This window comes from Trifolium pratense, linkage group LG7, assembly GCF_020283565.1.
Source record: "Trifolium pratense cultivar HEN17-A07 linkage group LG7, ARS_RC_1.1, whole genome shotgun sequence".
Taxonomy (NCBI): Eukaryota; Viridiplantae; Streptophyta; class Magnoliopsida; order Fabales; family Fabaceae; genus Trifolium; species Trifolium pratense.
Genome location: NC_060065.1, coordinates 22,474,613 through 22,546,701, shown reverse-complemented (window position 1 = coordinate 22,546,701; position 72,089 = coordinate 22,474,613). Strand labels below are relative to the sequence as shown.

Sequence of the window (72,089 nt, the reverse complement as noted above, 5' to 3'; positions counted from 1 at the left end):
TAAGTTTGAAATATCAATGTTTTCTTCTTATTCGCTGGCTTCTACCGCTATATGACTTGAGGAAAAAACGATGTATTTAGACCAAAAATATCAATATACTTGCATGAAAGCAATATATATGACCAAAAAAAGTTACAACATTTAAGAGAAGGTTTCTCTTGAAAGAAAGAAACAAACTGTCTATTTCTTTTGAGTAATAATGTTACTATTCACAAAAAAACAAAAAAAAATACTTAGTTTCTTATTTTTTTTATCCCACATGTGAGACATTGGATCATGGACGTGTGATATGTGATAGCAATGGTATTTGGAGCGGTGTGTTTGCTAAAAATTTGTGCATATGTAGCGCTTATGTTGCGGAACTTTGAGGAGTCCTTGAAGGTTTGAGGTATGCTAGATGTTTAGGATTTAATAGACTTGAGTGTACTGTTGATTCTAGTGTTGTTAATCAAGTGCTTCGTCAACTTGGCTATGGGAGACCGCTTGGTGGAGCTTTAGTCATGTATATCCGATGTATGTTGGAGCTTGATTGGGAAGTCGTGATTAATCACCTGTATCGGAAAGTAAATAAGTGTACTGATATGCTTGCTAATATTGGATGTACTATTGATGCACATATGGTATACTATGAGACATGTCCTAGAGTGTGTCATAATTTGATGTTAGGTGATGTATTTGGAATAGCGACCTTCCGGTGTAATTTCTTTCTTTCAAACTAAGGCATTCATTAATATAAAAAAAAAATGTAAGTTACATGTGACACTTTAAACTAAAATCAAACCGAACAGGCTAGTTTACATATAAGTTTAATCTCAATTACATTACATTTTGATTCAATTGAATTGATTGAATTGCGGTTCATTCAACGAATTTCATCTTACATTTTTTTTTATTAAAGCAGAGTAGTTTTTCAATTTAATTATCAAAGGAGTGTAGTTTTCGGAAAAAAAAATTACATAAATGGTGTAAGTCGTATCTAATTTTATTTAAAGCAAATTCGTTGATAGGAGCCAAGACTTTGCTATTATTTTTTTAAAAAAAAAAAAATTTAACTTATAGTTACAAAAGAAAACCGTCGTTGACACCATTTTTGTAAATTTTTAAAAACCTACACTCTTTCCATAATAAAAATGAAACACTACTCTTTCGATTAAAAAGTCTCTTACACAAGAATACACTTCAACCATTGCTTTAAATAGGAGTTTGATCTATAAATTATTCATATAAAATATATAATCAAATAAAAGAAACAAACTCTAGATATTTGAAGAGATCAATTAGTTTATGTAATTGAACACATGATCTAATCTATGAGAATAGAATTGAAAACACACAAATGAGGGAGAATAAAGTTTGGATGAGAGATCATGAAACTAATTGTGAGCCATTATATACATAAGAAAACCAAAACATTTCATAATCAAACAAACATTAGCTATATATATATGTGTGTGATAAAAAAAAATTAAAAAAAAAAAAAGATCTATATTATCTAGAGGCATACATTTATATCTATAAATTTATTAATATATTTACATCCTATAGAAGTTGAAATTGTTCAAACTCTTGCATATTGTTAGTGGCATGATCCAAATGAAACAAAGGAAATCCACCATTAATCTCAGAAATAAACCCTTCCAAATCAGAAAATCCTCCTAAGTACCCTCCACCACCTACTTCTTCTTTCACTTTAGTTAGATCCAACCCCCAAAACCCACCATTGCTTACCTCATTTTTCATAATTGTCATCATTCTTGGAAATTCATCTAATGATAAACCACTTCCACTACTTGTACCCTTTGATTCTTCTTCTCTAATTCCTTCATTTTTTGATTCTTCAACTTCAACTTTAACTACCCTTGTCTTCTTCTTGCAATATTTTTTGTCTCCACTTGGTTTCCCAGTTAACTTCTGTACAAGTTGCTTAAAATTCTTGGTATCCGTCTTGATGATCTCGGGTGCAAATATGTGAATTATACGTATCTTTGGTTTGATTTTTGATATTGTATGAGAATTTGTGTGCATAGCTAGGGAATTTGGTTGGTTTGAATTTGCTATGCATGTAAAATTATGGTTTCTAAGCTGTTTTTCCATGGAGAAGATTAAAATTGATGCACAAAAGAAAAAGAAAGGATATTAATTATGAAAGTTTATATGTGCAAAGTAGTTAGAAAGAAAGAAAAAAGGAAATCATATATATAACCCAAAAAGAGGACAAAGAAGAAAGGGAAATATGAAGGTGTCTATTGGGACAAGTTGGGAGCAATTGGGATTAGATAATTCTTTTCTTTTCTTTTTTGGAACAAAATTCTTATTTTAATATATATGACAAATGGAAATAGAGAGTCAATAAAGTATTAATGTAATTATATCATGATCAATGGTCCTCTCCTCATATCTTTTGGTTTCTTTTTTTTTTTTTTTGGTACATGGTATCTTTTGATTTCTTTTAGTTTTTTTTTTTTTAACAAGATTTTTTTTTTTTATAGGGAGTACATAAGAAAAACTAATTGCTACGTACTTGGTGAAAAGTCTATCAAATATTAATTATGTAATAAAGACATGCTATAATTGCTATGTATTTGTAAATTTTATTTTATATATTGGTGAATATCTTGTAGAGGAGGAGAATGGATGTAGACACCTTTTATTTTCATTTAAATTCCATGAAATGACCGTAGCACTCTACATACAGTGGCAAATGTTTAATATTTTAGAAGAAAAAATGATTTATTTGAGTATAATATTTTGGTTCAATTTTTAGATATGTTAACATTTCAAGCACCAATTTGGCTAAGCTTATCCAAATTCCTTTATATACTACTAAAACTGTCATGTTCTTTTCTTTTTTTGATATGAGTCATATACATCGTTTAAAACAGTTTTATATCGTAATTTAATGGGAACTCATAATTTTTTATTTTTTTGGTAAGAATGGGAACTCATAATTTAATGAAGTCCTCCCTTCTCGGTCTTTTTTTTTTTTTAACTACTCCTTTCTTAGTCTTAAATATAAGAAAAAGTCAAAATGTATTTTGTCTAAATTTGTGTCAAATACATTTTGACTTTTGCTTATATTTAAGATCAGAAGGAGTAACAATCATTACTTTATTCTCACCGATTATAAGGTTTGATAACAATTTTTTCCCCAAGTTAATAGATTTTTTTACTAACTTATAACCTTTTTTTTCTTACAATAATATTTGAACTTATAGTTTATCAATTAACGGTTAAATTTATTAAACATTATAAATTTAATTTACTATCAGTTATTAACTATAAGTTCACTCCGCTATCATTAAACCACTACTTTTTACAAACAATTTAGTCTTTGAGTTTGTTTAGCAAAGTCAAATTGCTAGCTTATATTGGATAATTTAGAGCATATAATAAGCATATGATAATTTGGTAACATTTGAAGGTGTGAAAACACAAGAAGGGGGGGTTGAATTGTGTTTTAGTCAAGTTTAAAACTTTTTCAAGTTCTTACCTTAACTACAACAGCAGCGGATAAATAACACAATAAAACAAGTTAAGAGAGAGAGAGATCACACAAGCAATTTATACTGGTTCCTCTCACAAAATGAGAGTAGTCCAGTCCCCTTGCACTTCCAAGGGATTTCACTATAATCACACAAGATTACACCTGCTCAAGCACACAAGCAAGAGACTTCACAACAATGCTCAAGCACACAAGCAAGAGACTTCACACTTAAGCACACAAGCTTAAGTTTCCTCAAGTAATAGTAAAGTATATAAAAGTATACAGATGCTCTTAGAAGAACCTAAAGAGAGCAAATACAAAGAGTACAGAGTATTTGACTAAAGTGCAAAAACACTTGATAAAAGGTTCAGAGCTTGTATACACAAAAATTCAGAGTTTGTTCAGCGCACGTTCAATCCTTAATAATTGTTATTTTTAATGCAACTGATCCTTCTAGTATATATACCACCAGAAAAGAGTCGTTGCAAAAAGAACCGTTGGAGTTTATAATCTTTTGTCTTCAAGCAGTCTGTCTTGATGCAGTTTGTTTGTATCTAAACTGAGTAAGAGTTTCAGATACTTTGACTACTGCAGAGTAGACTTTCCTTATTCAGCTAACAAGTCTGAAGACCCACGTTCTCAAGTGAGGACAGACAAAATGAGAGTAGCTGAACTGATCAGGCTTGAAAGGTCCTTTTCTTCATTGGTAGAAGAGTTGACTTGCAAAGGGAATCTTCACAGCTTTCAAAAAGATCTTCAGAGGTTGATGAAGCTTTAGTCACTCAAGAAGTTCTGAAGACTTCATCATCTGAAGGTTGTAACTTCTGAAGTCCAACATCTTCTGAGCGCTTGTGAACTTCTGAATTCACATCCTCTGAGCTTAATTTAACTCTAAGTCCTGCACACTTAAATTAAATTTTTAGTCCTTCCAATTGTTTATTAATACTTTGTTATCATCAAAACCTTTATAGATTTAGGGGCAAACATTTTTAAATCAATTTTGTTCCAACAATCTCCCCCTTTTTGATGATGACAAACATAAGTATTAATTGACAATTGTTGTTAAATTAACTTATCATGTTTCTCTTAGGTTTGTGAGGTTTGCAAGCTCCCCCTAAGATTGATACTTCTTAAAGCCAAAGCTTTAAGTTATATCCATGATATTTTAATTTAGTATAAGATTAAGATAATTTGAAATAAAACAAATTTCATATCTTTCTTCAGAGTGAGAGGTTTGCAAGCTCTCCCCCTAAGTCTCATAAGGCTAAGTTAAGATTGCACTCTTAACTTATCCTTACTTATGAAATTTATTTCAGGGTCAACTAACTTAGTCTCCACATTGAAATACGTAAAATAACTTAAAAGTAACAACTTTTAACTTAATGGATAAAGGCGTGGGCGTGGTTTCAGCTTTGAAACTTATCACTTATCAATTAATGCGTAACTACTCCCCCTTTTGTCATTATCAAAAAGTAAAAAAAAATTTATATAACCAAGACAGTGAAAGAAGAAGAGTGGTTGTTACAAAGGTGAATTTATTTCAAAAACAAAAAACAACGCGCTCAAAGGTTTATAAAAAGGTGAACGAGTTAACATGCATTCTTCACATAAAAACAAGAATAAACGAGTATATCAAGAAAGATCAAGAAGAATGAGAAGGTTTAGTTCACGCATCGCAGAGTTTCGAAGAAAGAAAGAAGACGAAAAACGCGAAAAAGAGGAGAAAAATAAAGAAGATGACAAGAAACCACAAGAAGCTGAGATTATAATCATCTCATCAGATTCTGAAGCTGAAGAGAATGAAGATGATGCTGACTATGTTGAGTTCTTGGCTGGCTATGTTCCAGAAGAAGAACAAGAAGAAGAAGAAGAAGAGCAGAACCCAAATCCCATAGAAATTTCATCAGAGGATGCTGAGGAGAAATCTGAGATTTCTTCTGAGTTTTATCCATCTGATTAGGATTAGGTTGTCTTTTTCTTTTTCTTTTTACCAATGTACTCAACATTGTAAGATCATTAATAAAAATTTTGTTTAAAAGCATCTTGTGTTCTTATGTTCTTATTTATCAAAGAAAGTTAGCACAAACAAAAATAGAACAAACCACATAACTAAGTGAAAATCCAAAATAAGAAATTGTTCAGACAAAATAAAGAAAAATATGAATATCAAGTTCAGAAGATAAAAACATAAAAAATAAAGTGCAAAGAATCCTAAGGTTTCTTGAGAAAGGCTAAGAGCTGGTCAAATTTGTCATTCAGAGACCCCACGTTGGAAACAAGACCATCCACTTTGGATTCCAAATTGAGGTGAGTTGTCCTTTGCCTTTCCAAACCTTCTTGTTGTTCCCTCAGAGCTTCTTGAAAGATCTGCAATGGATCAACAACCACAGGAGCTTGATCTTCAACCAAAGGTGCCTTGCCTTTATCAGAGGAGGGTTCACCTTCCTCTTGATACTTAATCATCAGGACATCATCCTGATTCAGTACATCCAGTACATCCTCTTCTGGGGCATCCTCTTGATGTAGCTCATTTGCCAACTGGGCAACTCTAGCAGCAGCTTCTTCTAGACGTTCCTTCTCAACCCTGTGAGCTTCAAGACTCTGAAAAAGCTTGGAATCAATCCAGCAAACCTTGAAAGCAGATAAACGCTGTTCAGCAGTTGAAGGTTTAGAGAGAAAGTGAAAGTGTGGGTTGTGAGAGTGAGAAGTGTGCAAGTGTATTGTGTAAGTTTTATTTAAATGCACACAGTTAACATGAAAATAGCAAATTTGGGAAGTTACGCTAATTGACAGAAAGTTGAATACCAAAAATCATCAATAACCACCCACTACCTGACACACGTAGACCACGTGCAGAAATTTACTCGGTAACTGCTATTTTAATGGACAACTGTTCAGCAGTGAATACTAAACGTTTCCCACTTAAATAGATCAGAGCCTCTGAGATATTTAAAATTCTCTATCAGAGTTAAGTACTTCAGAGCTTGTGTTTCAGATGTTCTGAGACATAAGTTCTGATATACATAACCTCTTACACTTTAATTGCCAAAAAAAAATTTTATTCAGAGATTGAAAACATGTTCAGATGTTTCTTTATAAAATCAAATCTTTCAACAGGTAAGGCTTTAGTAAATATGTCAGCCCATTGATTTTCAGTATCAACAAACTTAATATCTATAATGCCTCTCTGAACATAATCTCTGATAAAATGGTGTTTGATTTCAATATGTTTGGCTCTAGAGTGTAGGATAGGATTTTTAGATAAATGAATGGCTGCAGTATTATCACAATATAAAGGAATATTGTTACTGCTTACCTGATAATCTTCTAACTGATATTTTAACCAGAGTAGTTGTGTACAACACTTAGCTGCTGAAATGTATTCTGCTTCTGCTGTAGACAAAGCTATAGTAGTTTGTCTCTTACTAGCCCAGGAGATAAGGTTTTCACCAACAAATTGACAATTGCCACTTGTGGATTTTCTTTCAATTTTATCTCCAGCATAGTCAGCATCACAGAATCCATTTAGCACATAATCATTGGATTTCTTATAGAGAAGTCCAAGATTAGTTGTTCCTTTCAGATATCTAAAGATTCTCTTTACAGCAGTAAGATGAGATTCTCTAGGATCTGACTGGAATCTTGCACATAAGCATACACTGAATAAAATATCTGGTCTAGAGGCTGTCAGATAGAGTAAGGAACCAATCATACCTCTGTAGACCTTTTGATCTACTTTTCCTTCATCATCTGACTTGCTCATGTTGGTAGTTGAATGCATAGGAGTGTTCATTATCTTGCAGTCATCTAGGTTGAATTTCTTCAGAAGTTCCTTGGTATATTTTGATTGATGAACATAAGTTCCTTCCTTCTTCTGATTGATTTGAATTCCAAGAAAGAATTTCAATTCTCCCATCATGCTCATTTCAAATTCATCCTGCATTATCTTAGAAAAATTCTTGCACAAGGAAGCATTAGTTGAACCAAAGATAATATCATCAACATAAATTTGAATGATTAAAATGTCTTCTTTGGTTGTTTTTCTAAAGAGTGTGCAGTCAACCTTCCCTTTCTCAAAACCCTTTTCAAGAAGGAAATTACTGAGTCTATCATACCAAGCTCTTGGAGCTTGTTTCAGACCATACAGTGATTTCTTCAATTTAAAAACATGTTCTGGGTTTGAGACATCTTCAAAACCAGGAGGTTGCTTAACATACACTTCTTCAGAAATAAAACCATTTAAGAAGGCACTCTTAACATCCATTTGATACAAAGTTATTCCATGATTAACAGCATAAGATAGAAGTAACCTGATTGCTTCAAGTCTAGCAACTGGTGCAAAGGTTTCAGTATAGTCAATCCCCTCTTGTTGACTATAACCTTGTGCAACCAATCTAGCCTTGTTTCTTACCACTTCACCTTGTTCATTCAGCTTGTTTCTGAATACCCATTTTGTTCCAATAATGTTCTTGTGTGAAGGTTTGGGCACTAGAGTCCATACATCATTCCTTTGAAATTGATTCAGCTCTTCTTGCATTGCTACAATCCAAGCATCATCTTTCAGAGCTTCATCAATCTTTGAAGGTTCCATCATTGAGATAAGACCAACTAAAGATTCCTCATTTCTTAGTTGAGATCTTGTCTTCCTTGGACTATCCTTGTTGCCTAAGATCAGTTCCTCTGGATGTGATGATTTGTATTTGAAGGTATTTCTTGGGGGCTCATCATCTTCAGACTCATCAACATCAGGTTCAGCAGTTACTTCAGTTCTTTGTTGTTCAGAGTCAGTAGGAGCTGTTATGTTCACAGGTTCTTCAGAGAATGGATGTTCTGAGCAGTTTGGAATATCTGAATATTGATCCTCTGATACCTGAAATCTAGACAAACCTTCCACAAGCTCTGACACTTGGTCAGGCTCTTTGTCATCAAATTTGACATGCATAGTTTCTTCCACAGTGTGTGTTTCAGAAATATATAGTCTGTATGCTTTTGAGCGTTCAGAATATCCTATAAAGATACCCTTATAGCCTCTAGCATCAAATTTCTTTAGATGGACTTTGTTGTTTAAGATATAACATGTACATCCAAACTGATGAAAATAAGAAATGTCAGGCTTTCTTCCTTTGAACAATTCATAAGCAGTTTTGTTCAATTTAGATCGTATATAGATTTTATTTTGAACATAACATGCTGTGTTTACAGCTTCTGCCCATAAAAATTTTGCTACATTAGTTTCATGCATCATGGTTCTGGCCATTTCTTGCAGAGTTCTATTCTTCCTTTCTACAACCCCATTTTGTTGAGGAGTTCTAGGAGAAGAGAATTCATGCAAGATGCCATATTTTTCACAAAAGTTTTCAAAAGGTTCATTTTCAAATTCTCCACCATGATCACTTCTAACTTTTAAAATAGTGTAGCCTTTTTCATTTTGAATTTGTTTGCAGAAGATGCTAAACTCATCATAAGCTTCATCTTTTGTTCTTAAGAATTTTACCCAAGTCCATCTACTGTAATCATCAACAATTACTAATCCATACTTCTTTCCATTGATAGAGGCAGTGTGAACTGGCCCAAAAAGATCAATGTGAAGAAGTTCCAATGGTCTTGAGGTAGGAACAATGTTTTTAGGTTTAAAAGATGATTTTGTAATTTTTCCTTTTTGACAAGAACCACAAAGTGTGTTTGAGTGATATTTGATTTTTGGTAATCCTCTGACAAGGTCAAGCTTACTAAGCTTAGAGATTAACCTCCAGTTAGCATGGCCTAACCTCTTATGCCAGATCCATTTTTCCTCACTCAAGGTCAAAAGACACATCACTTTTTGTTCATTCAAATCAGAAAGATTAATTTTATAAACATTGTTCTTTCTCAGACCTTTGAATATAATGGAGTTATCAGATTGTTTAGATACAGTACATGATTCCTTATTAAAGACAACTACATAACCATTGTCGCAAAATTGACTTATGCTCAATAAGTTATGTTTGAGTCCATCTACTAACCAAACATCATTAATAGATAGGGAAGAATTACCTACTGTACCTGTACCTATTATCTTTCCTTTTTGATTACCTCCAAAGCCAACAGATCCTCCTTCTTTCATAGTCAGCTTAGAAAATAGTTGTTTGTCACCAGTCATATGCCTTGAACATCCACTATCCAGATACCATGAATGATTCATGATACTTCTTTGAGTGGCAGGCTGTATGAGAAACAACTTTAATCATTGCGATAGAACTCTTCATCAAGGTTAATGATAAAGTCATCCGAGTATTCTTCCTCTTCATTTTTCAAGTTCTGATTGTTAACTTGAGAACTTGTCAGCCATTTGTCTAGGACATAAGCCCTTCTTCCTTTGCATAGGACTTGTTTCCATACTTTATGTAGGACATATCCTTTCCTAGTTGGTAAATCTGAATGATACATTATTTCAGCTTTTGGTACCCATCTTCTGGGTCCACGCTTGTTAGTCCATAAATGCTTACTATGTTGTCTAGTGTTAGAGAAAGATCTTGGTTTGGAATAATAACCTTTTTGAAACCTTTTCTTTTGAAATCTGTTATTATTCCAGGATTTGGATTGTTTATGATTCCAGGGTTTGTATTTATCACCAATCCCATGTTCTGATTGATTATATCTACTGACTCTAGAATCATAAATAATCAGAGTCCTGTACTTCATCTGAGATTTAGAATTTTTTCTTTTAAAAACTTCTGATCTTTTAGATTGACTAGCTTCAGGTACTGAAGTTCCTTTGGATCCAGAATTTGAAGTCTCAGATGTTGAAGCTTTCAGAACTTCTGAACTGATGTTTTCAGGTTCTGAACAACTTCTATCTTCTGAACTTTTCTCTCCAGATCCTGAGGAACTGGGTTCCTCTGAGCTGTCAGCTTCTAAATCACTCAGATCATCATTGTCATTTTCAACAATACCAGGATTCTTTCCCTCTTCACTTGGTGGAACAACATAATAAACCCAAGATTTTCCAACCTTTTTGGCAAAGGTCTTCAGCTTTGAATATGTTCTACCATATTCATAGCCAAGTCCTTCTTCTCTATGTCTCAAAACATTATAAATTCTATTAGCAGCTTTGCTCTTCCCAAGGTTGAGATGCACAAACTGTTGAAGAGCTATTTCCTGCTCATCAATAGGTTTGTGACAAACAGCACAACCTTTTTCAAAGTCATTTACTTTATTCAGAGTTTCTTGATATAGACCTTGAAAATGTTCTGCTTGTTCAGTCAGAGTGTTAAGCTTTTCTTGTAAAACTTTTTGTTTACTTAACACTCTGAGATGTTTCTCAATGACCTTGTTAAGTGCAGTTATAAGTTGAGATTTGGAGCAGTCAGAAAATACCTCATCAGTTACTTCTGAATCTGATTCTGATTCATCTTCTGAATCTGCATCTGAGTCAGTTGAAGCCATCAGGGCTAGATTTGCCTCTTCTTCTTCCTCAACTTCTTCCTCAGATGATAGCTCTTCAAAAGTAGCCATCAGACTCTTTTTCAATTTGCTCTTGAATTGTTGCTTCTTTGAGCTGTATCTTTTGCTTTTGTCTTTAACAGACATTTCTGGACAATCAGCAATAAAGTGTCCTGGCTTCTTACAGTTGAAGCAGTTCTTCTGATCATCCTTTTTGCTGACAAAATTTCTGGAGCTGTTACCTCTGAAATTTCTTTTGTTAAATCTGTTCCATTGCTGAAACTTGGTGAATAAAGCAAACTCAACTTCACCCATTTCCTCCTCTTGACCATCTGCAGAAGATTCCTCTTCAATGTCAAGAAGCTGAGTCTTAAGAGCTTTAGAAGGAGTCCTAGTTGACTGTAAAGCCACAGACTTGGACTTCTTCTTAGCTTCTGAATCAGCATTCAGAACCATCTCATGGCTTCTGAGATTGCTTATCAGAGCCTCAAGACTCAGAGTCTTGAGATTTTGAGCTTCCTCTATTGTAGTGACCTTAGGTCTCCAAGCAATAGGAAGACTTCTCAGAATCTTCTGAACATGGTCATAGGTGGAATAACTTCTCTTAAGAGCTTTAAGACCAGATACAAGGATTTGAAACCTTGTAAACATAGTCTCAATGTTTTCATCTTGTTGCATAGTGAATAGTTCATATTGCCTTATCAAGAGACTAGCTTTAGCCTCTTGAACCTTTTCATTACCATCATAGGTAGCACACATAGAGTCAAAGATAGATTTAGCAGTAGACTTGTTCTCTATTCTGACATAATCCTCATGTCTAATAGCACCAACAACAATGTCCTTTACTCTATGATGCTTAGTGTAGGTTTTTAAGTTAGCTGGTGTGAGTAACTTTCTATGCTCAATGGACAATCTTCCATGTTCATTTAAGTTTTCAAAAGTTACTCCCAGCTCAACCAAATCCCACAACTCATGATCAATAGCAGTAATATTGCTATACAGTCTTTCCTTCCACCACTCAAATAAAGATGCATCACCATTGAATATAGGGGTTTTTCTATTGCCACTATGTTCATATGATTCATTACTTAAGTAGTCAAAACCAAAAGCATTTCTAGGACCACCACCAGCACCACTGGCCTCACCGGCTTCACTGGTAGTTCTAGTACTACTATCGTCTCCTCCAGACATAGTGTTCTCACAAGATCTTTACTGTCTCACTGTTAAGTGAAAGTAACAGACCAGAGCTCTAGATACCAATTGAAGGTGTGAAAACACAAGAAGGGGGGGGTTGAATTGTGTTTTAGTCAAGTTTAAAACTTTTTCAAGTTCTTACCTTAACTACAACAGCAGCGGATAAATAACACAATAAAACAAGTTAAGAGAGAGAGAGAGATCACACAAGCAATTTATACTGGTTCCTCTCACAAAACGAGAGTAGTCCAGTCCCCTTGCACTTCCAAGGGATTTCACTATAATCACACAAGATTACACCTGCTCAAGCACACAAGCAAGAGACTTCACAACAATGCTCAAGCACACAAGCAAGAGACTTCACACTTAAGCACACAAGCTTAAGTTTCCTCAAGTAATAGTAAAGTATATAAAAGTATACAGATGCTCTTAGAAGAACCTAAAGAGAGCAAATACAAAGAGTACAGAGTATTTGACTAAAGTGCAAAAACACTTGATAAAAGGTTCAGAGCTTGTATACACAAAAATTCAGAGTTTGTTCAGCGCACGTTCAATCCTTAATAATTGTTATTTTTAATGCAACTGATCCTTCTAGTATATATACCACCAGAAAAGAGTCGTTGCAAAAAGAACCGTTGGAGTTTATAATCTTTTGTCTTCAAGCAGTCTGTCTTGATGCAGTTTGTTTGTATCTAAACTGAGTAAGAGTTTCAGATACTTTGACTACTGCAGAGTAGACTTTCCTTATTCAGCTAACAAGTCTGAAGACCCACGTTCTCAAGTGAGGACAGACAAAACGAGAGTAGCTGAACTGATCAGGCTTGAAAGGTCCTTTTCTTCATTGGTAGAAGAGTTGACTTGCAAAGGGAATCTTCACAGCTTTCAAAAAGATCTTCAGAGGTTGATGAAGCTTTAGTCACTCAAGAAGTTCTGAAGACTTCATCATCTGAAGGTTGTAACTTCTGAAGTCCAACATCTTCTGAGCGCTTGTGAACTTCTGAATTCACATCCTCTGAGCTTAATTTAACTCTAAGTCCTGCACACTTAAATTAAATTTTTAGTCCTTCCAATTGTTTATTAATACTTTGTTATCATCAAAACCTTTATAGATTTAGGGGCAAACATTTTTAAATCAATTTTGTTCCAACAACATTTATTTTCCAAGCTTATAATATTCACATTGTTTTTATATGTTAATTCAAGTAATCTTTGCCCGAGCGCGTCGATCTTTTCTACAGCTCATTTGGCTTGTTTGCGTTTGGGTTGTATGGACGGAGCGGAATCACCGATTGTTTCGAGGCTCAGCAGATATGCCCCATGTTTTGTTGGACAAGATCAAGCTGTTTTCATTTAGGTGGTTGAAGTCGACGAGTGTTACGTTAGCTTTGAACTACCATAGCTGGTGGTCTAGTCCTCTACTTTGTCTGGGCCTTGTATGACCTTTGTATATGTTTTGATTGTTTGTTTCATATTGTAAACTTTTGTAGTCTATTTCGGTACGTCTTGTGCTGGGGAGACTGGTTTAGTTAATATATATCTCATTTTGGCTTGTTCAAAAAAAAATTCAAGTAACCTTTGAATTTAGACAAAATTATATTATAGGTCATTTATCTTATTTATGTGTAACAAATTCATCCTTTATTTTTATTTATTTTTTAACTAGCTAGTCATTTATCTTCATAGACGTGACAGATTAATCTTTTATCTTATTTATTTCCCACACGGTTCATTTATCTATATAAACGTGCACGAGTTAATATTTATCTTTATAAACGTACAAATTAATCTTTTATTTTATTCATTTGTAACATAATGACAGGTTTGAAACATGGACACGTGTGAACGGTCTGAAACATTTCAGTAACCTCAAACAAATTTTTAAGTTTGGCAAATTTAGAGTTTAATGAGAATAGAATATTTCGATTTTAGAGTTTAGAAGTAGAATGAAGCAAACAAATTTCAAAACACATAGATTCATACAATTTTGAAGTATATTTGAGTGTACTTTGTTATAAATTAGTGAAGAAGATGATGAACGTGATGAAGATGAGGATGAACAAGATAAATGTTCATCATCATTTATGGTTTTATTAAATATTTCAAACCCTAATTCACATTTATTCATGTTTCAAATACTTTATTATGTTACAAATGAATAAGATAAAACATTAACTCGGGTACATTTATAAAGATAAAGCACATGTGTGAAAAAAAAAAAAAAAAAAAAGACAAATATGTTACAAATAAATATGATAAATGATTAACCCGTGAACATTTAATAAGATAAAAGACCAGTTTGGAAAAAGATAACGGACGAATTTGTTACAAGTAAATAAGATAAATGATATCTGGTATAATTTTGCTTTGAATTTATAACTTATAGTATATGAGCTAACTCCAAGAGTTAGGTCTGGCGGTAAAAATATAGATTTTGAATTCGAAAAGTCATGAGTTTGGCTCTGCTAGTCACTTTAGAGAGAGTAAATATGGAAATACATGTATATTAAGTAATCTTATTAAATCCTAAAACTTTCGTTGCCTTGGGCATCATTCCCTCTCCTAAAAATGTTCTTATCATAAAATAAAATAGTGCATCAGCTCATATAATTATTTTGTAACCGCTATCTCTCACGAGCTTATAGCATTTGAGCTTATAACTCATAGCATATTCATACATATAATTATTTAGTAACAATTATTCTCTCATAAACTTATAGCATTGTTTGAAATGCTAAGAACAAACTTATCATAGGAAAAACAAGCTTTCAATACACAAAATAACATCTTGGAAGAGATTAATTCATATAATTTTTTTGAAGAGACAAAATGAGTTTATATATAATTGATCTCTATGCATAGAAATGAAAAAAACACATATGAGGGACATTAAATTTTTGTAGAAGAGATGAATATGTAGATGATGAATAAGCCATTCTATATATCATATGAAGAAACCAAATTAACATTTCACAATAAAAAAAAACATATCACTGAAATAAATTGCTAGATCTAAATATCTAGAGGCATACATTAGTATATCTATAAATTTATATATCCTATAGAAGTTGATGTTGTTCAAACCCTTGAATATTATTAGTAACATGATCCAAAGGAAACATAGGAAATCCACCATTAATCTCAGAAATAAACCCTTCCAAATCTGAAAACCCTCCTAAGTACCCTCCACTCCCTACTTCTTCTTTAACTTTAGTTAGATTCAACCCCCAAAACTCACCATTACTCACTTCATTCTTCATTGTCATCATTCTTGGAAATTCCTCTGATGATAGGCCACTTCCACTACTAGTACTCCTTGATTCTTGTTCTCTAATTCCTTCTTTTTTTGATTCTTCAACTTCAACTTTTCTTGTCTTTTTCTTGTAATACCTTTTCTCTTCACTTGGTTTCCCAGTTAAATTTTGAACAAGTTCCTTAAAATTCTCGGTATCGGTCTTGATGATCTCAGGTGCAAATATGTGAATTATACGTATCTTTGGTTTGATTTTTGATACTGTATGAGATTGTTTGTGCATAGCTAGGGAATTTTTAGATTGGTTTGAATTTGCTATGCATGTAAAATTATGGTTTCTAAGCTTGTTTTCCATTTAGAATCAAATCAAATAGATGCACAATAGAAAAAGGAGTAAGAGAGGTGTTAGAAAGAAAGAAAAAAAGGAAATCATATATATAGGAGCTTAAGGTACATACACAAATTGAGAGATAATTTAAAAGGAAAAAGAGGAGAAATAAAAAGAGAAAATATGGAGTTTTTTTAGGACAAGTTGGGAGGAAGGGTTGGATGAATCTTGATCTGACAAATGGAAACAAAGGTCAATAAAGTAATATTCAATACTTGATCATGGTCCCCTCTAATATATTTTTATTAATGTTAGAAATAAAGTTTTTTTTAAAAGTAGAAAGAAATTAATTAAAGATATGTTAATTGTTATGGATTTGTAAATTTTATATGTGCATTTGAATATCTTGTGGAGGGGGAGAATGGATGTAGACACTATTTTTTCCATTTACCTTCCATGAAATTACCAAAGCAATCTACATGGTGGCAATTATTTAATAAAATTAATGCAATTTCAATCTTGATCATATACTTATTTGGTGAAGTAATTTCAAGATGCATGTATACATTTCAATCACCAATTTGGCCATGTTTATCTAGATTGACTTATATATATATATATATATATATATATATATATATATATATATATATATATATATATATATATATATGTTCCTATACTTGTCTTGCTTTATAGTATATATGTCTTATTCTGTATAATTTAGAAAATGATTTTATTATTTATACTATGTGAAAGTTAAAAACTCTGCTACGCGGATTGAATTTTGAAAGAGTTTAATTGTTGTGCACGGTCGGTGTAATTTTTTTTACACATACATCCAATTACGCGTTGTCACATTATTTAATGAATGTGACACATCATGTGTTTTTAATTACCATACATGATGTGTCACTATATTATTAGATGCATGTGCAAAATAATTTTACACCGATGGTGCATATAAATTAAATTCATTTTGAAAAGAAAGTATCTTATAATATGCATTTAGTCCGAAGGCAAACCTTATACTTGAGTGATTTTTGTCGGTCATGTGATGGCTTTGCAATCATGTTTGTTTAATAAAAAAATTACATTTTGTTCTCTATCTTATATTACTATAAAATTTAAGATAATAGTTAAATAAATAAAATAAAGTAAAATTTATATTAGAAACAACATTTTTATATTTTTAAAAAATAGAATATACATCAAATTTCAAGAATTTTTTATTATGTTTAATTCTTTAACTAGTATCTTTAGAATACTCGTTAGTATTTTTTCTAAAATTGATTTTCACTAATGGTAAGGTTCCACTTTTGAACTATTTTTTAAAAATTTCATATTAGGCAACCCCTAGAATATATTGTAGAAGAAAGTTGATTTGTTTGTTCTTTGAAATACCATTACACAAAAGTTTGATCTTGTTATATACTCCTTCCAACTTTAATTATAAGCAAATTTTCATTTTTTTGATTTATTGGATGATTATTGTATCTGACTTTAATTATAGATTAAATATATTAGTTACTCGATAAATATAAAAAATGAAAAATTGTTTATAATTAAGGCCGGAATGAATACTGTATTTGATCGGTACCTTTAGTTTAGAGTTTAAACAATGTTTGACTTTGGGCCATTGGTAGTTTTTTATGCGATTTTGTTCATCAATTTTAAACATTAAGCAAATATAATCTTATCATGAATGTTAGGAGTTTAATTTTTTAGAGTTTTAAAGGGGAGGGTTGTGTGTGTTTTTTAAAGAACAACATGATAAACGATTATGTAAATTAATCAAATTTAATTTATTTTTTAAATATTTTATCTTGTCCTAAAAAAACACTATCCTCCTTCAAAACTCAAATGGTGAACAAAGTCTTAAAGTCTCATTTCTTAAGTAAATAATTTAAAGAATAAAAATATGGTGGATGTGTAATATTTTGTTTATCAAGGTATGATGAATTTTGGAGTAATTAAAGAAAACAAATGATCCCATATTGTCATATAGTGCCAATGAAGAATATCTAAAAAAAGATAATTGAAATGAAAAAAGAGTTGATAGTGGTTGGAAAAGATGAAGCATACAGAATCCTCCGTACGTGGTACCAAGTCTTGAGTGTTAGGATGGATATCTTAACGTGGCTTTGTAATATCGAATCTCAAAACTCATCATCAAATAAAAGTACCAAGATTTTCTTTCATCAATATTTCCCCGCATTTACACGTTCGACATATTTGTCGTCATTGAATTAAGATTAAACCATTCAAATTTGGACCGTCGTTGATTTTAATTCAATAACCGTAGATATGTCGAATGCGTAAATGTGTAAGAATCTGAGTTGCAAATAAAGAAACAGCACATGAGTATGATGTAGTGCCGGCTGAGTTGCAGCTGGATGTTAGGAGGGGGACCATGGAAACAGAAAGAAAGAAAGACATGATATGATATGATATTATTTTGATACGGTTACGAATGCCACATGGAGACGTGCAGGTTACATATCAAATACAAAACACACAACAAACAAACAAAGAAAGAGCGTGCAAACTGCGACTTTGTTAATTAGTGTTGACGTGGTTCCAATGTTCCCTTTTTCAACACCTTCATTTCATTATCTGAATTTCTTTTAAGAATTAAAATTAGAGATCCATATATTAATGGGTTAAATCTCATACAATCTTATTTTGATGTGATGCTTGCGTGATAACGTGATGCCAAAGGAGGGTCTAGTTTATCTATTTATAAGATAACAACCTTAGTCATACCACCTATTATGTAAACTAGAGGTTGGGTCTATACTTTGTTTCTACACAGATTATAATTAGTATTCAAAGTCTATTATTATTTATCATAATTATCGGGTCTACGCATCATCAAATGAATCTCATCAACATAAACTCATTTTTATTAAAAGCAAAACTTAAAATTGATTATAGCCCATAAAATATTAGAAAATAATATTTTCTCTGACTTTTTTTTTTAACGTGCACCCCCTTCTTTTCTCCATCAAAACATATTAGGAAAAACTGTCCCTTATCTTAATTAGAAGTAACTATTTAATTTTTTATTTACTTTTTAAGTCATTTTAGTTTTTTTATTATATTTGAATATGAATTTTAAGTTTTAAATCTATGATTTTTTTTATGTATGTTTTTAATCATAATATATAGGGTAATGCTAATACACACCCACCTAAAATTTAGAAGGTGTGTATTAGCATAGTGCACCCTTTCTATTTTGACTAAAAACCCCACATTATTTCACAAAAGTTAATGGGTATTAAGGTAATTTAATTTTTTCTCTCTCTCTCTCTCATTCAATAAATGAGTAATCCCTGGCATGTCGATCAAATTTACTGGTTTCTCGTGGCTGCAAATAATCCTTGTTCTCAGCGCTCACACTTTTGAAAGCATACACTCTTGTTTAATCTTTAAAAACTGGTACCATTTCAGTTTTTTTTCCAATTCACAAAGAATTATTGGTCATTAAATTTGTTCACCTCCTTAAAATTTCATACTTTTAGAAGATGAATTGGTATAAAATTTAAGTCTTACCATGTTCAAATTAAGGACATTATATCAAATGGTTTTGAATTAGCCCTTATTTTTATCTTCAATTGCATCTGAACAATCAAGAGGTATTGGTGAAGCTTCTAAAATGACGATTTATTTTAGTATTTAAATAGGGCAATCCAACAACAATGGTGGATGAACAAACATGATTTTTTGCTTCTAATTCTTAAAAAACAAAGACGGTGATTCATTAATATCAAGAGAGAGAGATTACAGTTTTTTTTAAAGAAAATTATCTTAACAACCATTTATTGTTCTGATTTTACAAGGAATAGTGTGGGTTTTTAGTCAAAATACAAAGGGTGCACTATGCTAATACACACCTTCTAAATTTTGGGTGTGTGTATTAGCATTACTACCAATTATATATATTATGTTTCAAAAGAAATTTATAGTTTTGAAGCTCAAAAAATCATATTCAAATATGAAAAAAAAAGACTAATTTAAAAAAACTACATCTTACTAATATATAAATTGTTTATTAAATCTAATTAATTTCATGCTCTTTCACTACCGAAAAAGCGAATATATGAATATAACATGACTACACGTATTCACTTATTTTTTTAGTCAAGTAGTATAGTGAACATAATTTCACACTAATAAATAAAGAATTTAAGGTTTGAAACTTGATCCATACACATTGGAATGTTTTACTAACTAAGTTATATTAACAGGAACTATATACATGCACTAGTTATTATAAAAAGATTTGTTTTTTCTAAATTTCTTTCTTTAATTCATGTATCAAGATTGTTAATGAGATTTAAAGTACCATTCTTTCCTTTATTCTGAGCAAATTAAATTTCTAGTTTTTTTTTAAGCATCAATGAAATATTATATATATATATATATATATATATATATATATATATATATATATATATATATATATATATATATATATAGAGTCAGGATTCGTTGACACCAATTAGTTTGACACCAAATGTTACACCTCTCAATAACGTTTTAACCGATATAAATTTTATAAAATCCACCGTTGGATTGAAAGTTTACATCATATAGATCATTTGTGTAAAATTTCAGACAAATCCAAAATCATTTGATATGCTATTGAGACACATAAAGATTAACGGCATTTAAAAAAATACAAAAACCGTTAATTTTGATGTATCTCAATAACATATCAAATGATTTTGGATTTATTTGAAATTTTACACAAATGATCTATATGATGTAAACTTTCAATCCAACGGTGGATTTTATAAAATTTATATCGGTTAAAACGTTATTGAGAGGTGTAACATTTGGTGTCAAACTAGTTGGTGTCAACGGATCCAGAGTTAGGATCCGTTGACACCAGGTGTCAAACTTTATTTTGACACCAAATCTAATCCGTTCATTTATTTTAATCTAATGGTTGTGATCAATTCACTTAAAATATCATGTAATTGTGTTTCTAGTGAATTAATTCCTAATTATCTATTTTCTCTCAACTAAATCCCTAATTCACTGTGTTTGGTTTTAGATCAATTTGATACATCTTTTTCTCTGAACCCTTCTCTTTAATGTCGTCCATCTCACACAGAGAATTTCTTCCTTCTTTTTATCTTTCTTCTTTCTTGATGCAAGCTTATAGTCTTATATTTCTTGGTTTGTCTCATCAAATTTACTGCCACATAGAGAACATTAGCTACGGCCACGTCTAAATATTTCACCAATTCCCTCGGTGCAATACCACTAGTATACATGATAAATTAAAATTCATGGTTGTATTGAAGCGATTAATTATTAACCTTTAAGCCTATATATATTGTGATTAAAATTCATGGTTCGTTCTTTTACAATCTCTACTCTCCATACATGTATATACTGTGATTGTAGAATGTTTTTCACGATCTAATCCCTATTCCCTATCCATGTTCTTCACCGATGGGAAACAAGATAGAAGAGCGTTTTGAGGTTTTTTTTGTTACAGAGTATTTTTATTTTTTTTTCAAGATTTGGTCGAGAGAAAACAGATAATTAGGAATTATAATAATTCACTAGAAACACAATTACATACTATTTTAAGTGAATTGATCACAATCATTAGATTAAAATAAATAAACGGATTAGATTTGGTGTCAAAATAAAGTTTGACACCTGGTGTCAACGGATCCTAACTCATATATATATATATATATATATATATATATATATATATATATATATATATATATATATATAGAGTCAGGATCCGTTGACACCAACTAGTTTGACACCAAATGTTACACCTCTCAATAACGTTTTAACCGATATAAATTTTATAAAATCCACCGTTGGATTGAAAGTTTACATCATATAGATCATTTGTGTAAAATTTCAAATAAATCCAAAATCATTTGATATGTTATTGAGATACATCAAAATTAACGGTTTTTGTATTTTTTTAAATGCCGTTAATCTTTATGTGTCTCAATAGCATATCAAATGATTTTGGATTTGTCTGAAATTTTACACAAATGATCTATATGATGTAAACTTTCAATCCAACGGTGGATTTTATAAAATTTATATCGGTTAAAACGTTATTGAGAGGTGTAACATTTGGTGTCAAACTAATTGGTGTCAACGGATCCTGACTCATATATATATATATATATATATATATATATATATATATATATATTAAGAGGAAAAAGTACAAGACGTACTCAACCCACATAAAAAAAAAAGTACAAAGAAGTACTCAAACTTAAGATCAAAGCCAAGAACAAATTTCAGCCAATACCCAAACAACCAAAAAACTACCTAATCAAGCAATCTAGAGGATACACACCACTCATAGTACAAACAGTGCGAGTTCGGTTTCTTCGCCAAGAGCCACTTCCAAGAACAACACTTGATCCTTTCAAAAACATCCTCAAGAACAATGGGTTTCCCGGAGAAGATCAAGGCATTCCTAACACACCAAATGACCCAAATAACCGCATGTCAAACCAACAAAATCCTTTTCCAAAGCTTCTTGCCATACTTAAAAAAAGACAAAAAACCATCAAAATGAGACCAAATAGCATCCGGCAAAACCTCAACCACACCAAACCACCTATACACCTCAACCCAAATGGACCAAGCCAAGGGGCACAAGAGGAACAAGTTATTTTCGGTTTCAACACCCCCTCCACACACGGTACAACCCAAGTGATCCCCCTCACTAATCACCCATCTCGTGGCCAATTAGCCCTTGTAGGAATTCTAGAGAGTAAAGTTTGCCAAGAAAATACCACCACTTTTGAAGGTGTCCAACTCTCCCAAATTTTATGCAAGACACCGCAATGAGATTGGGACAAAGGAGGAGGAAGCACCAATTTAGAGGATAAGAACACATACATGGCTTTAATGGAGAACATGCCATCCTTGTCATGGCGAAAACTACAAGAGGGCTTTCTAGTTCTATACAATTTTTTAATATCTCTTTTTTGAAGCAACATTCTTTAATATCAAGCCACTAAGTTTGATCTAGTGGTGAGGGATTTAGGTAGTACGATATAGGTCCTGAGTTCGATCCCCAGCTCATTATAAACTAAAAAAAACATTCTTTAATATCTCTTAATGGGATTTAGTTTTATTATTTTTTGAAAAATTAACACAGCTCACTTATTCAATAAAATTTTATGAGGCTTTATAATTTGAGAATTACTTTTGTCACGGATTACTCGTGCGCCCTACGCATTTTTCATTTTATCCTTCCGCTACTTAAGTAGCGGACATTATAAAAATGTGAAATTTGAGGGGAAAACACCCTCTAACATGAAAATTTCTCATTTTTAAGGATCTCTCGGACATCAGACATAATAGTGATGATAATAATAATAATAATAATAATAATAATAATAATAATAATAATAATAATAATAATAATAATAATAATAATAATAATAAATAAACAAATATTAATGGTTTCATTGCTTCTTGAAACAATGATTTCAGGTGAAGGAAAAAATGAAAATTTGCTTCCTGAAACAATGATATCAGTTGAAGATAAAAATGTGAAAACCAAAACAAACAGCAATTGGATGAATTAAATGGAGCAACAAATTGACAATCCTATAACTTGATTGTAATCGAAACAGTACTTGAACAATACAACAACAAATGGAGAAAACTTGAACTCAAAAAATCTGCAGAAATTTAAAGTGTAAAAGTTGTGATTCGCTAGGATGTTATAAAAATGAGTTTTTTTTTTAAAAAAAAAAAAAAACACTCCATATAATCCACTACCTAATAAGTAGCTGACGACGGGAATATATTGGTAATTTTGTAGGGCGCGCTCGTAGGACAGCAAAAGTAAATCTCTTATAATTTCTTTTTTGTGAGGCTTTAAGGTTGTACTTCTGTATGAGGCTTTAAGGTTGTAAGCCCAAGAGCATTGTTAAACTTCTAGGGATTTGCTTTTCGCACCCTCTAAAATTTATCAGTCATCCCCTGAAATGACCAAACTAGCCCCTTGCTTTCTAGAATGCGAGCACTTTTCGCACTCTAAATAACGAGTGACGATATTTTTAACTCAAACCCAACGTCTGCGCCCCCTAGATGAAACACGGTTCGCTATTTATAGTACAAACTTAGTGTACACTTTAAACTGGGTGCGAAAAGTAAAACTCAAACTTTTATAGGCTTCAAAATAACATAAATATAATGAATTTTATATTTTCTACCTTTAAAAGACACAAAATTATTTCAAACCATCAATATTAAAAATTGTATATAATATACCACTGCAAGACTTAAACTTTTGTCCTATCAGTATTCAGTCCACTAGACCGTCTAATCTAGTTTGGATGTCAGTTTTGGCACAAGTGGTTTCGGCCTCCTCCTGATCGCAGTTGGGGATATCGAACTGTAGTCCTCCCTACGAAGTTCAGCGTCAATCCTCACTGAACCAACTAACGATCGATTGCAAGACTTAAACTTTATTAGTATTACTAAAATAACTACGCACTGTCCTTTTATTAAGGACCATTATTTCCATGAATAAGCATATTAGCAATTATTCCAAAGACTCATAACTAGAAACATAGACACAACATAATTAAGACAACAAAGCAAATATCATCCTAAATGGTAGCTACTTCACACTTCCCATCACACTATGACACTATTACATTACCTTGTTACAACTTATTTTTGTACCAATAGACACCTTTAATCTCACTACCTTCATCAGGCTCAACATAAATACACTCCTTAGCTTCTCTCCACATAGCCTTAAAAATAGGAGTCTCGTCAAAATGATAATATTCACCCAAAATAGGTTTCACAGCCTTTGTAGCTTCCATAGCATGATAATGAGGCATAGTAGAAAACATATGATGAACCACATGAGTATCGGTTATGTTATGAAAAACTTTATTAAGAATTCCATAATCTCTATCCACAGTAGCTAAAGCACCTCTCATCCAATCCCATTCAGTTGAATCATAATGAGGCAAAGCAGGATGAGTGTGTTGCAAGTAAGTGATTAAAACCAAAAAACCATTAACCACAAGAAGTGGAATTCCATAAACACAAATGACCCAATTCAAACCTTGGGCCGAAAAAAGGCGGTAAAGCCCATAAGAAACCGCAAGAACCCCGACATCTGAAATATAAATTTGAAGTCTTTCACGATCGGAATAAATTGGGCCATATGGATCGTAATGTGAAGCGAACCTATCATAGGGCCGACCCGAAACATTGAAGGCTAAGTAAAGTGGCCAACCTAGAGTGAGTGTAATAGTAAGTGTGAGAAATCTTCCTAGTGGATTGTCAAGGTATTTAAAGTACCAACCAATTTGAGACTTTTTCTTAGGAACAAAAACTTCATCGCGTTCGAGAGAACCAGTGTTAGAGTGATGGCGACGGTGACTGTATTTCCACGAAAAATAAGGTACTAAAAGACATGAATGAAGGACAAGGCCTACCAAATCATCAACCCATTGGTAATTACTGAACGCGTGGTGGCCACATTCGTGTGCAATGACCCACACTCCAGTTAGAATGCATCCTTGGATGGCCCAATAAATGGGCCAGGCCCAAAGGAAGTGATTGCGAGGAAGGGTAAAGAAGTAATTTGTAGCAATGTACGCCATGATCGAAGCAATGGTGAGGTCTACAATGACATAGGAAAATGAGCGAATTAGGGAGCGGTTGAAACAATGTGGTGGAATTGCTTTCTTGACTTCGCCAAGCGTGAATGGCGGTTTTGTGATTGGGACTCGCTTCAAAGGTTCGTCATTCTTCATTTTCCTTTGTGATGGGCGATTAGTGGTATGGCCACCCGCTCCCATTTTCACACAACCTATCAACCAAAAATTCACGTAATAATTATTAGAATTACTGTAATTATATTTGTTGTATTTGTATATAAAAATATTTGGTCCTATGTAGCATTACTCTAATTATGATTTGTACTCCCCTACAATTATAGAGATTACGAGTTCATACATTTGGTACAGTGTTTTTAGATCAAGATCAAACAAGCTTAAAAACACAAATTTTATTTTTATTTTATAATTCAAAATATTAAGCTTAAATCAAAATCGTCATATCATCACTAATGTTCTGAAGACGTAAATATGAAAGATCCATATAGCATAAGAGTCGAATTCTATTATCACATGAATCATGTTAAACAGTACCTTCGAAACACTTAAACATACTAAGGTGTTGAATGTATTAGTTCTAAGACGAAAATTTTATTATTAATACATATAACACTCTGTATAAAATGCAAATATTGTTGGAATTTTCATCCAAATCAACAAATATAATTTAAATAGCTAAGTTGATCGTTACAAAAACAAGCAAAGTGATAAATCGTATAAAATGCAAAATGGTATAAATTGGCAAAAGATCTTTTGCGTGTTGAAAAATAAGGACGTCCTTGTTACTTATTAAAAAAGGTATGTAACACTTGACAAAAAAAAAAGTATGTAACAAATAAAGAGATTTCATTTTGTCATCTACATATTCTGGCGTGCGCCCTACGAATTTACCAAAATATTCTCGTCTGCTACTTAAGTAGTGGACATTTCCCAAAACACCATACATTTATAATGTCCGCTACTTAAGTAGCGGACGGTATTTTTAGAAATTCTTATTTTTATAATGTACGCTACTTAAGTAGCGGAAGGGTAAAAAAAAAAAGGCGTAGGACGCGTGAGTAACGGATGCAAAAGTAAATCCCACAAATAAAACTCATTCCTTAATGTGTCAATAATGGCTTATAGGTTTATAGATGACTTAAACTATGTAGACAGACTAACTAACATAAGTAAATAAGAAGCAAGATTTGCTTTGTCACAACCACAAATAATTTTCTAATTTAACTATTTTGCCATAATTTGAATAATACATGATGTAAACACATACTATCACATTTTATAAATGCCAATAAAATGTATGGCAATGTGGGGATTAGCTTGAGTTACGTGATAATTTTTTCAACAAAAGTAGGCTTGCCTAATTTCAACAAAGCACGGGTCACGAGTAATTAATAGTACTTTACTACTACTTCGGCCTCTTTTGTAAGCAAATATTCTCATTTACACACTTATTAAGAAAATACTTTTTGTCTTGATTTTATGTAAAATTTTTATTACAATTCTTAAAATAACCTTAAATTTGCATTGAAACTCTACAATCATTTTAAAAAGTAGAGCAATTAATGAGGGTAATTTTGGAAGAATAACATTAAATAAACTTGATTTTTGTAACTTTTGCTTATATTTAAGGCCAAAAAATTTTGTTGACTTTTGCTTATAAATAAAGTCGGAGGGAGTATAATGAAAGGTGCAATTTGTCTCGTGTTGGACTCGATAAAATGGTGTGAGTGTGTTTTGTTTGAATTTCTGAGATTCTTGTTGGTCTGTTCTACTCAGTGGTTTCCCTCCCTGCTAGTTTTTTATTTCATAGAGATTTTCTAAAATCATAGAAGGAAAAATCATCATTCATCAAATGATATCAATAATCAATTTACAATTGTTTTCGAGAACATTTAATCTTTGTTGATCTCAGGAAGTTACACTATCAAACTTTTACGGTCTACTTGAAATGGCACATCATAAACTATTTCAAAGAAATTTTGGTAGCCATAAGTCCGTTTTGGAAAGAGGGTATAGCATACAAAATTAAGGACAATGTTAAAAACATTTTTATAACATATTTTTCAACCTACTCATTGATAAAAATCGACGAGTCTAATCAAATTTTGTGAATCTCATTTAAACTTAAAGTAATAAATAAAAATGTGTTAGAAACCATTTGAACAATACTAAAGTTCAATTTATAGCTATAATTATAATCGTAACTACAATTTAAAACTAATAGTGATGGTTCCTAATGTCATGCCGAGGCTTTTCAGAAAATGAAAGAGCTTGAAACATCTTCTGAAAAAACAGAAAATTGAGAAGCCAAAAATCACAAAAACAAACACTAAAATCACCTTAAATGAATGATTATAATGTTTTGTCCTCTGATGTCTCGATGTTCTTCGCCTTATAAACAAAATTGTGGAATGATAATTATTAGATCTAACAAAAAATACGGTTGTATAAACAAGACTAAGAGCTACAATATTAGATTTACCCTTAACAATTTTAATTCAATCACAAACCATAAAAAAAAAGTACAAATTAATAATAAGAAAACAAATTAAATAGAGTAAAGAAATGAAACATAATAGAAAATTACCTTGAAGATGAAGGAGAGAGTGTTGTATATTTGTTTGCCTATGTGTGAGAAAGGGTATAGCCAAAGAATTAATATATTGTGAAAGTTGGAGAAGGGGTTAGAGATGATGGAATGAGTATTTAAGCTATCGTTGCCCAAATTAATGTCATCATCAAATGAAATTAAGGAGGGCCTACAATTCATGGACGGTGATATACATATATCATTCATTTTTGGACTTTGTTTAATTTGTTGTAATGTAATGTAATACTCATTCCTATTATTTCTCACATTATATTTGACTCTTCCTCTATGTCAACATTCACATTTTGCCAGATTGCAAGTTACCTAAAATTCAGTTAGATGTTTTCTCGTCAACATTCACATTTTGCCAGATTGCAAGTTACCAGAAATTTAGTTAGATGTTTTCTCTCCCCACCTCCAATGAATCTTTTATACCCTCAATATTTTAATTTTGCCCTTGCAGAAAAATTCGGTTCGCAGAAACCGATTTTTTACTAGTGCAAATTCAGAGTAAATTTCGGTTTCTACGAACCGAAATTTTTTCAATGGCAAAATTGAAAATTCAGGGGGATAAAACAATCACGGAGGTGGGGAGAGAAAACATTATTTAGTTATTATACCAAAATTTAGGTCGAATAGGATGGGTCAAGATCGAGGCTGGCCCAATAAATTCAGAGGTTCATCTCTAAATTTGTGTAGAGAAAAAAAAATGTTGAGATTTGAACCAGAAACCTAGCTTGAATGCTATTATACTTTTAATTTATTGATGTACATCTAATATTTTATAAACATTGGCATTTGACATTATATAACTAGGATCTTAGGATTTCAAAATTTTGAGACTCGATGTCGTCGCACATCCAACACATGGGTGTGGGTTGGGCATGGTCATCAGCAAAACAAATTTGAGAGAGGTTAGGACATGAACCTCACCAAAAATGGAGGAGAGGTTTCTAATTTATGCTATCCACCAAATATTTAATCTTGTGACTGAAACATTCTATCGCAAGTACAAATAGGTAAGGTGATAAAGGATCCCCTTACCTAATACCTCGTGTGGGTTTGATTTCATTGGTACGACCTTTCGTTCCAATTAATATTCATCCATGGTACCGGTTGTCAGGTTGATGAGGAACTTAATATTTACGGGAATGTTCAATATGTTATTAGACACATGTATAAAATAACTTTACAATAACAATGTATATAAATTAAATTCTAAAAAATTTATTCAAAGTTTATATTTTATTAGAAAAAAAATGAATATGCACCGACCATATAAAATAATTTTACATTATCAATTGAATTTAATTTACATGCAATGTCGGTGTAAAGTTATTTTGCACATACGTCCAATAATATACTGACACATCATGTATGGTAATTAAAAATACATGATGTGACACATTTATTAAATGATGTGGCAACACATCATTGGATGTATGTGCAAAAAAAAATTACACCGACGGTGCACAACAATTAAACTCTTATCAATTAATAACAATCATATTTCACCTTACTTTCTTGATATGACATGGTAAGTTGATAATTTTTTATCAAATAATCGTATAAAATTATTTTACACCCTCTATGCATCTCCATTAAACTCATTTTATGATATGTTAATCAAATAAACCGTAAAAAAAAAATGTTAATTATGTCCCCATGAGCTTAGCTCAATTGGTTGGGACATCAGCATTTTATATGCAGAAGCCAGGGTTCGAACCCTGGACACTCCACTTATCCATCTTTAAAGGTGGAATTTCAAGCCACTAGGCTACCTGACCAAAAAAAAAAAATGTTAATTATATAAATTAAATTTTGATGGTTTTATTTTTTTTCTTTTTTCTTCCTATCAATAGAGATGACTCCCACACAACCAATTCCTAACTTCCTAAAAGCAGTTGCTATTAATAAACTTTGTCTAAGGAGACGTGGCAATTAGTGTTACAAGATTAACTCAATGGCCTTTAGAAACTTGACACATGTTGTGTATAGGACACTTATGAAGAATATAGAGGTTCATCAAAATCTATATATAAACAGTGTTTTTCACCCACGTTTGAAATAGAAGAAACTGACCCAATAGAGAAAGAAAAAAAAGAAGTTGAAGAATTTGATTATTTGTGATTATTATTATTGAGAGTGAAAATGCAGGCAGCAAAGAAAGCAGTTGAGAACATGAAGGAAACAGCAGCCAACATGGGTGCTTCTGCCAAGTCTGGCATGGAGAAGACCAAAGCCACCGTTCAAGAAAAGGTTTTCTAATTATTTTTCATTTTTCAAGAAAAAATGTTCCTTAATTAATCAATGAAATTAATTAAATTTTCTGATTCCTTGGTGAAAATCTACTATATTTTTTTCTTGTCAATGTTGTTTTCTAATATTCTGTCTAGCCTTAATTATAAATTATAAATAAATATTTTATTCTTAAATTTATTGAATAACTAATGTATTTGAGAGTATCGTCATTTTTAATTGTTGTTGTTTCCTATGATTAATGTTAATGTTGAAATTTATTTACAATTATTTTGTGCACATTGTTGATTTTTAAGAAGGAAAATGTGAGCTTAATCGTGGATTTTTAGTTTAGTTTCATAATAATAGTGTTATATTGGAGCTTATGCAAAACAGCTTGTAAAAATAATTTAGCTTGTACATATTATTTATAAGTTTGTTAAGGTATTTTATGAAATAATAATAGGTTATGAAGATACAATTTTGCTAGCGAGAACTTATGAAATAACGTAAAAGTTTATTTACTTGCATAAGCTATTTTTCATAAGCTTAAATAAGCTAATTCAAACAGACCCTAAATATATCAATTTTTTCTTGATTCAATTTTTTATTTTATTTAGGAGTGTTAATTTGTTTAAATTTTATCGGTTATTGATTGACGTTACGTATTCACTTTTAATTGACACAATGTTTGGATTGTTTTGCAGACTGAGAGGATGAATACAGATGATCCAATGCAAAAGGAAATGGCAACCTTGAAGAAAGAGGAGAGGATCCACCAAGCAGAAGCGGAGAAGCAGCAGGCACGTGAGCACAATGCTGCAGTCAAACAATCTACAAATGATGATCACGTGACTAACACCGATGCAACCAAACCGTCTGCAAATGCTGATAACGTGTCTAATCAGAGTCACCACCACAGCGATGCAACCAAACCGTCTGCAAATGTTGATCACATGACTAATCAATGCAACCACCATACCAACGCGGAGACTGCCATTGGTGACTATGGATGCGGACAACCAATGGCCACTGACCACGTTTCAACGATCCCTACGCTTGGGTTTGGGAATGAAGTTCCGATGTGCTCGCACTCAATTGATACCAACACCAAGGCCAATAATGTCCATCTGGCTGAAACTCAACCCGGGAGTGCACCTGCCAAGTATTAGTTATTTATAAATTTGAAAGTTGTTCATTTGTGTAGTAAATATTAGGGTTATTGGTTTGTGAATTATGTTGTTCATGTTTAATCAATCAATGTTACGTATGTTGTTTGTCTCTTTAATTTGGGTATGAGACCAAGTGTTGTACATGATATACATGGTACATCTTGTGCCATATAGTTGTTATGACTGTTGTTTCATTAAATAATAAATCTGTGGGTGTGATTTTACTTGCTTTTTGAATTTTTATTGCAATTTGAATAACATAATAATTACAATGAGTAGAGTTATAGCTCAACAGAAAATTTTGAAATATATTGATCAAATTAAAATTGAAATATAGATATCTCAACAGAAAATGGAAGAGTTTCTTTTTAGCTTTGTAGTAAATTTACGAGAGGAGAAAAAATGGAAGTTTTCAATTAATTCTTTTTAGCTTTGAAGTATATTTGTACATCTTACAAAGAAGAGACATCGGTTTTTATAAAAGAAGACAACGGTTTTTATACATGTATTCAAAATTATTGATTATGGATGACAGTTAAATTCTTGCAAGAGAATAGTAAAAACAGCATCAAATTTGTATGGATTCTCTCAATCTTTGAAACTGACTCCATAGGAGAAAAGGAAACTGAACACATTTAAGTTCTATTATACAAGAAAAGGTCAATTTAACATTTCTAACATAAAATGGTGGCAATGAAAGGGTAAAATAAAAAGCTCGAGGAAGGACATGGAAAACACTAAGAAATGCAATGCAATTGATATGTGGTATGAGGTTATTAGTTTATTCTCCATCTCTGTAAAAAGTTATCTATATTTCTCCATCTTTTCTTGATTTTTTGTTCTCCAGTTTAGATCTCATCCAACTTGTATTCGGTGCAACGGACTGCAGAGCTGTTGAATCTAAAATCAAAATATCCCCATTGTAAGTTAGATCCAGTCGCCCTACAACCTGTTGACGTCATAACAGCCATGGAGAGTCTAGATCCTTTTTTCTCTCCCCACAGGTTTATTCTTGTAGGGTGCACCGAGAGACGATTCTTTTTCAAATGTTATATAACATGGCCTTTTAAATAAGAAAATACTGAATAGTTTATAAAGATTCCAAAACGGACACCCACATAGCTAAAGCAAAAACTTTTCAAGATTGTTGAGGCGCTTTCAATATAAACCATTGTTATATACACTGTCATCATATAAGTTATATGACAGTGTTCCTCAACCACCGGTAAGCAATCCATCCAAGAAATATAATTTTTAACAAGAAACACTTTTAAGAGGTGAAAATTAGAGATCATGTCACACCAAAAGTCTCATGGTGTATGTACCTCGAGGTCATCGTGCAAAACAACAAAGTAGAAAAATAGAGAATGTTAATCGCAGGATGCCAACAAGAAAATAATCAGTTTTACTAAGATGACATCATAGATGGAGAAAAATGAAATGGACATACAAGACACGTAGAACTAAATGAAATCAATATAGAAATATGTAACTCATGCTAGAAAATACGATAATCATTCTGAAGATTAGGACATAGAAAGAAGATTCGAAGAAGCATGGTTAGAAAAAGAGAGACCAAAGAACACTACAAATTATATTGTGAAAGGCAAGCATCGCATAAAGGAAAACAGATAGTAACAAATAAAAGCAGACCCATTTGGAACCCAAATAAGTCGCTTTGAAAATAAACTTGCAATGGCAAAACTAACATCATAAGTCATGTCAGTACCACTAAGTAGCAATCAACAACAATAGTAACATTGATAATAATAATAATAGAGTAATAATATAATAGTAATAGCCCTGGCTAATAAAAGAAGAAAAAAGTACACCTGACCAAGGTCAAATTTAGATTCCTAGTTTGCGCAATTCAGCAGCTCCATGGGCAAAGTGACATTTTTCTCCAAAAGTGCAAGATCCTTTAGCAAAATTTTCACACAGCTTGGTTTTGATGTTTCTTCCAGGTTGGGCAGCAGCACCGGGGGCACTAGGAACACCTGGGGTGGATTTAGGTGGGGCAGACGCTGATAGAGTCAAAAGTAAATCTTTTACCATGTTACTTGCTTGTGCAATTTGATCAAATGTTCCCTCAAGTTCAATGTTTCTAAGGTTTGGATCAGATTCATGGTCTCGAATTGAAAATTTGACTCCTGTTTGGCGACAGATCTGCTTCGAATTCACACCACCCTTTCCAATGATAGCTCCAGCCAAGGCAGCTTCTACACTGATCTTGGCAGTAGAATTGGCACCAAAGCTAGTAGTGCCCAGACCAGAAGGAGCCTCTGTTCGACCAACCATACGATTAACTGTTGTGGGTGCCATAGGACGGTGATCATCAATTGATGGAGCATAAGGTTTGCCAAGTTCCCATTCACCGTGGGCAAAATGGCACTTGTCACCAAATTTGCAGCCTTCAGCAGAATTGAACTTGTTGCATATGCGGCTTTTAACAGAATGTGGTGCAGAACCATTGTTAGAAACTGGTGGTGGCGCAGGAACATTTCTAGGAGGTGCAGCAGATTTTAAATTCATCATCTGGGCAACAGCATTATAACCACCGGGAACAAAATGCAAGAAGTGACAACCCTCACCGAATGGGCAGCCAGCAATGCTGCAAAATTAACAGGTATGGCACAACAAAATGAGATCATCATCATCATATTAAAGTATTACTGTAACAAAAAAAATTGCAACCTTCCCCCTTTTATTTCCTGATTTCTATAGTAACAAAAAAATAAACAGTAAATAATTTCCTCCTTAAGAAGAATATAGGAATGTAAATGTGGATGGCAAAACATAAAGAAACAAATAAAATTATTATCATGCATGTGCTATGCTCAAATAAAATTTAAAAAAATGTGATAACCCAAAAGTAAGTTCTTGAAGTGAATGATTAATAGTAGGTATTCTTGACTGAACACGGGAAAGTAATAAAGGTGACATGGGGCAGAGATTCAGCAAGGCAGCAACACCCGCACATACAAACCAGGTCACAGTTTTAGCATAATGACTAATGAGTCTCTTCTATAATACGTCATTCCACTATATATCTTAATTCTTAATCAACATTTCAACTTAACAGAGTCAACAAAATATGAAAAACCTTATTTTGATTTAGATAATACAACAACTGCTGCAGAGGAATGGAAGAGTAATCCCAAGAGTTGAAAATAGCACACAGAAGCATTTATGCATGTCCTGTCTATCGGAACAATGACTATCGCAATGTTATTTGTTAACTTATGGCCAGATCTCATTGGCTATAATAGGCATGACAGAGTGTACAATCATTGACGGAAAAACCAATGGTAGGTTTTCTTTCCAATGGTGTTAAGTTAATGAATCATACTATGTCCACCAAAGGATAGATATTACACTACCCTATAAGTTACTTCACAGGAACCAAATCATATCTCATTGGCTTTAATATGCTAAACTAAGCGTGTACGGAGTAATGGGAAAAACCAATGGTAGGTTTCCAAATGGGTTAAGTTGATGAAAATATTCTAACCACCAAAAGTTAGAAAGTGCTAAATCACTACACTGGCAGTAATCAAACCAGATAAGTTAATGGTGTCTATTTCAAATAGTAGTAAGAATCCTCGTACAGGATGCAGAATTGATACAACCATAACACGAGACTAGGCTTCACTATGACGCTAGAGTTTGCAAAACCCAACAACGTGCAGCATCCCCTTCGAATAAGAAACTTAAATGCCCCTACTCTAGAGTAAATTGAGTGTAGCAGAACAAGAATGCTAGGTATGTGGAAATGCTAGATAGGATAGGATTAAGAATAATATATTAGAGGGAGAGACAGCGTTGGGGTAGCAAGCACCTATTGAAGAAAAGACGGTTAAATCTAGACTTGGTTGGTTTGGGCATGTGTGGAGGAGGCACCCGGTGAGGAGATCTATAGACTCCGTAGTACGGAGGGTAAATTATATGGAGGTTAGCCCAATTGCTAGAGGCAGAGTAAATTAGATGAAGAATCTATCAAGAAATACCTAGAAGGCAGTGGTTTGGATGACGATTTGACATATGAATATGATAGGGTATTATGAAGCCGGGATACAAATTGAAAGATCCTACCGAAATAACATATTTAAAATCAAACATGAATTCACATACGCAAAATGGATGTAGCTCAACTAAAGGGGCACACTTAATTGGGTGAATGACAGAGTTAGAACTGTTGAGGAAAGAAGTTAAAAATTCCATCCGTTGATTTTCCAATGAATGGTTATACCTCTAGTCTACAATATATCCTCTAAAGTAAACCTCTTATTTTAAACGAGCCAAATCCAAACACTATAACCTGTAAACCGCAGTCAATTGAAAAAAAGCATAATTATATATTGCATCAATGTTGAAAAGATTATGCAGCACAGAAGTTCAAAAACAGATTCGGCAAAAACCACAGGACAGCCAAGAGCAGTGGCAACAGCAACATAGATACAGCTAGGAAAAACAACAAAAACACTGTTGTGGCACGGCACAAAACCACAAAGAACCAGATGTATGTGGTAAACAAAGCACACAGCACACACTGACATTTCGTTTAAAGACATTACCAATAGGTTTTTTATGGACTTGGATGATTATTCCTGATTTAAAAAAAATTACCAAGAATTCCCTATTTCTTAATTGACCACAATAATCATTGCAGATGCACCTCAGTACTACCTAAACACACAGAATGCAATCAAAGGTAAGTCTCGAACAGACTTTATAGTCGTGAAGGATTTTTATATCTTATATATCTATGGAGAGCATTTTGGGTAAAATAGAAACTTGTCTTGAAGATAAAAGAACTAAAGAAGTGACCATGCAACAAAGCAGATCAAGAAATCACCATTGCTATGGAACAAAGGGAACGAAAGATTTTGAACATAACTATCTGGAGAGAGTGGTTTAAAATATTGAACAACACATCTTTTGATGAGATTTACCTCCAATTTTTTACCAAAAGCTTGATAGAACCAGAATGCGAGATTGGATACAACTAGTTAGTTGAAGTTATAGGTGACTAAAAACAAAGTTCTCTCTTGAAATATGTTACAAATCCAATACTCAGTTATTGTATTTTAGACATACATAAACGTAACTTGGACATAACACCTGATCCAACACTCAGTTATTGTATTACCAATTGCAAGGTGGGTTCATGAGGAATAGAACACAGTAAAGCTGAAAAGTTATTAATCCTTAAATGGAAAGCAACATTTAAACTTATTAAGGAACAGAGTGTATGGATGAGAAAAATAATCAATTATCTTAGATATAGTGTTCCCATTGCCATGGGTTTTCCTGAAAATTATTATCTTTACCGAACTCCATTAATAAATCATTATTCTCTTGATTAGATCAATGAACAGTATGTACCTGTATAAAAGCTTTGAATACCAAGTTAATATGCATAATTACACAATTTAGTTTTACGAATTATGACAATTATTACAAGGCTTAATTCTTAGATAGGAATAGATTAGAACCTGAAAAACTTGGTACAAGGCTTCGTTTTGCTTCCTACACCACTTGATAAAGAGTCCATTTCTGTTGCAAAACATTAATTACTTTTTCTCAGTTCATTTTCTCTAACTTATTAAATCTAGTACACATTATTCCAAAAAGCTGTTACAAAAATTATTCTTTTGTTTGAGTAGTAATAATGTTTTGGAATTAAAGAAACCTTCAATTCAGGGTCATGTGAAATTTCCCCCCTTGTGCTTCCAATTGAAGCAATCATCTTAAACTTTGAAACTCTCAGTTACACAACTCTGTTGCTATTTAGGGTTTAATATTTAAGATTTTGGTTGTACTCGATGTTTTTCGGTTTAAAATGTTTTGATTTGGATTGTACCGGCTTACAATTTCGACAACACGGTTTGAGAGGGTATTGTTTACTTACAAAGTTTTATAATTTTTGAGTGGCTAATTGCTTCAATTGAAGAAGTATGTGGTTGAATTTCACATAACCAATGACAATGAAGGATTTTTTTGGTGTTTTGTTGTTTTTTATAATATTTCACGCAATCAAAAACAACAAAACCATGTATCCTAAAATTAATTTAAATGGAAAATTTAAGCTAAATAAGCAACAAAACCATGCATATGTATATCTCTACATAAACAAGAAACAAACAACTTTTAAAAAAGTGATTTTTTTTCTATCAAAAAAAAAGTGATTTTTTTTAGTATCGTTTATGAGATTTAAACAAGAATTGCATACAAGTTGCAAGAACCACAAACAAACATAAAAAGATCATAAAATCAAAAAATTAAACAAAAATTATAATGAAGAGAGAAATTGAGAGGTGAACCTTGTTTGGTTTTCTTGACGGAGCCGCCGTTAACGTTGACGGAAGCATCAACCCTTCCACGCTTGCGAGCGTCCATTGCAGTAACAGAAATAAGTAGATCGAGATCCAAAGAAAAGTGAAATTAAAGCCTAGAGAGAGAGAGAGAGGTGTGATGGAATTAGATAGAAAGGGGGAAAAACCCTAACCCTAACCCTAGAGTTGAATGGAACACGAAGGAAGAAGAGGGTTTTGAAAAGAACGAGAGGATGAAAAGAGCGAAGGCAAGAGAACGAAGAAGAAAGGTTCGAAAGACAAAAACATAAGCAGCAAAGACACTGCGGATAATACTAGTACGTATTTATTATTACTCCTCGAATATTTTGGTTATCTAAAAAAAATCTTAAAAAAAAAAAAAGAAAGAAAAAAATAGTAACTTTGTTTTAAGCAAAAAAAAAATTGGTTAAAAATTATTTAATTTAGCAATTAAGATTTTTTTGTTTTGTTGAATCTGGTTCGAGTGTCAATTCTGGCATCAAGTGGTTTCAGTCCCCTCCCGATCGTAAATTAAGATTCATCTTTAAATACTATATTTTTCCTTCAAATAAATTTTTTCTTTCGTACATAGACGAAATGTCACAATTGATATAAACTCACACACATAAGTGAAGGATGCGGGATTTGAACCATGATCATGACGTCCAACCCTAATAATTTTGACATTTTTTTGTGAGTTGAGCTAGAATTTATGGATAATAAAAAATATTTATTATTTTTATTTTATATCGAATAGTATTTTTTTCATAAATTCATGGCATAGATTTTATTTTGTAATAATAATTGTAACCATATTGTCAAAAATGTATTGGAGTATGGTATAGATTTGTGACAAAAAAAAAGTTAATTAAAGTAGTGTTAAATATCATGATAGGAAATACTCTACTGCCCAAAAGTTGCTCCAAAATTTTATAGAGGCTAAAAACAAAATTTGAGATGTTTATAGAGACCAAATTAGATGACCTATGTTGTCAGGATGCGGGTACGGTACCGGTATCTGATATGGGTACCGGTAAAGGGTACGTCATTTTTAGAAAAACTATGGTACGGGTACGTCGCTATTTTTTTAAAAATATAATTATATATATTAAATAATAGAATTATATTGTTAAAACAAATAATTAAACATAAGAAATATCACACCACACTTTAAAAGTAATTTAAATTGTTCGAAACATCAAAATATAAAATTAAAAAGCAATTAGCTCAAAAAGAGTCAATTGTTTCCCTCTCCATCATCACTAAAAAAAGCGACCTCTAGTTAGGTTCACCGTGAGAAAGACTAACAATTTCAAGAATATCAACTATATATTAAATAAATCTCATTCATCTATACGAATATCCCACATTTTTGTTGCACTTTCATTATAAGTATTACTATTTCTCTTCCTCGAGAGAAGACGAAGATTGGTATGAATAAAAACTAGATTTTCATCTCTCTGTGAATTGAGCCTATTCCTTTTTAATGAATGAGTGAATAATTTCGGCGGCTACTTTGTTATTGTTTTTTAGCCGTAGTTGCTACTTTTATATTATAAACAAACAAAAAACCTAAATCTTCCTATAAAAAAAACTAATAAAAGAAAAAGAGAAAAAAAAATCATATTTTTTTTGGATTGGTGTACCACGCGTGTACCCAATGCAAAAAACAAAAAAGAAAAATAGGTACGGCGTCGGTGCGTACCGGGAGAGTACCATACTCGTACCGGTACCTGGTACGTACCCGGTACATACCCGGTACTGATACTCTGTCTAAAATGGAGTACCCATGCAACATTAGATCCTATGAACCAAATGGAAGAATGTAAAAACACAACAGTTAATATTTTAATTATTAGTAAAGTCCCACATTTAAGTGGTCCATATGTTTTAGGAGTTTTGATTTTAGAGGGTCATTATTTAGGTGATAATGACTTCTGAATTCTTGATGGTAGAATTCAGTCTATAAAACAGTCTTTGGTAGCTAAGTTTGCTTTCATTCCACCATTCAGAATATATACTCCATATATATAGTAAAAAGTGAGAGCCTGGAAGACTCAAAAAGCGGTGCATCATAAGACTGTAACAATGGTTGGAGGTAATTACTTAGTTTCTATTATCCGCATTTTTTTCCAGGAACACATGATCAGTTGAATTATCTAACATTTGGTATCAGAGCTTTTCTGTTGTCTCTGTCTTGTTTCATATTGGTTCTTCCATTTTTCCTATTGTGGTTTTTTTTTTTTTTTGAGTTTTAGTTATGAATTTATTTGGTTTCTATGTTTATGTGATTTAGATGCTTAAAATTATGTGTAAAATTGCTAGAACAACCGTTTTTTTATTTGGATAGCAACTGGGTCAAATTAAGGTAAATTATAATATGGACCACTATCAAGTGATTCATGATGGACCAATTTGAATAATATTATAACGAATACGAATTTTACAAAATTCACCGTTGGATTGAAAATTTATATCATATAGATCATCCATAAAAAAATTTAGAAAAATTGAAAATCATTTGATATGTTATTGAGACCCAAGATTTACGTTATTTAATAAACCATTAATCTTGATGTGTCTCAATAACATATCAAATGATTTTCAAAAAAATTTAAAAAATTTATAGATGATATATACGATATAAATTTTTAATCCAACAATGAATTTCATAAAATTCATATTCGGTAAATCACTTGTCCACAGTGGACCACTTGTGAAGGTGGTCCACCGTAGCATTAGCCGTCAAATTAACCCTTGAAGATGAACAGTAATGTAAAAAAAAAGGGTGTCAGTTTCGGAATCCGAAACTAGAATCCGTATCCCTTGTCTACTTGTTAACCATATCCTATTATTGGCAAGGATCCTCTCCATTTAAAATAGGTGTCCTTTACTACTAGGGTTCGTTTGGTGCACAAGATAAAGAGACATGATAGGATAACTGTATCATATCCTGCCGCAATCTAGTGTTTGATTGATATCTCTTTTTTTAAAAATAAAATAAAATTATATAACATTATTTAAATATACACCCCGTAATTTGTTCTACAATTTATAAAATTAAATAGATTTCTACCTCCTATTTTGTCTAAATTAAAGTTTTAATCCTCCGTTCAAATCAAGTTGTTGATCCCCTTAATGGTCCTTCATCATGTTAACCTTCACCAAACGACCTAAAGTACATTGGCAATAACACATTTAATTTTATATTTAAATACAATTTTAGTCCCTTTATTTTCAACTTTTTGAAATTTTGGTACTCCATTTTTTTTTAGTTTACAATGTTGCTAACTAAGATCGGTCTTCCATTTTAAAAACCAACCTTTTGGTTCCATTCAGTTTCAGTTTGGATTTGATGTTTCTGTTTTGCGCTGCTGGTTGCAGAAAATATTGCAAACTCAAAGAACTGCCCAAAAGTAAATAGTTTTGCACCAAAATATAGCAAAGCATAGAACATAACTTTCGATCAAAATAAAGACACCAAAGCTTTGCAAGTCTAATTTTCTTTCTTTTTTCCTCTTTATATCATCAAGCTGCACACATCTCTTCTGAGCAGGTAGCAATTTTTCCTCTTTAAAGCAGACTGCAAGTGAAGTTATTATAGTGCAAATGACATATAAAGGAGTTTTAATGGTGCGGTTTGGAAACTATGTTTAAGAAAAATAACTCATTTTCTCATGTTAAAATCAAAATAATCTAAGATGGATCTAAAAGGGATTTATGAACAGCCAACACTAATGAACTAATTTTCTCTAAACCAGAAGCAAGCCCCATTTAAAAACATATATACGCATGCGTGCACATCTCAGGCACATTAATGTGTGCCATGGTAGGGGTAATTAAAAAATAAATGAAGGCCTTAACCTTTTCATTTACACTGATCAGTACCTACGCTGTTCCTATGGGTAAATGGTGCTGTTAAATTCCGACCTGAGACCCAAACCAACACATAAATTGACAGCGCTCTACAACTCCGTATATTATCGCATCTTGAAACCTTCAACTGGCTTTTGGTAGAATCTGCTGCCAAGATAACTTCATAGAGTAATCAAACTACAAAACCAATTCACTTTGACCTGGTTTTGTATGTATATCCAAAAAATGACCTGCTAGAATCTGCTGCTAAGAACGTACATTTTCAATTGAAGCCCACAGTAAGTCATGAACTTACCAAGACTAACTTTGTCAAGTGTATGCCAATACTTCAATGGATAAGAGTCATTTGAAATTGCATTTCAGGCATGGTTTGGTCCTTATCTAATATCAGTATATTCAGGGAATGTAGTACAATCATCAAGCCCTGAGATTAACTCAGCTATATAATCATGTGGGACCAATCCAAAATCCTCCCTTTCCAGTGAACTTTCCCCATTCAAATCAAAGGGAAAATCGCTCTCCATGTCAAATCCAAAATTGTCCACAGTAGATGAAGGGAGATCCAAAGTCGGTTCCTGAAGCGACGGCATTGGCGGGAATAACGGACCAGTCTGATGGCGGTGCAATTCACTAGAATCCACTGAAGGTCTTTTGGTCTTTGATCTAGATGGCTTAATAACGTCCGAGATGGAAGACCTTTGCTTTCCAGAAGATTGTACCCTGGATCCAGGTCGAGACCTTGCATCATTTGTTGGGAATGCTGATGAAGCCCATCGAGAACTGTCTTCTTCACAAGCTTTTGCTACCTCCCTGAGGGGAAAACATACAAACAAAAAAGTGAAACACCATAAGCAACTCTCCAACAGTAACCAAGAAAAAAATAAATGCTTCAAAAACTAAGCATTCAGGGAAATAAATTTTAGCATTTATTGATAAATCGGTAAAAAAAAATACATTCTTTTCAGCACTAATTTTTTGTTGAGGTAAACAATGACCAACTGCAACAATGGAGATTTATTTCTTATACACAGAATTCACAATTGTAGATTATGGGAGAAATTCAATGAAGCAGCAAAAAAGAACACATATACTTCATTGGATCATTAACACGTGATACAGAATACAATACGAATCAGGGGAATTTTGTTTCAGCATGACAAGGATGTATATGTAGGCCAAAATAAAAAGGAAAACATGAGCAGATGTCCCCACCCCCACCCACCAAAGCAAAGACTAATCAACTAGGCTGTGTTAACTGTATAAGCCAAGAAAAGCATAACTGCAAAGTTAAAAACATGGGAAAAAACTCAAAAGTATCTCTTCAACATATCAATGCAACAGAAATTAAATATAAAAAATTTATAAGAAAAAGTATATTCAATCACCAATATCAAATCCTGTTACCACATCCTATTAAATTATCTCAATACTGATTCATACATTTCAACAGAAGAACCAAGAAAAAAGACCAATAATTCTCCAAGGTACAGAGAAACAATAAATAGTATAATATGAATAATTGAATCATGTCAACCATTCTTTGCCAAATGACATGCTTTGGAAATCAAATGCCAAAGCAAACCAAGCCCCAGCAACTCACAAAGAACCTAAAATTACTAGAAGATATAATTTGAATTTGAACTTGATGAAAAAATAGTGTTCTTGACGAGATTTGGACAGACCACACCATTAAACCAAATTTTTGTTTATAATGAAATTAAATACGATACGCCAAACTTCATTGACACAACAAACCATGAACTAAAACCGATTAATTCAGCTATACCTGAAACGATTCTCAGCAGCAGCGGAACAATGTTTAAGATGATGACTTCTTGTGTGCTTATTTAAAGAAGGTGGTGCTTCATCCCCTTTTATTGATAACTTTATAACAGATGGAAATGAGGATAATGAATCACTTTCCTCTTTCGGGAACTCCAGAGTTATATCCACCTGATCTTCAGTCACCAGCATATCTTTACCCTGGTTAGAGAGGACTATTTTGTCATTCTCTGGCCTACTTCCAAAGTCATCCAGTGCAGCTGCCAATAACATTTTGCTCTGGGCCGAATTAGCAAATGTCATCCTTTCAGAGGGTTTGTTCAGGGGATTTTGTGAATGCTGGCCAATTGAAGAGAAGAAACTCTGGTCGAAATAGAGACCGTTGCAAGTGGCGTGTAGATTTTGTCTACGGTCAACATGTGCCGCTTTCCAGACAGTAGAAAGCAATGCAAAAAAGTGTTTCTGCAGTAATAACTCTCTATTTGCCTGCTCAGAAGCAACATCTAACAACATTCGAATGTTATCCTGCAAAAAGAGATCATGTTACAGATCGATGAGAAGAAATGATATAGAGAGATAAGAGGAAAAAAAATTATAAAGACTTAAGAATTATTTAGATCAACAAGAAGACAGACTTCATTACAAGGGTTGCCCTGATTGGTCAACTGGACCCAAACCTAAGTCTACAATCCTATAATATGTCTATTCCCACAGGTCCAAAATGAAAGAGGGTGCCAATTAGTAAGCAAGGAGAATTAGTGGGTCTGATAGAGGTGAAAGACACAAGGAGGTACCAATTAATAGGGTTGTAATTCTGTTATTGGTATAAGTACCGAGCTATATGGCCTATGAGATTTCCTCCATAGCTGGGAGATTGTGCTCTCGTTCTTTCTTGGTAAAAAATTCCAGTCAAATCCAATACTGTTTGAATAAATAGATCTGATTGGAGGTGTAAAACCCTTGAACCTCTCGAGCAATGTAAGATGGTTTGATTGGTAGTGAGGTTTGCCTTAATTTGCAATGCCAAGAATCTCTTCAAAATGGCGGGAGCAAGGAGGATTTTGGGGACATCATTGGCTAATACCATAGTTAGTAGGTGGAGTGAGAAGTTCCAGAGTACGTACAGATCGTCTCACTTTCAGTTGCTGAAAGGAGTGGAGATGAGCCCAAAACCATGGAATACTTCTAAAAATAATGCTAGCAGATCCCCACAGATTGTATCCATGTAGGTAATTTGCTTTACCAAGAACACATGGATAGGAGGTTTCGCGTATGGACAGAATAATAATCCTATCCATAAACTGTTGATTGCAGATCGGCCCCTAATCAAGGCTGAGTCACTAAGGGCCTGTTTGGTTCAATAGAGGGGAAGGGAGGGATTTTAATGAGGGGGGGGGAAGGGATTTTCATTGCAAATGTGTTTGGTTCACGCAGGGAGGCATGATAAAACTAAATTACTTTTTTATCCTTATAATCTTACAAGAGTCTCATGATTTTAAAATTATTCACTTTATAAGTAATAACTAAATATAAAAACTCAATAGACTCAAAAACTCCACAAATCAATTGTTGATAATACTTTTCAAATCATTATGGAACTCGATATAACAAAACAGTTAAAAAAAAAAAAGAATATTAACGTTATATAAAATGACCAGGCAAGAAAGAGCAAAGCAAATATAAAAAAAAAAATTGTGTATGAAAATATATACAACGTAACAACAAGCCTTGAATAGAAAATAGATAACAAAAATTATATATAATATATGGATAATAATAATCAACGATGTAACCAAAAAAATAATAATAATCAACGTAACAACAAGCCTTAAAAAAATTACCAAGTTAACAACATAAAAAAATGCAGGTAAGGATAATTTTGGTATTTTAAAACAAATATGAGGATAAGTATGTCAATATAATTAAAATTGTAATGACATATCTTGCCTCCCCTCCCCTCCAAATCCCCCAATTTGGGGGAAAGCAAAAATTGAGTTTATGAGGGATTTTGCTCCCCTCCCCTCCTAAAAGTTGAACCAAACACATTTAATTAAAAGTTGTATTGTTATTATTCGTTGTATCATAGGAAAAATTGTTTTCCATTTAGAATCATATAGAATCTTTCCTTCCTTGTAAATATAGGAGTTAATTGGTTTCCTTATTTGATTATATTCACTAGGCTATTTAATTTATATCTTCATGTATTTTTTATCATATCAATGAGAACTGTGAAGAATTTCACATGGTATCAGAGCAGTATTTCTGAACAATCTGTGAGCCCAACGGTACTGGAAACACTACCATGCATGCCGAAACAATTCCCAATACTAGCTACAAATTCAATGTCTAAAAGCATAAACAATGGGCCATAACTGTCCACATCTTCCTTCAAGGAAACAGCAAAGACGACTACATCACTGGCGAGGCTAAATTCCAGCAAAGTCTGATCTAAACCACGCTAGGTGGAAACTTGAGAACAATTTAGTGATGTTATGGTTACTTAACTACATGACAAATGAGTCAAGCAAAAATTTCCTGTGCTATGATACTGCTGCAGAAATCTGGAATGCAGCCAAGGGCAGACCTACTAAAATGTGGACAACACTTCAGCCATATCTGAGATCAAAAGCTTACTTATATATGGAACTCGATAGGCACTTCATTGAGGAGAAGATTGTCTATGGGTTAATTTCACATTAGCAAACACCCTCAAGTCACTAAATTGCTGACATCTTGACCAAGGCACTTCCTAGAGCCAACTATGAAAACATAATATTCAAGTTATGGCACGATTGACATTTATGACCCAACTTGAGGGGTAAGTGTTGGTTGCGGATCTGACCCTAAGGCTTATCAAGGCCAAGCCATGAAGGGACAACTGTATTGTTAGTATTAGATGTATCATAGGCCAAGTCAGCACACTATTTTTGGTATGAGATGCATAAGACATAAAGGCTCTATCTGATGACCTTTTCTAGAACAAAAAAAGGTCATAGACGAGTGCTTGAACAGAAATATCAAGCTCTTTGCAACAATGTCAGACTTCCTGTTACATGCACATCTTTACATTTCGGGAACCCTACTACCTGTGTAGCTTATATATGTGTATAACTTTAATGTACAGCAGCAACTGCCAGTAAGAGTTGGTTATTTTAGTTGTGACGGAATTCTGTTAAGCTTAGACAGCAGTTTTGCCTCTATAAAAGTTATCTGTTCTTTCGACATTACAAGAAGATTAGACACTTCTACCATTTACAATTTATATCCTCCAATCTCTCTCTACATTTTCCTATGGTTTCTTTGATTCTCTCAATATATTGCTTGAACAATTTCAAAGTTCAAACAACACAGTAAATAAAACTTGCAATATGATGATAAGTTAAAATAGACAAGATCACCACTATAACCTGCAAATAATAAAAGCGGGGATACAAGACATTTTAAAATTGCTGGTCTAACCTCTGTTACTTTAAGAGCCTTTCCAGAGCATGTATTGTTGATTTTCTCATGATTTGCATTATCCATAGAGAACAAGACGTATTTTTGGAATAATTCTCTGAACCTCTCACAGCAATGGACAGGATGACGATATATCCCCCTATATGCCCCACCAGCAGTCATGTTATGAAGTATTTCACTAACAAAGCTCCAGTTAGGACCATATTCATGAACAACTGCACACAATACTGCATCCTCCTGAGGCAGCCAAAAATCAGCTGATGGAATACAATCTTTGTACCAAATATTTCCCTTCTTCAATTTTTCTGATTTTATCATAAAGACCCGTTTCACAGGCATTGGAGTGATGGATATTTTTCCTCCCATCTTACTCCTGCCAACTGTTTTCGGTTCCAACACAACCAGACTTTTACATGGATCTGATTCTGCATGATCATCCTGCTGCATATCTAATGAGTTGGAGTCTAAATCTGAATCATAAATGTCATGAGGATCCCTCTTGTACTTTTTGGACTTCTTAAATCTCTTTTCTTCTTCACCATCAGTTGTTAATTTAGACTTCTTACGCTTTTTATGTGTACTCGAACTTGGAGACACAAAATCAAGGCTAGTGGCAACATCATCATCTATGGCCATTGGCACTGCTCGTAGCTCGTCTTTCACAGTTCTTAAGCCAGTGGTTAAAGATCCTTTCTTCAGAGATTTGAACTTTGCTTTCTTGGGTTTCTTTTTAGGCTTGGGCTTTGAAACACTTGGTGCCGGAGTCCTGCTGAAAAATGGAAGATACAGATTTATCATGTATTGTCATATTTAGAGTGTTACCATGTTTCCATATATTTCAAACTATCATTCATTAAAAACTATCAGAACTAGGCAGATTTTTAAGCCAGGATTTATACCAAAAAACCCTACCCTCACCATAAAGATAGTTCATAAGAAGAATATTAGATTTATAAGGTGACAAAAATCGTTTCCATAAAGATGCTGCAGATTCACTTTTTCAAAGACAGTGAAGGAGGAGGAGACGACGAAAGTTTAGCGATGGCTTACTTTTTTTCTTCTTCAGCTTCCTCTTTCAGTTTAGCTTCATATTCAAGTTCCTCCATTAACTACATGAATATTAAAGCAAACATATTAAACTATAACGACAAGACAAGAAATAAAACAAAAGGAAATCAATGTTGATCCAACAGACCTGATGTTGAGCCAAGGCTTCTACTTGCTGTCGATAAGCCGTTGTTGCAAAATCTGCATCCCAGCCTAATATACAGACCAAGAAAAGAAAGATTTAATCCCACAATTGTACATGCATACAGACCAAATACTTTGTTAGCTAATATTTATGAAAACTAATTAGCTGAATAAGTTGATAAAGTAAGCATTTGCAAGCATGGAATGTATCCCTAGAGACTAATTTAAATTTTTAAGTTCAATGAAAAAGGAGAAGCATGTTAAGTATGTTTATAAATGGATCCAGTCTGATGAACGGACAGAAGAACATAAAATGCAGGATATTTTATAGCATGTCTTGTAATTTATCAGCTAAACTATGCTAGAGAGGTGTTATTTGGATACTGCTCTGCCTGTATTACACTTTTAAGAGGTATAATCTAATGACAACCATTTTTATAAACATAAATAGCAATAGTTTCAAAACAAAATTGAATCAGAGGGAGCAGTGAGGTGCATACTTTCATATACAAGAGGCTCTTCATCTTCGTCAATTTCGGCCTCCATCTCCTCCTTATACCTTTCGATGCGATCCAATTCCCATTCAGTGTCCTCAATCCTGACTTCAGATTCCAAGGCTGCTTTATCTATAATTGGATCCCACATCTCTAGAAAACGAATGGCATATCGATCAATAGGGCGTAGCTCATTTTCAAAGGCTGATAAAGCCTGTCCTGCTGCAGCTGCAGCTTCTGCCATCTGTTTCACATCTTCCAGCATGTCAACATCATCTTCTTTGGCAACAATAGAGGGGGGTTTATCTTCCATAAGATCAGCTCCATTTAGCATTAATGTATTCTCTTTACTCAAAGTGGAAACAGAGTCACCTAATTCTTGAGGGTCATCATCCTCATTTACATACTCATCCTCTTCAAGTCTCCCACTGGCTTCTTCTGTGAATTCCTGATTATCCACAGCTTCTTCCAGTTCAACTTTCTTTAGTGCCATATAATCTGCCTCATCTTCTACATGTTTTAATGCAGCTTCCACATCTGCATTAGTTACAGAAACTTCTCCACTGTTCTGGTTTTTCTCCTTCTGCGTGTCTTTAATTGAAAGTGTTTGATGACCTGAAAACAGTTCCATAGGATCAAGCTTCTTAAAGAACTCAGTATTATATCCCCCACTTTGTATAACTAAATCATCAAGCGCTCGCTTTTGCTTTGCTTTCTTCAAAATATTCTCCTCAATGGTGCTTTCACTAATCAATCGATATATATGCACTTCACGTGTCTGGCCAATTCTGTGGCACCGATCTTGAGCCTGTTGATCCATAGCAGGATTCCAGTCACTATCATAAAAAATAACCGTGTCAGCTCCAACTAGATTGATACCAACACCCCCACTGCGAGTTGACAAGATGAAAAGAAAAAATTTGGGGTTTGTGTTAAAACGCTGCATTAATGTCTGCCTCTCCTCTGGTTGGGTTGATCCATCTAACCGCATGTAAGTATAACCATACAAATTAATGAACGCTTCTAATATGTCAAGCATCTTAGTCATCTGAGTGAATATCAGAGCTCGGTGACCTTCTGATTTTAATTTCCTCAGCAAAATTGCTAGCTCCTGCAATTTTCCACAGTCGAATTGTATAAGTCGCCTATCTGGGAAATATACTTGCCGACGAACAATTGCGGGCCTGATTGGTGACAATAGTGGAGACAGAATATCAGAGCATCGCTGCTTGTAAGATGGCTTCAGAAACACAGTTGTCTCGCTTTTACTGCACCAGCAAACAGGAGGGGATGCTCGGGCAGCAGGAATTGCAAACATGAAACTTTCAACCACGTCAATCATCCTTTGAAATCGTTCAACTGGAGAGAGAACAATGTCTGCCAGTTTTGATGGGAACAAGTATGAAACAGGGTTTGCCTTCTTTTGATGAATATCATATACAGGATGCCTTATGGTAACAAAGTCCCTTAGAGTCGTTGAGTAGATGGGTCTTTTTTTACACCTCAAGGAGTTCCACCATGCAATAGCTTCCGCACGTTCCTTTGCCTCTCTTATCCTCTCCTCCCAAATTGCCCTTTGAATCTCTTCGAAAATGTTTGTTCCATGAGGCTTTTTCTGACATTTCAGTCCAGGCTTAATTACTTCCAGGTCAGCCATATCAGTGCGTTCCATAATTAAAGTAGCAGGGGTCTCAATGGCTTGCACTTCATCACTCTCCCAAGAAGTCATGCCATAATCAAGATGAGTAAATAAAAGACCCAACCCTTCTAAGTCAACTGTCGAAAAGGAGCTAGGCAAGAGCATGGAGCAAATAGAAGAACTTAACTGAATATCAATCCGACACATATCAAAAGAACTGACGATTGGACGACCCTCAAATAGGTCAGGATGATTACAAACCTTGCGAAGTTGCATGATAACACCAATCATCCCAAAAAAATTGGCATTTGCAAGAGTAGCTTGAGTCTCTGAGCTAGCAATAAAATCCTCGTACAAATTTCTCTGCCTCTTTGACAGCCTACAGTATATGACATGCTCAACTTTCATGGGAAGTTGCTTTTCTACATCTCTCTTTAATCGACGGAGTAAGAATGGACGAAGGACATTATGCAGGCGATCAACAACCTCTTTATTAACTTTTTCCTCTCCCTCCACCATCCCAGATATAGGATTACTAAACCAATCCTTAAACTCTTGGTGTGACTGGAAAACATGGGGCATCAAGAAATGCATGAGAGACCATAGTTCCATGAGATCATTCTGTAGCGGTGTACCAGTCAACAGAATCCGTCGTTTAGAATTGAAATTCAGCAGTGTCTGCCACCTTTGTGATTTCCAGTTTTTAATGAGGTGTGCCTCATCTAAGATCAAGTATTTCCACTTTTTGCGCTTGAAAACTTTGGAATCCTGAATAACCAATCTATAAGTTGTTATGCATACATGAAATGAGTTTGGTTTTAACCATCCTTGTCTTTTATGTTTTCGCTCCTTTGCGCTTCCAAAATATGTCAAAATTTTAAACGCAGGACACCATTTCAGAAATTCAGTCTCCCAGTTAAGCATCACACTAGTTGGGACCACAATTAGATGTGGACCCCAAATTCCCTTTTCACAGGCAAGATGTGCAAGCAAAGCTATAGTCATAATAGTTTTTCCAAGCCCCATTTCATCCGCCAAAATTCCATTCAGCTTTTTTTCATACATTGTGACGAGCCAATCCAATCCAATATGTTGATATTCACGAAGAGTGTACTTGAGTAGAAAGGGGGATTTTGTACGCACTTTAGTTGTGGAGAAGGTGTTTCCAGTTGGTTGTGCTGATCTTGCAGCAGCAGCTGCATCAGCAATTATATCCTCACTTTCTCTTTCCTCTGAATTTTCACATGGTGCTTCCCCCTGTTCTTCTGCCTGCGTCTGTATGGTAGCCAGTTGCTCACCGGACTTCATATCTTCATCCACAGAAACAGCCGGATCCTTCTGCTCAGCATCATCATGGACTGATGAGTTCTGATGGTCTTCTGATGAAGCAGAAGCATAATCTGACTCATCTTCCTGATCCTCATCATCACTCAGGTCCTAAAAAATAGAAGATGAAAAAATTAAATGATTGTTTTAATACCAATGAATTAAGCCATAAGCAACAACTAGAGATGAATACCACCTACCTTTTTATACCTTGCAAGCAGTTCCTCAACCGGCATGTCACTCTCTTTTTGTAGTAATGCAATCTACATATAATAATAGCTTTGCCATGAGGATAAATATATGTATATGTGTGTGAACAAAGCTGACTGAATTATTATTATTCATAAGTACTGTGAGCAGAAAATAAGCTGATTAGCTCTTAACCTCATCCTTTGGATCAATTGCATCAACTCTGTCCAGTTTTTCTTCCTCAGATAAGGTTGTTTCATCATCCTGATCAATGTAATGAAGTTAAGACACAGGTGGCCAACCAAGAAATGTAAACCGGTAAATTAGTAAAACCTTCAAAATAATTAAACAAATTATTCAACCAACAACTTCTATAATATAAAACAAATATTATCCAATACATGTTATATTAACATAATTCCTTTTTTTTTTTTAAACCCATAATTCCCTATTTTCAAAATAATAATAATAATAATAATAATAATAATAATAATAATAATTCTTGACTCTGAAAATACAACTGAAAGAACAAAAATGTTGTGGTTACTTTACAAACTCTTAGAACAAAGTTCAGAAATGCATGTTTGCAACATTAATAATATAGGGCTATATACACACAGCTGACAATCATCATCTGCAATTACCAACCACACCTACTCATTGATAATCAAAATCAATTAAAACAAACTTAAAAATGGAAATATGACAATTATGTCCTCACATAAAGTAGTACCTTATCCTCTGTGCCAGACAAAAAGTCACCGTCTTCCTGACAATATTTCATAACACACACCAACAACACAGTCAGAATAAGTAAACAGTTTGACGATGATAATAGCAAAAGAAAAGCGCAAAAAGGGTAAAACATAACAAGAGTGAGGAAGTGAATAGATTTTGTTAATAATAAAAACTCAAATTAAAAAGATAACTATTAAATCGAAGGCAAGAATATTGCTCATATTAATTGAAACAGCAATGTGCGGTACATATAAATAAAGCAGGCTTTCCTAGTGAATTTTGACACAGGCTTTCTCTTGATATTTCGCTCTACACTCTATTTTCCTTCACCAAGTTTTATCCCTTTGGGGTTTTTTCTAGTAAGGTTTTTAATGAGGCAGATGTTGTTGGTAATTTGAATTGTACCATTGGGTTTTGGCCTAGTCCATCCCCCAAGTCTCTTTATCATCAGTAATTTGAATTGTACTATTGGGTTTTGGCCTAGTCGGGATGTCATCTCCATCATGTGATGCATTTGCACTCTTATTTTGTTTTTCGCTAAAAAAAAGGTTAAGTAGGTTAAAGATCTCACAGCCACATTATGGAGTAACATAGTTGGTCTCACTGTATTCACTCGTTTACTAAAACCTAGAGCTGCGAAAACGGGCCAACCTGGCCCATTCAGGTTGACTCACCGGCAGGGACGGATCCAGAAATTTCAATATGCAGGGTCAAGATTAAATATATTATTTTTTAAAATCGAAAAACAATATATTAAAAGCTCAAATCCAAGCACAAGAAATTATCAAATGAGAGGAAAATATTATAAATCTTATACTAAGAGGTAAAAAGGAATCAAACTTCACCAAATAAATTTAATTAAACTGTTTAAAAAACAACCAGAGTAGTATTATTTTCCTTGATTGTGTTGTGTGTGTAAATAAACAAGAAAGAAAAGAAGGATTTTGTTGCTTTTGCGGACACAATTGGAACTTTGGAAGAGAGAGATACAAGCACAGCACTCACATCGGTTTCTTTCATTGCTTATGCCTTTCCATAAACACTTGTTGTGCTTGTATTTTGCCAATTATGTAGTGTGAGGACATTTGTGCATTTTATGTGGGGGGCATAGATCAAAATTACATATTATTGGTTAAAAAAATAAGAAGCAAGTGGGGTCAGCTGCCCACATTTGGTTGTTCTTGCATCCGTGCCTGCTCACCGGTCACCACAGCTCAATGCAAAAGTGAGCTGCGAAAGCACCCCATGGTTCCATCTGCCACAGCATGCAAGAGCACCTCATTGTGCCTCCAAGCAGAGGTACCCTATCCCCACCGCTCATCTCTGCAACCACCTGTCATGTAGGTGACAACCTTTCCTCCAGAGTCTTCCTCTACATGGCTGACACTCACTCTCTCACCAATCTTGGCACTGCTAGTGTTTTGAAGACAGAGGCTCTGAACATTTTGATGAATTTTGATACATGCATATTATTACTCTATTATTGGGGACATCTTTTTTATGATAAATTGATTTTTTATACTTTTCATGTAGGTTATCCCAAATAAAGCCAGAGTAACCTGCCTGGATCGGGATGCCTCATTATACTTAAGGCCCATAGAGAGCCTGATATCTAAACCAAGATAATTTAAAATATAAAAAAAGGACCAGATGGACTTGATATTTTCTAAAATCCAATTTACAGAACAAATGAACTAGAACAAAGGTTGGTGAAGTTGCAAGATACTTCTAGTCATGGATTAAAGGTTGGTCAAGTTGCAAAATACTACTAGTCATGGATTAATTCAACAACAATTATGCACTAGCAGTGTGAACAATTCTTCTTTTCTGACTGTATTGAGAAGTTACATGTATTAATTGGCTCGTGGTTCCGTGTCCGCAAAGAACTAAATGAGATTTAATTTTGGAGTCATTTTTTCCTAAATTCTTGGTGGAGTTTTAGGGGAGAGAGAGAGAGAGAGAGAGGACAGTAAATAGAAAACAGTGAGGAATGAAGTCAACACAGAGATATGGACTTTTGAGACATCACACAATGAGATGAAACTTGGGCTTTCTGACTCTGATGAAGTTATTCTCTATCATTATTGTCGCGGGTAATTAATTCTGAAGAGGTGCCAGATACTTGCTGATATGCAGATTACTTAGTGTCCCAATTAGAGTTATCAATTTGAAAGCATTGTAACGTATATCTTAAACAAATGGGAGCTATCTGTAATAAAACAAAATAAAGAGGACAAAAATGATACATGAACCAAACACGGATAAGAGTATATGTTTGCCAAAAATAAATGCAATGTCACCTCTTCGTCAGAAAAATCAAATGGAACATTTTCTTTGGCCGTCTCAGTAGGAACCTCTTTAAGATTTTCAGATTGATGGTCGCCATTTTGAGATTGATTGTTTGTTGGTGTAGCTGCATCACCGTTACTGTCATCCTGTAATGAAAAAATTGAGCATTACACTAAGTCCTTAACTCACTATGCCATTCAAAGTGGTAAAATTAAACACATACAACTTACACAACGTCGACCAGGGACCATGCTGGAGTCGTTTGTACCTATTTTTCTGATAGATATATGATCTCCATTTTCTGCATATCGTAGCCATGCCCTATGTCAGAAACAAGCATAACTTGTGCAAACTGCAAATTAAAAAGGCCACATACCTGATAATAGTTCTTCCTGATCAACAGCATCACCAGTTCTAACTACATTTCCACCATCTTCACTACACTCTGGACTACTTTCATGCTTTGCCGATTCTCCTAATTCGTAAAGAAACCAACGGCATGATAAATGATCCAGTGGTCTATAAAGGCAATCACACAAAGTTGGCCACTAAATGGTTTTCTTTTAAAACCGCATATACTGGACCATCCTAGCTATCACTAAGTAACATCTTTTTATATGGTTTATATTGCCTTCTATTGAGTAAAATAGTTCAGCATTCCAGAGAGATAAAAAGGTTGGTTGATAGAATAAAATTGACATATCCTATCTCTCTCTCCATCAAATAGAATATCTCTTATTAAGAAAAATCACCTTTATCTCCAGCATAACGTTTGAGTAACTCCTCAATTGGAAGATCCATTTCATTTTGCAAAGCTGCCAATTCCTCTTGCCTTTCTTCTTTAGTTATAAGAGCCTCATCCTCCTCGAGGGTTTGCTCGTCATCATCCTGGAAACATTACCATCATTAACTGTCCATATATGAGTTTGGACCAATCTTCACCCATTGAAACAACAGATGAGAAATACGGTAATCGTGTTGTTCAACACTTCAACTTCCAAAAGCAAGGTCATGGTTGAGAAAACTTCTTCAGTATGCATATGGTTAAATTAAAATTTTGCTTAGTAGAAAATGAAGAAACCCTATTACATAATATTCTTTTAAATATACAGTATCTTATTTCAGTATGCACATGGTAATTGGTAAGTTAACAACAAAAAGTCAACCAACAAGCTTATATCCTACTAAGTGGACTCGGTTAAACAGTGTACAGATTAACATACATCAAAACCAGTTTAAAGCTCATGCAGAGTGAAATGGCACCAATAGCACCTGAATAATGTTCTGTAATACATTCCATAGTAATGATTATGGCATGCACTTGATATAAAATAAATACTAAAAAAATAACAAAGAATCTGAGAATGGTATTCAGGTAAAATAGATTAAAAAATTACCGATACATCATCAGATTGTACATCATATTCTTCATCGTGATCAGGTGCATCGGATTGATACTCTGCTACAAAATGGATTGAGAAGTTAAAAAATAAGTAATTTCAACTTGTAATTTTAAAGTTACATCTCTCAACCCACCAACATTGGCTTCCTTAGGTTCATTGATAATATCTCCGTCTATATCTTTGCATTGAATACTCATGTGATGCTCTGCAGAAATTTTCTCTGCTGGTGTATGAGCATCCACAAGATTCTCGGCCAACATAGTTGAATATCTGAAAACAAAAGAAATTTGAAATAAAATGTCAGAATCAAGTGGACTGATAGTTATTGCAAAAGAAAATTGGAATAAATAAATAAAAGAAAACCACCTCTCAGTTTGACCTAAAAGAAACTCAAGCTGTTTGTCCAGTGCCTTTTTCTTCTTCTCGTCGAGTTCCATTTGATGCTTGTAAAGAACCTAGGAACACAACAAAGGATGAAATGGAGGACGTCAAAGGGCAATCATGAAAATTATGCCAGCAATCAAACGAAATCAATTTAATATAACACTTTACCAGCTTTTCTATTTTTGTCCAAAATTTCTTAACATCCTTGGAAATATTTAGTGCAACTTTTCTTAACCGCTGCTCTTCTTCCTGTACAAGATGCAGTTCTCATCACACAAAAGTGCAGTAGGGGTAAAAAAACCATGTACACAGTGACCATAATATGCTTTCTGTAAACAATTAATTTATTTATAGAAGAGAAATCAGAACCTTCATCTTCTTTTCACCTCTTGTAGCCTGATCTAACATGCCTTTGCTGGCTTTTAAAGAAACTTTCTTCGCCTGAGCTAATTTCCATTTCCTCTCTGACTCAAAGTCCTGCAAAACATAAAGTATAGCAAGTGAAATCTTATAAATTAAAATACTGCTGTAACAATCATTTCAGATGTTGAGGTTGAAAAACAAGTGAATACCTTTGATAGCCACACCATCTCTTCTAAGACATGGTCCCAATGAGTTTTGGGTCGTCTAGGCTCCCGTGGAGCTTCAACAGCCTGACAAAGCAAAATTCAAAAAATTAAGAAAATGGGGAAGAGAGCAATAGTCAAAAAATAAACAAATAAAATGTTCCCATTTGATGGTTTCTTTCTTCTTCTTTTGGGTGAGTATTTCTGATCTCCTTATTACACTCATCATGAACCAATTATCCAAAAGCTTAAGTTGTTGGGTGAAAGCAAACGAATGTTTTATATCTAACACCCCTCTGCGTGCAACACCCCTTGGACTTGAAGGGTGGACAATGCATATGCCCACCTCCATTGTGCTCAAATTTAAATTTCATTTGTAAGTACAAGCGGCAAGGATCTAACTCAGTCACTTGGCCATGGAGGCTGTAATGCCATATTAGAATTATTAGAGATTGTGTCTAACTCAACCCCAAAGCTAACACAAGAAGGAACAATTGACTGAAAAATTTATATCTAGTGTTAGAGATATATAAAATAAACAATTCATGTGTCTCTGATTAACAGCCCAAGCTTTTGGAATAGTTGTCTCGTGACATGATGTTGAAGCCTCTATTGACCACTACAGCTAGATCCTGTTGTGACTATTAGTAACAACTGAAATTCCAAAGAATGGTAAGCCAGTCACTGTACAGTCCGTACTTCAAATGCAGAAGGCTCTTGCGTCTACTTAGCTCTCAAAGAAAGCCCAAAAGGGAGGATCACCATCAATAGACTACGCAATAGATCACAAAAATGAACTTGACATCATATCTTGACCTAAAAAACCTATTGACTGTGCAAATAGCAAGCCACGAAAGAATGGAGATTTCCATCAATGGCTCTAATGTAATCAGCAAATGGCATATCCAAGTATCACACGGCTAGCTGTTAAAAATGTATTCCTTCCTAGGTTAAAATGCACCAACCGCCTACATTTTAAGACACATAAACCCCTACATTTAGGGTGCTTCAAGCAAGGATAAAATAATTTGGGATGGGAATAAAGACAGAGTTTATGTGGTTAGAGAAGGTTACCGTTTTCTCATGAAGGAAAGATGGAGGCAGGAGGAGGGTGCTGTGCGCAAAAATTGGGGCGGGGTATGGTCAGTGAATGCCCCTCCCAAGGCACGCCATGTGATGTAGAGGGTTTGTCATGAATATATTCCTACGCGTGTGGGTTTGGTGCAACACCATGGGGACTGTAATACGAACTGTCCTTTATGTAATGACGATAAGGAAGATGATTACCATGCTTTTGTTTTGTGTCCTGGGGGTAATTGCGAGCTGGGAAGCAGCTGGACTTAGTAATATTTTAATACACATATTGCCTAATTTCCATAACATAGCAGTCTTGTTTTGCGATATTTGAAGCCATGAGGATCGGAACACTGCAGGCCGAGTTGCAGCACTGAACTGGTGCATCTGGCAGAACAGGAATGCAGCAGTTTGGAGCGACACAAAGCTCTCACCGGTCTAGGTCGGTCATAACGCGTTTCAGATGTGGCAATCATGGTTCGATACACACACAGGCCCGTGCACAGCTCCAGCAGATGCATGAAGAACAACTCAGCCCGAGCTGGAGTAAACCTTATGAAGGGTGGCTCAAGATCAATATGGATGCAGGTTTCTTTGAAAATCAAGGCAATATCACAACTGCATGGTGAGTTCCAAGGTGCCCAAACTAGAAAGTATAACTATATGATTCCAATACTAGAGGGGGAAGGTGTGGCAATGCTTGATGCCATACAACTTGCTATACAAAAAGGGTGGAATTATGTTATCTTCGAAATTGACTCGCAAACTTTAGTTAATGCTATTAATTCAAATTATGTAGGAGTCTCCGAATTTGGATCCCTTGTTGCTAGTATTAAGAATCGTTTGCTTTCTTTGTCCAATTTTGAGGTAAATTTTGTTAGGAGACAAGCGAATATGGCTGCTCATTCCCTAGCTAGGGCGGCCATTTCATGGGATAGTCACCATTATGTAGAAGACATTCCTCTTTGTATCGAACTTTTGTTGATGAATGAAATGCATTGAGTTTGTTTGTTTCAAAACAAAAAAAAAGACACATAAACCCCTAGTCTACAAGTTAAACAAAGGTATCCATGGGTTCAACAAAGATCTATATATTTGGTTTCAATGTCGGGCTACAACCCTAATCAAGATAACTTTCAATTAAAGGAAATGAGATTTATCCTTGTTTGTTCTATCAAATTTCCAACACTGCCTTAGTGTTCTAGTCTTTGAGTATGACATCTTTGTGACTGGAAGTTAATCTTCCCTCACATAGAACTATGTTGTTAATCTTGTAACCCAGAGCGCCGGACCCCAAAAACGCTATAGCTATAGCGGATAGCGGAATAACTGCTATTGTGAAGACTAAAATAACAATATACAAACTAAACATAAATCCCAAAAGGACACAAATACTTAAAAATAGCAAAATACACAAAATTAAAGTAATTTAGGTCATTTATCACTGACATAAAAAATGAAAAGCCAAAATAACTTAATTACTAATACTAATTGAAGTTCTAAAAGTAAAAGTATCAAAACTACATTGTTCAGATGAGTTGGAGTTTCAGATGATGATATCATTGTTCTTGCAGAAAACCCAAATAATAGAGGAATGGAAAAGGAAAAAAAATAACAGAGATGAACATGAAACCTTCGCAGAAGGACGGAACATACAACCCTAACTGTAGACACAAAAACAGTATCGGCCACAAGAGAGACATGAAAACAGCACAATTCACAGCCGATACCTCTACGCCTATTTAACGTGGCTTGCTGACCGAACGTGTCGCAGCCAACGTCGCCTCTGCATTTGAATCAACGGATTCTAATTCACCGAATCCCAATCACAATAAGTCCTATTTCAGTTAGTTCTATCACATCCTAACTTCTAATTCCACCCGTTAAGTAACCCTTTTCATTTTAACAAACCACAATTGTTCCGCAATATGTAATTCAATACAAAGTATTGTCAAATAGCGGCTATAGTAGCTTTATAACTGTAGCTTAGCGGAATAGGAACAACTGTTTTATTTCGTTATTATTTTCTGCAATCCTCTATTGACAACACTAATATAAATGTCCAAAGGACTAACGACCTATTTGGACTGGCTTATTTGAGTTTATCTATTAACATAAGTTCCGTGACACTATTTCGGATGACTTATGGAAACGCATGACAATTTTCATAAGTTCTCCAATATAGTTTATGAAAACAACTCATATCCTATATAAAAATAGTTACATTGCATGAAAAGCTAAGCCTACAAAGCTGAGAAACAATAACAAACAGAGTAAGAAATCAAAATCAGTAAACACAATATCATTCCACAGCAAAATCAATGCATAAAACCGAAAAATAAAAAATAAAAAACAAAAAACACACTACAGAAATACATACAAAAATTAAAAATAAAATAAAAATAAAAAAAACGTAAGCGACGAAAAAGAAAAAGAAAAAGAAGCATGAACTAACTAACCTTTTGCCGTTTAGCTTTATACTCAGGATCAACCTTAGACCTTGGACCTTTAGACGCCATCGCATTCACCAGAACTCAAGCATCTAACATATCTAATTCATAAAATATACAAAAAAAAATTGAGAAAACTCTATAACCTAATACGATGCGTGAAGAAACATGAAAATCGTTTCGAAAACGGAATCGTACCTTGAAGAGCGAAAAAGTAGAAATCGTTGGAGGTAGAGTCTGAAACGATGGAAAAAGTGCGAAGAAGAAGAAGAGGAAGAAGAAGCGAGTGATGAAACGAGAAACGGAGTGATTGTGAAGAGCGTTGATGAGAATGGAAGGTGAAGTGTGTAACTGAGGAATGAAGATGGAAAAACCTAACGAAGAGGTTAGAGAAGACGATGAAGGAAATTAGAAGAAGCTAAGTAGGGTGACGTGGATAGTAGAGCTTATATCTTCAGATGAAACGGTGTCGTATTTGGATGTATTTAGTCACTAATCTCGAGGACACCTCATTTTTTCTTGTTTTCTTTATTCTTCTTTTTCGGGCTTCAGGTTTGTTTTAAAAATCGTTTTTACTAGTACTATAACAAAACGTTGAAATGATTATTTTTTTTAATCGTTTTTTCATTTTTTTTATAAAATCTCGTGTTTTCATTATTTTTATGAAACTAGTTTAAAGACAAGTGCATTTGTACTGGTCATTAATTTTTATTTGATATTTAGGTATCGTTTGGCCTGACTTTTTTTTTCTCTTATTTAGAGTTTATGCAAACAACTTATGTAACTTTTATATATTATTATAAGTTTGTCAAGGTAATTTATGATAAAATAGCTTATAAAATTACAATTTTTACTAGTGTGAACTTATAAAAAAACATAAAACTTAATTTATATTGCATAAGCTCGAAAAAAGATAGGTCAAACGGACCCTTAAGTTTGTCATTATATTATAGTAGAAAATTTATTTACGATAAAATATTTAAAAATTTGTTATATAATATTTTAAAATATAAATGAAATTACTGTGCTATTTTTTGTAAAACTTATTAAATGAATAATTTTGGTTGTAATTATCAATGATAAATTATCCAATTTTTTATGTATTCGTCACAAATAATAGTCCCGTGTATATTTTTCAATAACAAAATTAAAAATTTATTAGGAATATTTAGGATAATTTAGTAAATTTGATAGCAATTAACTTTATTGTATTATTATTATTATTATTATTATTATTATTATTATTAGTTAATAGTATTTTGTCAAAAATAATTAATAGTATATTTTTTTTATGAAAAATATTGTTTATGTTTCTATTTTTGTATTCCTAATTTTATGCATATTCATCTTATTTTTTCTATAATTTTTTTATTGACTATTTTATTCTCTTTTTTCTTTTAATAGATTATTGAGTTGATCTTACAAAAAAAAATATTGAGTTGATCGTATTGATATATTTTGTTGCTATTTTTATGTGTATAAATTATTTTGTTTTGTTCTAATCTATAATCTTTTTTTGTTTCTATTTTTAAGCATATAATTTTATTTTAATTTTGCATCTATCTTATATTCTTTCTATTTTTTAAAAAATATTTTTTTAGTGAAATTACAATGAAGGATATAAAACTTGCAACGTGGTTAAAAGTAATAATTTATTTTATTAAAAAATATAAGTATTAAAAAATATATAATTATTTATTTGTCAAGCTGGTCTAAATAAAATATATTAAAAAAATATAATTATTTATTTTCCCGAAAAAATAAGCGGATAACTCGTAAACAAATAAACAATTAAGCACATAATCAAACACTATCAAGAAACCGCACCGGTGCAACAACCGGAAGACAACAAACATACATACATACATACAATTATAACATTCTTAGACTCTAATCAATAGTATCATAAGATATATAGTAAAACATAATGGCAGACTATCGTCTAAAAAAGACGATCAAACATAATGAGATCAACTCAATAATTAGTAAAATAAGGGTTTGTTTTGTTCGAAGTAGATGGAGGGAAGGGGATGTGATTCATAGGGGTGCTCGCGGTTCGGTTTGGATCGGTTTTGAGGCAAAAACTCATCCGATCCAAAAATAAATTCATTTGCGGCTTGGTTCGATTTTGGATGACAAATAAAAAAAATCCGATCCAATATTATGCGGTTTAATTTGGATATCCAAATTATAAATTGTAATTTTTTTAATAAATATAAATATTATAAAAAACGCTACAAAATAATAGTTTGACATTTTTGACAAAATAAATATTAAGTTTGATGTAAAATATAACATATAATATATTGAAAATTAATATTTTGGAATGACAATTACCAATTATATTCGAAACATATAAAAAGTAAAAAAATAAATAAATTAAACTAACATATAGTATTAACAAAATTTAAAATAGATTAAATTAATTAACAAAATTTAAAATGAAAAAAAAAGGTTAATGCAATATATATATATATATATTTATACTAATAAAAAGATAAATAAATTTTAAAATATATGTATGCGGTTTGGTTCGGTTTGGATCGGTTTTAAGAAATCAATCTGAAATCCGATCCGATCCAGCGGTTTCACAAAAGAACATCCAGACACATCCAAAAAATTTCGGTTTTTTGCGGTTTTCGGTTTTTTTTTACCGGTTTTCGGTTTTTATTTGGATTGGTTTGGATTTGAGCACCCCTAGATGTGAAGGAATATTTTTAACAAAGGGTAATTTTGGTAGAAACTCTCAAATATTATATTTTTTTTGTAGAAACTCTCTCAAATATTATATATACTTTTTTTTTTTGAAAACTCTCTTAAATATAATTTTTTATTTTTTCTAGAAACTCTCAAAATATCTCAAATAGAAATTTTTTTTGAGATATTTGAGAGTTTCTACCAAAATCACCCTTTATTAAAAATATTTCCTCCTCTCCCCCCCTTTATCTATTTCGAACCAAACAGACCCTAAAACAACTCGCAACAACAACAACAACGACCACTATAACAACACAACAATGATCATTCAAGCTATAGACTTCCATTCCTATAACTTATGAAACACTACATTAATTCAAGTATGCATTTACAAATCTAAAACTATTTGGAACAATAATGCTTGTTTACAAGCTCTTTTTTCCAAATGTCTATCGCGCCATTATTGAATTGCTAAGTTCATCTTCTCTACCGAATTAAATTACACTTTAGATTGAATAATTTTTAGATTATTTTTAGTTATAAAATTAGTGAAAATAAATATTTGTATAAATTTATTAGTTACCCATAATTTTAGTTTAACTTAACCCACTATCTACTCATTTACAGTATTGTTACCAATAATTAAAAAATAATATTTGACAACATAACATACGGGGTTTAAACACAAAATTTGTCCATTTTTAATTTATGATTTTGATCTTCATGATTTTTGTTCAAGTTGTTAGAATCAAATATACAAACTAAGATAATACCAAAGGAGGCAACTAAGGTTACATAATATTAGAATTGCATTGCTTAACAAAATAAGGATTACAATATAATTTATAATAATTCCTAATGGACTACTAGACTACTAACAGATAAAGCCCAATACTTAAAGCCCTAATAATATTATTATATAACACTTCCTCTCAAACTCACGATGCATTAACAAATAATCATCGAGAGTTTGTTAAACAAAAAAATGAAATTATACTACATCTAACTAAATATTTTATTTCTAATACTACCCCTCAAGCTAAAGCTTACTAAGCTTGGAGCTTGTCACAAAATCAACCCTGAAAATAAACTAAATTAACTAATTGCATTAACCGAAGTGGTGAACCAGATTTAACTTCAGCTTCAGGCTTCAGATTCCAGGCTTCAGACTTCAGGCTTCAGACTTCAGGCTTCAGATTTCAGGCTTCAGAGTTTCAAATAGTCATATTGTGAGTATTCCCTCACCGGATTCAGATATTCAGATTGTGAGTATTCGCTCACCAGACAGATTGCAAGCTTTCGCTCACCAGACGGACAGATTGTGAGTATTCCCTCACCGGATTCAGATTGTGAGTATTTCCTCACCGGATTCAGATTGTGAGTATTCCCTCACCAGATTCAGATTGTGAGTATTCCCTCACCAGATTCAGATTGCGAGCTTTCGCTCACCAGACAGATTGCGAGCTTTCGCTCACCAGACAGACAGATTGCGAGCTTTCGCTCACCGGACAGACAGATTGTGAGTACTATCTTAACTCACCAGACAGAACCAAACAAAACCAACCATAACAAAACAAAACCAATTCAGTCAGAACCAAATCAAATCAAACGGAATTGAATCACAAAAACAAAAGATCCAAAATCAATCCAGAAAAACAGAACGAAGACATGGACAAAAGACCAAAATAAAATTAACTCAACCACCACACAGTATTATATCAGCATCACCCTTGTTTCTAAATCAAACAAATCAGGTTGAACCAAACAGATCAACAAAACTAACTAAATACCAAAGTACACACATAGAGCAATGCACTCAGAAGTCAAACGTGTGCCTTATCATGAATTGCAACGCACCAAGCAAACCAATAAAAATATATTACCTTCAAAGTTCAATTGCAAAGCCACCCACCAAAACTAAATCAAAATTCACCGTCAGAAAACATCATTAGCAACCGAACATCAATCAATTTCCTCATGTACCTATATCAACGATTCAGCCGAACAATTTTTTTTCTTTTTCATAGAACCGAACTTCAAAAGCTAAATCAAACACATGTTCCCAAACTTTTGGGAACTCGGCAGCGGAATAACAACATACAATCTAAGGAGGATCGAAACAGGCTCTGATACCATGTTAAGCTATTCAAAGAGAAAAAAGGAGGCTAGGGTTTTCCATTACAATAAACCAAAAAAGTCATATTGAGGAAATACTTAAATAATCAGAAGGGGTCAAACCTTTAATAGAGGAGACAGACGTTGCATGTGGCTGGGTGGCGAGAAACTTTTGGAACTGTGCAGCAAGATCAAACACTCTTGAAGTAGTCTTATGTGGATATACATGATCAATACCAATGCCAACAGGAAGAGGAGCAGCCAAAGACATTGCCATATTATCAAACAATCAAATGAACCAATCAAACAATTATTTCAATCGTAGAAATCCAACCAATCACCAACAATGCCAAAACAATAGAGTCAATCAATAAGGAATTCAATCAACAATATACCAACCAACCAATTAGACTCAAATTGCTTCTCAATTGAAATATCACACGGTATTATATTAGCAACAAACAAATTCAACCATCACTATTTTAACATTGACGGATTCCAAAACGGCAGACCTCCACCTTCAAAACGACACCTTTTTTTTTTGTGACTAAACTACAACCGAAGAGAATTAGTGAACACAAACGACCAAACCTTATTTGCAGAGAACTTGAGGAAGCTACCATGCAACTTTTCACCAAATCAATCATTCTGTTTTTCACCAAATCAATCACAAAATATTCCCAAATTTTTTGTTGGGAACTCGACAGCAGAAACGACGGATTGTTCAAGACGGCGGATCGAACCTTGCTCTAGATACCATGTTAGAATCAAATATACAAACTAAGATAATACCAAAGGAGGCAACTAGGGTTACATAATATTAGAATTGCATTGCTTAACAAAATAAGGATTACAATATAATTTATAATAATTCCTAATGGACTACTAGACTACTAACAGATAAAGCTCAATACTTAAAGCCCTAATAATATTATTATCTAACACAAGTATATAAATACAAGATAGTTACAACAGGTGAGCTACTCAGCAAAATGTCCAACAAGGAGTTGTAAAAGTACTCTGAAAATGATCAAGGTAAAATACATTATTTGCCCTCAAATCTATCTATTATTTTTTGCTTCCTAAGTGTCTGCTTTTATCGTAAATTCCTTCTCAACCTAATAGGTTTCTCCTTAGATGTCGAGCCCCAATAACTTATGTTAGAACAAAATGAGTTCGGAATAATATCTCGTTCATTAAGAGTTTTGATGATAATAATTTATCTAAATGTGTGTTCATGTATGTATGTATGTATGTATGGGAATAAAGTATCAAAATAACCTATAATATTCTCACGATCCTCTACACAACATGATTAAGTAGAATGTTGAACCTAAACATGTGTATGTAGTTCACCCCACTCGTTTGTACACGACACATAAAATTGGAGCATGTATAGTTCACGTCTATGCTCGTTCAAGATTTGTGGCACCCCGTGAAACGCTTCTTTAGAGGACAACATATTTCACTTAGACAATAACTTGAGATCCAAATTACAACATATTTCATTTATGGTGTGTTTGGTTTGAAAGAGAAATTGTAAAGACATAAATAGGTAAGAGAGTATGAAAAGAGAGAAAAATGTGAGAAATATAGTATAATTAATGTATTGATTGGAATGAGAGAAAAAGAAGATAAATATAAGAGAGAGAAGTGTTGTTATTTTGCAAAGGACCAATATACCCTTAATTTTTTAAAAACATTCAATTTTATTAAACTTCATTTCTACCGTAATTGAAAATAATTTACTTTCTTATTACAATTTACTTAATTAGTTAATTTATTATACGTCCCCGTGAACTTAACTCAGTTAGTAGGAACATCGCACTATATGTGTATGAGCCGAAGTTCGAACATCGAACACTCCACTTATTCACTTTAAGGTGGAATTTCTAACCAATAGACTAGTTGACAAAAAAAAAACAATTATATAATAATTTTATTAATATTCGATTCCCCAATTTTACACATATTTGAGTTATTTATTTGATTGTTACCATGAGTAGATTTATTTGATTGTTACCACCACAAAACAAATTGCAAATTGAATTTTTTTGTTTGCTAAGCCTCAAGTCATCAACACAAAGTCCACTTTTTTAATTTAGTTATTTATTTATGTTCTGGAATGGGCCTAGAAACACGATTGATGAGGAATTGCGAAATGGCCGTCAAGCAAGGCCCAACGGAGAGCAACCCAAGAAGCAATTCCTACGAGTCAAATGGTCACAACGCTTGACGTGTTGTAACGGCCGTTCACCGGAACGATGAGCGATAACTGGTCATCATGGCTTTTCTAGCCGTTTTCCGGCAGCCACTTGATGACCATTAATGTCATCAAGGGTCTTGACCCAGCGCTGGGGACTATATAAACAACCTCTTCATGCATCCATGAGGTACATTATTCTTACTATGAAAATCATTGCTTCACCCAAATCACTGACTTGAGCGTCAGAGCAACTGCAGGTACACAACCCCCTCTCATTCCACCGGGGTTCGGAGCGGAGCAACGCCAAGCACGGTCATCTTTCTTGTCAGGTACGATCAATTCCCAAATTGTGATCACCTTAATTACCCTGTAAGTTGTAGTAACTTTCATGGCTATATTTCAATATCAGTTGCAACTTTGGTAGCGTAAAAAACAAAGCAAGGAAGACAAGGGTATGGATGGAAAAGGCAAATTAGGGGTTTCTCTCTCGACTTTCTTCGCTAATTAGAGAAAAAACAAAAAGTCAGTGAGCCAAACGAATTTTTGCACTCTCTTCTATATTTCTTCCATTTGCCAATCAATAGAGTTTTTTTTTTTTTTTTACGTAGTTAAATAGCTATTTTTTTTTACTAAGTTAAATAGCTAATCTTAAAACATCCTTTTAAGTATTTAATCATTTTGTTACAATTTTTTTTATCATAATTTTTTTTAAAAAAAACTCTAAAAAAGAAGTTATTATAGCTTATCACAAAAATCATTTTTTTTAGAGATAGTTTTTTTTTTTGAAAAATTGTGATTTTTATTAAGTTAAATTCTCTAACATGAATAGCGATTTTTATTAAGGTTAAGTTACTTTTTACTATTTTTAATTAAGTTATCATAAAAGTCATTTTTAAATATACAAATAAGAGTTCGTTTGTAGATTAAAAAAATAGCGATTTTGACATTCAGTAATTTAGAGATTAGTTTTAAAGTTTTTTATAGAATAGTAGAATTTATTTTGTGTTAGTAACAAAAAAAAAATTACTTTGTAGTTGTTTGTCGTAATAAAAATCACTTTTTTCGATAAAATAATTTTTATCTTGTTTGGATACAACATGTAAAAGTTATTTTATCAATTACAACATAACCTCCACCTTAAACTCTCTTAATCTCCCTTGACACATCTTGTGCTAGCTGATAAGATCTCTTTGGCTTGTTAAAAAAAAACATAACCTCCACCTTTTAACACTTATTTTCTCTTTCTTCTAAAAAAACCTATTATTTGAAAAGCTACATTTTTAACCCGTTTCCTTTTTTTTTTTTACACAAGTTTTCTAATTTTTTTTAACTTCTAGTATTTTAATAATTTGTAATCAACTTATAAAATATTTTCAAAAGTGGTCCGGTGAGCATAACTCAATTGGTTGTGACATTGCAAATTATTGCATGGACCAGAGTTCAAATTAAAGTTGCATTTTTTTTATAAGCAAAATGTTAGTATATTATATTGTTAGGTTAGTTTTCCTCTTTACCAAGACTTGAATTTGGGACTTCCAACTCCTTAACACCTAGTTCAACTAGCTTAACTAGGTGAGCTACTCATCCCACTCATAATTAAAGTTGCATTTAAGTCATTTTAAAATTAAAGTTAAAATAGAATAAAGAGCAAACAAACCATAACAGCCCCATAGAATCAGCTTAAAAAAAGCAGCGTTACCCTTTTCCCTTACCCACTCCCTCCCACCACACTCAATCCCAAACTCCACAGTAAAATCACAACACACCATCAGTTGAGCTACTCATCTCACTCCCAATTAAAGTTGCATTTAAGCCATTTTAAAATTAAAATAAAAATAGAATAAAGAGCAAACAAACCATAACGACGCAGCTTAAAAAAGCAACGTTACCCTTTTCCTTTACCCACTCCCACCTACCACACTCAAATCCCAAACTCCACAGTAAAATTATAGCACACCACCATTTGAACTATTCATCGCACTCCCAATTAAAGTTGCATTTAATCCATTTTAAAATTAAAATAAAATAAAGAACAAACAAACCATAACAGCCTAATAAATTCAGCTTAAAAAACGTTACCCTTTTCACTTAACCACTCCGTCCCACCCACGGTAAAATAAAATCACAGCACACCACTCACATATGAAACCGATTTTTGGCATAATCACTTCCAACAAGTATCCCCTAAATCTCTCTCCCCTATTCAATTTCTCAATTCAAATCTCTCCCAAACCATATCTCTATAAAACTCTCTCTCCCTATCCTAAATCCAAACCAAACCTAAAAACTTAGGGTTTCTCCTTTCTCTTACACAATGAAAGCTTCACTCAAATTCCGTGATGAACAAAAAAAACCACTATTACGAGCCAAAATTCCACTAAGCATTTTAGGCGCACCATTCCAATCAGGAATTGTAGCTGGCGATTCAAAAGAACTTACACTTAATCTCTCAACTTTCTTCCAATCAGGTCCATCTCTTAAACTCGCTTATCGACCAAACGATTCTCAAAACCCTTTCTCATTAATCGTTAAAACCGGAACCGGTTCATTTGGTTCACCTTTTTCTAGCTCTATGTTAATGAGTTGTGAGTTTAATTTACTAAACCGGAATAAAACCGGTGGAGCGCAACCACTTTTTATGCTTCATTTTAAACCTAGGTTTGGTGATTTTAGTTTTAAGAAATCTCAGTCGTCGATTTTAGATGTTAAGAGTTATGCTTTTAATAATCAAAACGGTGGCGTTTTAGGGAAAGATGATGCTGAGATTGAGTTTGTTGAATCTCCGGTGAAATTTAATTCGCCGGTGATTGAGGCGTTTTCTGGTGGAAAGGTGCACATTCCGAGTGCTGGTGCGATTGCTGGTTTGTTTTCTGGTACTGAGGTTGCTGCGAGGACGGTTTTGCCGATTAGGGGACGTGCAGCGGTGAATTTTCGATGGGGGGTTAGGGTTCCGGCGGAGATTAAAGGGGAGAATCAGAGTAGTTTTAAGAAGGTTCCGTTTCTTGTGATGGATAAGATTGGGATTGAACATTTGCCGGCAGAGTGTGTGGATTTGAAGAAAAGTAAGGTTCCGGCGAGTGGTGCTGATGTGGCTGATATGTGTTTTGTGGTGAAGAGACAAATGGAAATTTTGCAGGCGGAGAATGGATTGCTTAAGAATGCTGTGGAGGATCTTCGGCGAGAATTTGCTAGCGTACAGGTTGGAGGAGGTTCGGAGTTTGGTAAGTATAGAGAGTTTGAGAGGAGTGGTGGGAAAGGGAAAAACTCTGATGGGAGAAAAAATGAGAAGAAAACCGGATCGGATTTTAATGGATATCCTCCAAAATCAACTGAGGCTGATGCTAGCGAGGAATTGAAGAAGGCATTGAGGGGAGCTACCACTGTCGGAGTTTGAATTCAGAAAAGATGTAATCCGCGTTATGGTGCAGTCAATTGTAGTTCGTTTGAATTCGTCGAATCGACATTTTATTTCACAATTTTGTTCATAAATATGTTTCTGGTGGAGTAGAATTGTGTGTGTTTGTCCGTCACAAATTTATAGTTTAAGTTTAAGTTTTAGAACTGCAAATTTGCTTATTCATTGTCATGTAACTGATGATGATATAAATATGATGATTTGTGGTTGATTTATGGTATTCAAAGCCTGTTCTTGTACTTAGTTTGTTGCATTCAAGTTATAAATGAAATAACAAATGTTGGGCAGAAGCATGCTGAGTGATTTCCTGCATTGGTTTGAAGTTTTAGTTGTAGTATGACGCACAAACACTCATCAAATTTAGGTGTGTCCTGGTGTCAGCGTGTCAGTGTTTGTGCTTTATATAATAGATAGAGGAAAAAAAATTGAAATCAAATTGGTGTCACTATTTTGTTTCAAAGTTGGCAAACACTGCACTAAAACAGACTAGTTCTAGTTCTAAGTTCTAATAGTAACAACTTTTTGCTTTCATGTTTCTGTCTTTTAGAATGTGATACAATCTTTTAAAGAAATCTGCAAAGTTCTTGTAGTGGATATTTCTTTGTTTAGACGAGATTAGGTTGTTTGATGAAATGTTTGGGCCAAAGAAATCCAACGGTGCATATTTGCAAACTAGCTTATGACAGGAACATCTGCTATCCAAATTTCTGAGGATTTGAACAAATTTGTGAATTTCTATCTGGATATTGTCTCTACAATACATTATTGCGATCTGGTAATAATTATGTTGATTTGGTTGAGCATATAATAGGCCCTTATAGAGTTAGTAGTTATTACATTTATTTCTTAAGATTTTCAGTTTAGAAATATAGAGGGATGGGAATCGAATTTGAATTGATATTATATCACATTTGAAATTTAAATGTTCTCTCTGTTCATCCAGATATTACATCAGATAGGACATAGTATCTGTTATATTAATGGACGTATGCAAATAAACCAATCATTGACAATTAAATAATACAGTAACTAGCAGGACACCCGTGCGTCCGCACGGGAGTCGCGGCGTTGCCGCTCCTCACTTGGTAAGAAGAAAGAATATAATATTTGGTAAAAAAAAA

At 33.4% G+C, this 72,089-nt stretch overlaps 7 protein-coding genes across 10 annotated transcripts; 2 read left to right on the top strand and 5 right to left on the bottom strand.

Annotated features, from left to right (window-relative positions):
• Positions 1–1,388: 1,388 nt before the first annotated feature.
• LOC123898553 (VQ motif-containing protein 25-like) lies at positions 1,389–2,174 on the bottom strand. Its single transcript, XM_045949539.1, has one exon. The coding sequence runs from the start codon at positions 2,092–2,094 to the stop codon at positions 1,540–1,542; it is 555 nt and encodes a 184-aa protein (XP_045805495.1). The 5' UTR covers positions 2,095–2,174; the 3' UTR covers positions 1,389–1,539.
• Positions 2,175–15,014: 12,840 nt separating this feature from the next.
• On the bottom strand, positions 15,015–15,862 carry LOC123898726 (VQ motif-containing protein 25-like). The gene has a single exon (XM_045949741.1). The coding sequence runs from the start codon at positions 15,703–15,705 to the stop codon at positions 15,157–15,159; it is 549 nt and encodes a 182-aa protein (XP_045805697.1). The 5' UTR covers positions 15,706–15,862; the 3' UTR covers positions 15,015–15,156.
• A 7,694-nt stretch (positions 15,863–23,556) lies between these two features.
• On the bottom strand, positions 23,557–28,103 carry LOC123898279 (delta(12)-fatty-acid desaturase FAD2-like). Its single transcript, XM_045949194.1, has 2 exons — positions 27,928–28,103; positions 23,557–25,534 (listed from the first exon to the last, which is right to left on the bottom strand). The coding sequence occupies exon 2, from the start codon at positions 25,521–25,523 to the stop codon at positions 24,369–24,371; it is 1,155 nt and encodes a 384-aa protein (XP_045805150.1). The 5' UTR covers positions 25,524–25,534; positions 27,928–28,103; the 3' UTR covers positions 23,557–24,368.
• Positions 28,104–29,992: 1,889 nt separating this feature from the next.
• LOC123898098 (18 kDa seed maturation protein-like) lies at positions 29,993–31,574 on the top strand. Its single transcript, XM_045948960.1, has 2 exons — positions 29,993–30,189; positions 30,876–31,574. Exons 1-2 carry the CDS (start codon positions 30,082–30,084, stop codon positions 31,338–31,340), a joined length of 573 nt encoding a protein of 190 aa, XP_045804916.1. The 5' UTR covers positions 29,993–30,081; the 3' UTR covers positions 31,341–31,574.
• A 1,401-nt stretch (positions 31,575–32,975) lies between these two features.
• On the bottom strand, positions 32,976–38,019 carry LOC123898097 (zinc finger CCCH domain-containing protein 44). The gene is made up of 3 exons (XM_045948959.1): positions 37,664–38,019; positions 36,836–36,896; positions 32,976–33,951 (listed from the first exon to the last, which is right to left on the bottom strand). The coding sequence occupies exons 1-3, from the start codon at positions 37,737–37,739 to the stop codon at positions 33,189–33,191; spliced, it is 900 nt and encodes a 299-aa protein (XP_045804915.1). The 5' UTR covers positions 37,740–38,019; the 3' UTR covers positions 32,976–33,188.
• A 3,304-nt stretch (positions 38,020–41,323) lies between these two features.
• Positions 41,324–61,060, bottom strand: LOC123900124 (protein PHOTOPERIOD-INDEPENDENT EARLY FLOWERING 1). Of its 4 annotated transcripts, none has more exons than XM_045951450.1 (21): positions 60,734–61,060; positions 60,545–60,636; positions 57,018–57,098; positions 56,815–56,922; positions 56,614–56,694; positions 56,428–56,516; positions 56,195–56,331; positions 56,056–56,117; positions 55,411–55,546; positions 55,035–55,133; positions 54,889–54,959; positions 54,670–54,804; positions 52,365–52,400; positions 51,827–51,895; positions 51,643–51,705; positions 48,484–51,553; positions 47,988–48,052; positions 47,843–47,901; positions 46,793–47,561; positions 43,338–43,858; positions 41,324–42,361 (listed from the first exon to the last, which is right to left on the bottom strand). In XM_045951450.1, exons 2-21 carry the CDS (start codon positions 60,602–60,604, stop codon positions 41,929–41,931), a joined length of 6,144 nt encoding a protein of 2,047 aa, XP_045807406.1. In that variant the 5' UTR covers positions 60,605–60,636; positions 60,734–61,060; the 3' UTR covers positions 41,324–41,928. The 4 variants fall into 4 exon arrangements, with proteins under 4 accessions (XP_045807406.1, XP_045807408.1, XP_045807407.1 ...); XM_045951452.1 differs by having other exon boundaries at positions 46,793–47,558; XM_045951451.1 differs by having other exon boundaries at positions 46,793–47,558; positions 56,056–56,120; positions 60,734–60,969.
• An 8,597-nt stretch (positions 61,061–69,657) lies between these two features.
• Positions 69,658–71,258, top strand: LOC123899166. Its single transcript, XM_045950235.1, has one exon. It carries the CDS (start codon positions 69,868–69,870, stop codon positions 70,945–70,947), a length of 1,080 nt encoding a protein of 359 aa, XP_045806191.1. The 5' UTR covers positions 69,658–69,867; the 3' UTR covers positions 70,948–71,258.
• Positions 71,259–72,089: the final 831 nt, after the last annotated feature.

Excerpts from the sequence above, each read along its gene's own strand:
- LOC123898553 (XM_045949539.1), bottom strand. The coding sequence starts at position 2,094 with ATGGAAAAACAGCTTAGAAACCATAATTTTACATGCATAGCAAATTCA.
- LOC123898726 (XM_045949741.1), bottom strand. The coding sequence starts at position 15,705 with ATGGAAAACAAGCTTAGAAACCATAATTTTACATGCATAGCAAATTCA.
- LOC123898279 (XM_045949194.1), bottom strand. The coding sequence starts at position 25,523 with ATGGGAGCGGGTGGCCATACCACTAATCGCCCATCACAAAGGAAAATG.
- LOC123898098 (XM_045948960.1), top strand. The coding sequence starts at position 30,082 with ATGCAGGCAGCAAAGAAAGCAGTTGAGAACATGAAGGAAACAGCAGCC. Across the intron at positions 30,190-30,875 it reads AAGCCACCGTTCAAGAAAAG|ACTGAGAGGATGAATACAGA; the intron begins GTTTTCTAATTA and ends ATTGTTTTGCAG.
- LOC123898097 (XM_045948959.1), bottom strand. The coding sequence starts at position 37,739 with ATGGACGCTCGCAAGCGTGGAAGGGTTGATGCTTCCGTCAACGTTAAC. Across the intron at positions 36,897-37,663 it reads CGTCAAGAAAACCAAACAAG|AAATGGACTCTTTATCAAGT; the intron begins GTTCACCTCTCA and ends GTTTTGCAACAG. Across the intron at positions 33,952-36,835 it reads CCTTGTACCAAGTTTTTCAG|CATTGCTGGCTGCCCATTCG; the intron begins GTTCTAATCTAT and ends TTAATTTTGCAG.
- LOC123900124 (XM_045951449.1), bottom strand. The coding sequence starts at position 60,604 with ATGGCGTCTAAAGGTCCAAGGTCTAAGGTTGATCCTGAGTATAAAGCT. Across the intron at positions 55,134-55,410 it reads ACGTTATGCTGGAGATAAAG|GAGAATCGGCAAAGCATGAA; the intron begins GTGATTTTTCTT and ends TTTACGAATTAG. Across the intron at positions 52,401-54,669 it reads TTGATTTTTCTGACGAAGAG|GAAGACGGTGACTTTTTGTC; the intron begins GTGACATTGCAT and ends AAATATTGTCAG.
- LOC123899166 (XM_045950235.1), top strand. The coding sequence starts at position 69,868 with ATGAAAGCTTCACTCAAATTCCGTGATGAACAAAAAAAACCACTATTA.